At 37.7% G+C, this 72089-nt stretch overlaps 1 long non-coding RNA gene and 1 other non-coding gene across 2 annotated transcripts; both read right to left on the bottom strand.

Moving 5' to 3' along the window:
* Positions 1-3635: 3635 nt before the first annotated feature.
* Positions 3636-55161, bottom strand: LOC141646064 (uncharacterized). The gene is made up of 4 exons (XR_012545313.1): positions 54502-55161; positions 19856-20256; positions 8761-8823; positions 3636-3874 (listed from the first exon to the last, which is right to left on the bottom strand). It is a non-coding gene; the product is annotated as an uncharacterized LOC141646064 (long non-coding RNA).
* On the bottom strand, positions 24354-24460 carry LOC141650525 (small nucleolar RNA R71). Its single transcript, XR_012546551.1, has one exon. It is a non-coding gene; the product is annotated as a small nucleolar RNA R71 (small nucleolar RNA).
* Positions 55162-72089: the final 16928 nt, after the last annotated feature.

Consider the following 72089-nt stretch of genomic DNA (forward strand, 5'->3'; position numbering starts at 1 on the left):
AATTCATTGAGATAGGCGTTAAAGCTCCTCACATAAAAGTTCACCAACAACAAAAAATATAGAGATGACTATAATTAACAAGAGATATAGAAATGAAACTAGAATGATGTCCGTTGTTTAACAAATACATTTTCTCGTGTATCCTCTCAAAAATTGCTCACATAAAATTTATTTTTAAAATTATTGAATGCATATTTAGTCTAAAATTTTATTTGTATAAGTCTCATGTCATCAACTCCTTGCTAATAGTTTAAGTATATCACTTAGGTCTTTCGTTATACAAAAATCATTTCAATAATATTTCTCCCAATACGTTGGAAGTCAATTGAATTTACAAGGACGATGTTGCAAGACCGATGAATTGACAAGAATTGTTAATGTGTTATTTGTTAAAAGTTTAACAAACTCCATTGCATCTAAAAAAATAAACTTGTAAATTTAGCCTAATTAGTAAGATAAACATAAGTTGTATTTTAACATAGCGCTTTTTGCGCATTATTCATATCGTCTCTAATTGACTAAAGGCAATATGTAAATTTCTATTATAAAATATCATTACCATCCATTCATTTATATATTTTACATATTTACTTTATTTTACATTTCTTTTTTCATTACAATACGTTAGGTAATAAGGAATAGAATTAGATGTCCAAGTGTCCAACATTTTGTTTCTTTGTCGGATAAAAATAGGACTAAGGTTCTTCGAACGCACCAAAACAACACTAAAAACAATATATCAAGTACTAGAATACCAAAAGCCATCAATGTTGAGTGAACTGAATAACCACCGTGACAAAGCCAAACGCCCTCGAAATCCAGAGACAATCTAAACACCGTAAAAAAAAGCAGGGAACAAAAACAGAAAGGGGGCCGATAATAATTAACACAACAAGACAACAATCAGTAAAAGGACAAAGACAATAAGGACCGTAGCAAAATAAGAGTAGTTTGCAAAGTTAATATTCCACTGTTTGAATGCAATTTTACGTTTTCCCATAATTTAAGTGGACTTTGCTTATAAGCTTTGAGAATAAGTTGTTTAAAGTGCTCTGATGAAACACGAGACAATAAAATTTCTCATTTAATTTATATGCAATACCAGCCTTTGAAATCAGATAATGGACATTCGTATTTTCTTTAAAATGAGAGATTCATGGGTTTTGGTGCTATAATATATCTTACCCTCATGAATTGTGACAGGATCCTTATTGCCTTGCTTAGGTATCCAACCAACATATCTCCAAGATAATAAGCAAGAAGACAAACAAGCCGAATAACGCATTCATGAACGATACCGCAAAAATAAAATAACAAAAACAATCAAACCCGTGATTCTCACGGGTCACAAAACTAGTTAACTACTCATAAATCGAAGTAAACAAATACAAATAATAATTGAATGCATAATTAAAATAAAGAGAATGAAAAGAAAAACTTAGTCTTAAATTTAATTTGGAAGAACTGAGTATCAACGGAGATCGTACGTACATGTAACGAAAACTGACCAAAGAACAAAACCTAAAGACTAAAAACTAATCCTCCGTAAAAAACTATAAAGTCCTTAACCCTATGTCCTTTACTCCTTTTGTATCTTCTCTAGACAAGCCTCATAATGGAAAGTCCAAATTAGTCCCATGACTAAGCAAAGCCCAGAAGTCCAACACGGCAATAATAACGAATAACTAGCAAGTAGCAATAGCCTAAACATGTGAGTAATTCAAACAATTACTTTAGGCGTTGCTCGTCCGTAAACCCGGTTCATTCCTCTTGATTATTTTAATTGTTGTAGATGCTCTTCGCTTTTAAACTAGTTTCACGGAGTTTGTTATTTTACTTGGCCTTTTGACATATTTCACTCTCTCGACCTACTGCATTCATTCCTTGACAATTTTCAGCGTTAAAGACTCAGTCTTTAAAGACTCTTCCTGCAAATAATTATAGGAAATCGTAGTAAACCGCATAGGAAGGAAATATCATATATTCCCTCCAATCAAATCCAAACTACCCATTCACTTTTTAAAGTCAACTTTGTTAAATATTGACCTCAATTATACAAAGCCAAATTTTAAATTTTTTTACCTAAAATTTACATATTTACGTTTGTTATAAAAAGAGGTTTCGTAAAATTATAATTTCGACCAAAAAAACATAATATATAAATGAAGAAAAACGTGCTCAAAGTGTTGTCTCGTAGACCGTAAAAAGTCAAATGGGTAATTTAGATTGGATTGGAGATAGTAAAATACACTCAAAATGTAGAAACTAATATAAAATTACGGAGAATATGTATAAAAAAAATATAAGTAAAATAATGAGTATCAGTACTGATGATTAACAAAGATCTAGACATGGGTTTTTCCAGAATTGGTTTAGATTTCTTAAAATATAAAGAGAGGGTAACCTCTTGCAATTTAGCAAGGGCAAAAGCATCCATCATTAATTGGGGATTTATGCATCCTGACAATATTCTGGATATCAAAATCTAACCCTTTTAAAAAACAACTCAAATTATCGCTTGTTTTTCAGTTAAGTCAGTTCTGTTAAGCAATCCATCAAATTGATCTTGATATTGTTCAAGTGTCCCCTTTTGTTTTAAGTTCATTATTTCAGCAATAGGATCATCAAATGAGTTAGTTACAAATCTAGCAACTGCAACAGCTTTATACTCAATCCAACTAGGCCAATTTCCTAATCCCATTGTTTTCATTAATGATTGATGCTATAACAATGTCTTTCCCTTCAAATGAATTGACAATATTTTCACTTTAATATTCTCATAAGTTGAATCAACTTCAAAGAACTGATAACATTTGTACACCCAGTCTCACATTATCACCATTGAATTTGGGAAAATCTACTTTAGAAAATCTACCAAAATTAGATTGGGAATTAATGAAGTTACCACCATTGTTGCGACCTCCAGTGTTGTTCTCATTGTTCCCAAGAATTCCAGATTCTTTCTTCAACCCATAAACCCTAGTATTTACATCAATCAATTGACCCAGAACTTGTTCCATTCTCACATTCATCTGATCGAGTTTTTCATCCAATCTTGTTGTTGAATCTGAATCGCAACTTGCATTTTCGCTTTGTCTTGATTATGAATTCGAACAAAGCCCCCAAAGTTGAATTCCATGTTATCATCGATTCCCCCCAAATGCTTGATCTTTTTCTCCATAATTCTTGCAGAATCTTTAAACGAGAATTATTAGAATTTCTTGTGTTTTTTTGGTGCCATAGAGAACTCAGGAAGTATCTCTGATATCACTGATATATAGTTTCAAGATTTAATCGAGAAAGCTTGAAAATACAATAGGAAACTCTAATTTGAGAATGGAACGAATTAGTACTTTATTGATGAATGATTGAAGAAGATTACAGAGAATTTAAGAGAAAGATTATAGAGAGAAGTGAAAATTCACAAATGATTATGAGGAATTTAATGAATACTCTATTTATACACTAGAATCTCGTGAAACAGATTTTCCCGCCAAAATTGAGCCTTGTAACTGTATTTTCAAGCTGTTACTGTAACAACCCTAAATTTTCACGGCCAAAGACAATAAACTAAAGATGGAAAATTCACGGCTGTCACTTCACACTTAGCTGAAAATGCCAAGTGCAAGGTAAATACAGAGTCAACCTTTAAAAACAAAGTACATGTCTCAAAACTTTATCAAAATAATTAAGACGTTGCAGAGGAAGACTTAAGTCTTACAAAATCTAAAACAATAATTAAAAAATTCAAATCCAACGGTCTTATAAAAGTATAAATAGATGAAGACGAAGTCTTTATTCAAAATCCTTCCACGCTCGTACTACTCCCTGTATCCAGTATGCACCCATGCAGCACCTCAATTGTACCTATCAACTGTACCCAAAACACAAATAGGTACAGGTTCCAGTGGGGGAACGACCCAAAACATAAGGACGTCAATAAAGCTGAGTTTTGAGAAAGATAAGGAGTAAGAATCAATACTATATATTAAATCCAGAAACCAAGGGAATTTAATGTAATTAAAGAAAGTTATACAAATTAATTATACTATATAGTTTTAAATCACTAGCACCGTGTGATGGACCCGATTAAGGGATCTCTATGCAAATATTATATAGTTTGGGTTAAAATTAAATTATATAGAAGCCTGGTAATTTTCCTAAACATTTGTAAGAGACTAAAACATGGTCAATTTCCTTTAAATAAAATAATTAATTAAGATAGTCAATTTCCTTAAAATAAAATACTCCCTCCTATTCTAGATAAACCTCCCTATTCATGGGGGGCACTAGAATTAAGGAGAGGGATTAAAATAAGGTAAAGTATTGTAGTGGGATTTGGTAATTGGAGAGAGGGAATGTATTGTGGGGTAATTAATTAAATGATCAATTACAAGGAGACTAAAAGAAAGAAGATGCTTGGTAATTTTTCTAAATATTTATAGAAGACTAGAAGATGGTCAATTTCCTTAAAATAAAATAATTAATTAGTATAAATATGCACACTTATGGTATTAATTATTATCATCATAAAATTATATATTAAATTTAAAATCTATGCAATTTTATTAAACTTTATAGTTTATTAGATATATAGACATGTTAATGTTGGAATAAGTGTCATCCGACAATAATGCGATCACAACTGTCGATCATAATGATCACATGTTTAAATCTCATATTTAAGAATACATGTGGGAAGTAATATTTTACAGTCAACTGGTCCACACATATCGGTAATGATTGGCTGACTAGAGTTTGACATTACTGTCGTGCGACGGTTGTGATCAGTTGATCCCCTTAGGTCATACCTATAGGGAAATACTCTTAATTGATTATTTAATTAATCGTATGCCGATACGAGTTAATTAAATTGCTTAAAATTGACGGATGATTTTGTGAGTAAAATTTACGTGTCTCATTGTAATTCGATTAAATTAGATACGTACTAAGTAATCAAATTGTTTTATTACTTAGATAAAATTATTGTTTACGAAACAATTGAAATTGAATGAATAATTTATTATAAATACAAGACGTTGTAATTTATAATTTGATAAACCATTTTGGTACAAGTAATCAAGAATTACTAGTTAAATTTTGTATGTGACATATTTTATTAATATGTTGATTTTTAATATGTTAAAAATACATTATGGTGTAACATGTCATGTAACATGTGACACATGACAACATTGACAAATGACAAAATAAAATGGACCTTCCATTTTATGATGGGTGTACCGAAAATGGGGAGGGTTAGGGTTTTAAATTGTGTTAATTATTTTAAATAGAAAACACAATGATCACTCTAGTATATAGCCATGCAACCCTACAAGCTTTTAAGAAGAGCATCTTTTGCATGCATTGGCTCCCCATTTATTCCACCCCCAACCGGTTTTTCCACTAGAAAAATGCCAATGGTTTTCTAGTGTTAGAAATTGAACAACTCTCTACATTTGTGAAATAATTTTAGAGAAAGAAAGCTCACAAAATCCTCTTCTCTTGACCGAAATACAAGAGAACAAAAACACCATTTTTGTGTCCAAATTTTAAGTAAGATTAGTATTATTACTAGTTCATAATAATATTAGTTATTAAGGGTGTTCCTTGGGTATAAACTTTTGGGAGAGATTCTAATTTGAATCTTAGTTCATCCATTGTTGGAAAGCTCAAGAACTAACAAGTAGGAGATCTTGTTGGTGCCCAATAAATCCGAAACACCAATGTAAGAAGTGACGATTTCTTCTCTACTTTGTTTTATGTTTGCATGCATAAGATCTTGTTTTAATTTTATGACTAAATTAAACTATCATACTATGAATATGTATATTAATGGAATTAATGAATTCTAACAGTTAATTATTTAACATACAAAAATATAATATAAGTAGGTTATAATAATTCAAGTTAGATTCCATAATATATAATATTTCATAATTCTTTCAATTTGATTTAATGCATCTATGTAATATATTTATATAAATATATAATCCTCTTAAAATTGCATGCCTAAGTAGTAAAAGTAGTTTTGTCAGCAAAGAAAAGAATTGTAGTAACATTGGATATAGTTATATGATAATAATCACTCATTTGAATAGTAAAAGTAACAATATTATCCGCGAGATTAGTGTAAGTGATAGAAACAACAACGGGAGTAGTGAAATAATCAAATATTAATGCGGCAATAGTGAAACAATAATTACGGCGGGAGTAGTTAAATTATCAATATTAATGCGGCAGTAGTGAAAGTAACAATGATTACGGACAAGGAGTAAAATGTTATTATTATTGTTTCATTAATAAGAGTAAAATATTAATAGCGGGAGTAGTGAAATTGTCTCAAAATTTATTTCATCGTAATTTTAGGATATGTCATAGAAAAAGATATTAATGATAAATTTATGGGTTATGCAACTTTTAAGTAATTTTATTTAATGAAAAAAAATGTAGTGGTAAGTAGAGGTAGCCCGGGCGAAGTCGGGCACCAATACTAGTAAGTTTATAAACAAAGATAAATTAACAAAGCTTAAAACAAGGGTAAAAATAGAATAAATTCCAAAATAAGCTTTCTTTAAATCCAATAACAATTATAAAAGTATAAAACCATTTAAATTCATAACTTTCACCACCTGTGTGCCAAGGTCCTACCCTTGACACTGTCTAGAGGCACCACCTGTGCTTTATTAGACTCATAAAAGTACGCACCTCTCACATTTGGGCAGTAGGATGGAACCGCCAAAGGAGAAATTCTAACTACCTAGCGAGGGGGGACCGGATGATGTGACTCATATTTGAGCACATTTAGTCCCCGAATTAACCTCGTTCCTATACTTTTTAGCACATATTTGGGTCATTTATTATCTTTAGTTTCCCATTTTGCATATTCTTTGAGATTTTGTGTCCTTGGTAGGAGAGGATGGCTAACCTTGCATTTATGAGGCGAAATGGAGCTAAATGGATCGCATCTGATGACCAAGCATCAAAGAGAAGACCGACACTAGAGGCCTAAATAGATAAATAAAGTGAAATGGGCAATGATAAAAGGATCCTTGCATCCCCAACATGATTCTCGCGGATTGTTAAGGAGCTAAACAAGAGAAGCACTCTGCCCAAGGATCCGAGCGGCCCGAGCATGATCCGAGCGTGCCACACTGCAAGGATCCGAGCGGCTTGATCCCAGGACGAGCGGACTGTGCAGCAAAGATCCGAACGTCTCCTCCCTGATCCGAGCGGATCACAAGACAAAACAGCCCATGCCTCAGCACGGGACGAGCGGATCGTTGCAGGACTAGCAAGGAGGATCCGCGCATTTCCCTCGGGAGTAGCATTTCCTCAAGTTTTTCTTAGGGTCTTAATAGTCATTTAAGCCCTTAGTAACCCTAAACCTTGTACCTAATCTTTAGTATAAATACCCCTTTGTACTACCTAGATTATGATCCCATCTTATGTTCTCTTAATCCAATCTTAATACTCTCTTAAATTAATCTTAATTTAGTTGTAATACAATTCTCAATATTAATCACATCTTAATCTTTCCTTAATTTCTCTATTGTTCTTCCTTTTATTTGGGTAATTAGAATATTATTTGGGTTTATTTGGAGGATTGACAATCTTCCATCAATCATCAAGTACTTCTATTATTCTTTGCTTTATTATTTGGAATCATCTTCATAGGTATAATTCCTCTTTACCCTTGTTTAATTATTGTTAATCACTTTCATTTATTCATCATGTTTTGCTTTGTTAGTATGATTGACAACCTTATTAGCATGCTAAACTTGATCATGAGTGAGTAGTTCTTTAGCTAGGGTTAATGGGGAATTAGGGGAAACAAACATGGGGATTGATCTATGCTTACTCTAATATGTTTTCATAATTAATTTGCTTGCTTGTTGTGATTTCAACCTATGCACATGTTATGTTTGATGAAATGCGAGCCTATGAATCCTTGCATTTTTTTATCCATCCCTTATCTCTTCAATGAGGCTTGTAAGATATAAACCAACACGAGCCTCATTAGACCATGCATAGAGTTGAATAGGAAGGATTAAGTCGACTTGTAGGTGTTGTACAGTCTAGACGACTCGGCTCCGGGACCCAAATCTTCTTAGGGATTGTAAGATATATTCTAACTCGATCCCATCACAACAATAAGTGCTTGCATCTAGTTGAGAACATGTTTGTATGATCTACTCCCATGAATCTTCTATGAACCCATGACACCCTAGTGCCTTTAATCAATTGTTTACAAACCCCTTTATTTGCTTTGCTTTCATTACTTTACTTTTATCTTTTTGATTAGTTTAGATTACACATCACCTCAACCCAAATTGTGACACCCTAAGACATAGCTATTTGCAATTGAGAATCCTACATCAATACCCGTCCCTTGGGATCCGACCTTTACTTACCTCTTTACTAAGAGTAGTTTGTGAAGTTATAAATATTGTTTTGGTTGGTAGCTTTTGACGACAAGTTTTAACCCGACCACCGGACAATCCCCACCCAAATGAACTCGGGCCAAGAGTTAAATTTTCGGGACAAAATCCCAGGAGCGTCAAAGATGACCTTAAACCTTGTAGACCATGAGAAAACCAATTTTCCAAAGCGGGCTGAGCCGAAACCATTTCCATATGTAATATTCAAAATTTAGTAGTACAAGTAAAATCTCATCGATGCCAAAATATTATAAAAACAGTTTAAAGATTAAACCGAACATGCTCTTTACTTAAATTTAAAAAGGGTAAAAGTCCTTACCTCTCGAGGCAAACAATCCAAGCTAAGCCTAGTCCAAAAACTCCTTTACTTCGAAACCACAAGCTACATGCATATAAAGATTATCCGATTATTACGTCATTCAATAAAAGTAACCCTAACTTTCGACATAGACCCATTATTTTATAAACTAACTCACAGCACTAACCATATAAACAACTCAACCTGAATAATTGACCAAAGCTATCACTACTAATTGCCAATCATGATAAATGATTAAATGCATCCAAATGCCCACCATCAACTTTGCGTGGAAACACAATATAAGCCTATTGACCATTCTTCATTTCGTATACATTCTGGCTACTCAAAAGCCTTAACTTAGCTACACTAAACTAGGTACCATTAAACCCAAGACTAGTGTCATAAATAAACTCCAAATAAACAAACCCTCAAAAGTAATGAAAACACCTAAAATAACTTGTAGCCTAGAACAAGAAATATGCAGTCCAATAGCCAACAATTTTAAGCACACACCATCACTAATCCTCTACAGTCAACTACTCCACATATAGAGTACCCCATATTATGCTAGAAACCACAAAAAGACCATATAAAGCTACAACTACACCCTTCAACTGTTATTAGCAGCCCACAAGATACGCCATCTCCAATTACAAAACAATATTTCCAACTCTTACGAGATCCGTACTAAAGCCCACGAATAGCATAAGCATCAATACTATATATTAAATCCAGAAACCAAGGGACTTCAATGTAATTAAAGAAAGTTATACAAATAATTATACTATATATAGTTTTAAATCACTAGCACCGTGTGATGGACCCGATTAAGGGATCTCAATGCAAATATTATATAATTTGGGTTAAAATTAAATTATATAGAAACTTGATAATTTTCCTAAACATTTGTAAGAGACTAAAACATGGTTAATTTCCTTAAAATTAATTAATTAATTAAGATGGTCAATTTCCTTAAAACAAAATAATTAATTAAGATGATCAATTTCAAGGAGATTAGAAGAAAGAAAATGATTGGTAATTTTCCTAAATATTTATAGAAGACTGAGAGATGGTCAATTTCCTCCAAATAAAATAATTAATTAGTAGTATAAACATGCACACTTATGGTATTAATTATTATCATCATAAAATTATATATTAAATTTAAAATCTATGCAATTTTATTAAACTTTATAGTTTATTAGATGTATAGAGATGTTAATTATTTAACATACAAAAATATAATATAAGTAGGTTATAAATAATTCAAGTTAAATTCCATAATATATAATATTGCATAATTCTTTCGATTTGATTTAATGCATATATGTAATATATTTATATAAATATATAATCCTCTTAAAAGTGCATGCCTAAGTAGTAAAATTAATTTCGTCTGTAAAGAAAAGAATTGTAGTAACATTGGATATAGTTATATGATAGTAATCACTCATTTGAATAGTAAAAGTAACAATATTATTAGCGAGATTAGTGAAAGTGGTAGAAACAACAACGGGGGTAGTGAAATAATCAATATTAATGCGGCAATAGTGAAAGTAACAATAATTACGGCGGGAGTAGTGAAATTATCAATATTAATGCGACAGTTGTGACAGTAACAATAATTACGGCGGGAGGAGTGAAAGTAACAATGATTACGGGCAAGTAGTGAAATGTTATTACTATTGTTTCATTAATAAGAGTAAAATATTAACAACGGGAGTATTGAATTTGTCTCAAAATTTATTTCATCGTAATTTTAGGATATATCATAGAAAATATATTAATGATAAATTTATGGGTTATGCAACTTTAACTAATTTTATTTAATGAAAAAAAAAAATTAATGGTAAGTAGAGGTAGCCCGGGCGAAGCCGGGCACCAATACTAGTTACTACGAATGATAGAAACCACAACAGTAATAAGCACTATGACCTTCATAAACTCGGCAATTAACACAACTACGATCGACCCCGAACTATAATAAGGGTATTAAGATCAGAAACCATGTTGCTTTAAAATGAAAATTAACTAATAAATCTTATAAATTGAGTGAAATACTTACAAATTATATGATACGAAATAGGAGAGAAGGATAAGCGAAGATCCGTGATCGAAAATTCGAAAATTACTGGCAAACTTGGTGAGCCGCAAGAAAAGGGCGATGAGGGTTAGAAAAGCAGGGAAAGAGGAGATGAATGATGTGAAATAGGAAAATAAAATAAAATGTAGTATATAGGGATTTGGAAGCCGGGTAAAAGGGTTTGATATTTCTAAAGTTCAGACTTCAAAATAAACTTTTCCTTTTTAAATAATAAAATTCGACTTTTTTTTTAGCGATAGTTAGCTTAAGATTTTCAACTTGAAATCCGAAACAAATGAAATTGAGAAAGTACACCCTATTATAACTTGAAAACAGGTGGGGTGTTACAAACTTCCGTCCTTAAAACAAAGTTTCGTCCTTGAAGCTTAAATCTTATCAGAAAACAACATATCTTTAACATTCTCTTATGTAACATCCTCAAACTTCTACCAAGGTAAATAAACTTACATCCCACATTTCTATAGTCTCGTAATTCCATAAGATACTACCAAATACAATACACCATAAGTTTTCCCCTTGTTTTCTTAGCTAAGTAAAGGTCCACAAAAAAAGCCAAGAGCATGTCGGATGAATTTTTTTTTTCCTTATAAACACATTTTAATACATCCATACATATCACAAGTTCAAGGAAAAAGGTAAATAAATAAAATAAAAGAATAATTCCAAGATTTACTCGATGTGAGCTCTCCACAATCAGACCACAGACTATAATAACCAATACCAGTAACAAGTGTATTAAGCACAAAGATCACCAAATATTGTGCACAACCATAAGCATTAGGCGCAACCAAAAATACATAGCACAACCAGCCTAAACAGTGACACACATGCATCGAGTACCAAAAAAAACAAAGTAAATGGTAAATGTGTAAATCTCGACTCCATTAAAACGAAGCTTCGTCCATGAAGCGTAAAATTACCATAGGTAAAAATATTAGGGTACTTGTCTCTCATAGTAGATTCTACTTCCCACGTTGCTTCTTCTACAATATTGTTGTTCCACAAAACTTTGACCATGTGAGTTTCACCTCTACGGATTTTACGCACCTTAGTATCCAAAATTTGTACCGGAGTCTCTTCATATGTCATTGTCTCATCAAGCTCAATAGTCTCCAGGTTCAAAATATGGGATGGGTCGCTAATATATTTTCTGAGTTGGGAGACATGGAACACATTGTGAACTCTCTCTAAGTCAGACGGTAAATCGCGGTAAGCAACCTCTCCGATACGCTCCAAAATCGCATATGGTCAAATAAATTTCGGGCTCAGTTTGCCCTTCTTACCAAATCTCATTACTCCTTTTGTAGGCGAGACACACAAAAGAACTTTGTCACCAACCTCAAATTCCACATGTCTACGCGTTTTATCTGCATAACTCTTTTGCCTATCTTGAGCTGCTTTCATCCTGTCTTGTATAACCTTAACTTGTTCAAACATCTCAGTTATCATCTATGACCCCAAAATTACATACTCACTAATATCATTCCAACAAATCGAACTCCTACATTTGCGCCATAAAGCGCCTCAAATGGGTCCATTTGAATTGTAGCTTGGTAGCTATTATTATAAGAAAACTCAATAAGATCTAGTTTATCTTCCCAACCTCCTTGAAATTGCAAAGCACAAGCTCGTAGCATATCCTCAAGTATTTGGTTTGTTCTCTCAGTTTGACCATATGTAGTAGGGTGAAATGCAGTGCTCATCTTGACCTTAGTTCCCAAGGCTTTCGGTAAATTTTCCCAAAATATAGAAACAAACCTAGCATCTCTATCCGACACCATGTCAATTGGGACACCATGGAGTCGTAGTACATGATGTATATACGCATCAACCAGTTGCTTCTTTTTCCATGTATCCTTTATCGGTATAAAGTGAGCACTCTTAGTTAGTCTGTCAATAATTACCCAAATTATATTATTACCTTTTTGTGACCTTGGTAAACCAGCTATAAAATCCATAGAAATAGAACTCCACTTCCACTCAGGAACTTCTAAAGGTTGTAGCTTCCCTTGAGGTCGCTTATGCTCACTCTTCACCTTTTGACATACCAAACAACGAGCCACAAAATATGCAATTTGCCTTTTCATCCCACACCACCAAAATGCTAATTTCAAATCCTCATACATCTTATCACCCACTCGGTGAATAGAATACGGCATCGCATGCGCTTCAGTCATAATTCTTTCTTTGATCTCCTTATCATTAGGCACACACACTCTAGCTTGAAATTTAATTAATCCACTCTCGTCGAGCTTGAATAATGCAGGTTCATTCACCAGCTTGTCCTACAAAAATTTATCTCCACCTTGCAACTCTCTAATATCGCTCATCAAATCATTCTCAACTGACAACACATTAGATGGAGCCCCTGGTTTTGCCATTTGGATCGCAAATTTCAAACACTCTTTCCATAGCTTATCACGATGCATCACTAACTGTATCGTATGGAGGGACTTCCTACTCAAGGCATTAGCCACCACATTGGCTTTCCCTTCATGGTATTAAATTTCAATCTCATAGTCTTTAATCAACTCCAACCACCTTCTTTGTCTCATATTGAGCTCTTTTTGTGTAAATATATACTTCAAACTTTTATGGTCAGAGAAAACCTTGAAGGGTACACCAAACAGGTAATGTCTCCAAATTTTCAGCGCAAATACCACAGCCGCCAGTTCTAAGTCATGGGTAGGATAATTTTCTTCATACGGTTTCAATTGCCTTGAAGCATAGACAATTACTCTTCTATTCTGCATAAGCTCACAACCCAACCCATTTTTAGAAGCATCTTTATATACTTCATATTCCTCATTACCATCCGGCAAAGCTAAAACTGGTGCAGTGGTTAACTTTTCCTTTAGAATCTGAAAGGCTTCCTCACACTTATCATCTCTTTGAAACTTTTTTGATTTTTTTCATGAGTGTAGTCATAGGTCTAGCTATTTTAGAAAAGTCTTTCACAAATCTCCTATAATAACCAGCTAAACCCAAAAAGCTACAAATTTTGGTCACAGATTTTGGTCTAGGCCACTCCTTCACAGCGTTAATTTTAGCAGGATCAACCGAAACTCCATCTTTTGATATGATATAACCCAGAAAAGCTACTTGATCTAGTCAGAACTCGCACTTAGAGAATTTTGCATGCAACTGTTTTTCCCTTAAGATGCCACAAATAACGCGTAAGTGCTCCTCATGCTCCTCCTCATTCTTGGAGTAAATCAAAATATCATCAATGAATACTACAACAAATTTATCAAGGTAAGGCCTAAATGTTCTGTTCATCAAATCCATAAATACGGCAGGTGCATTAGTTAACCCAAAGGTCATCACAGTAAACTCGTAGTGCCCGTATCTAGTGGAAAACGCAGTCTTAGGTACATCTTCAGGCGCTATTTTCAATTGATGGTATCCAGATCGCAAGTTAATTTTAGAGAAAACAGAAGCACCCTTCAACTGATCAAATAAGTCGTCAATCTTGGGTAAGGGATACCTATTCTTAATGGTAACTTGATTCAATTCCCGATAGTCAATGCATAACCTTAAGCTTCCATCTTTCTTTTTCACAAATAGCACAGGAGCACCCCAAGGCGACACACTAGGCCTAATATACCCTTTCTCCATAAGCTCATCTAATTGTTTCTTAAGTTCTTTCATTTCAAAGGGCACCATTCTATATGGTGATTTTGCAATTTGACCCGTCCCTGGCACCAAATCTATCTTAAATTCAACTTCCCTATTTGGCGGCATTCCGGGTATGTCCTCAGAAAAAATATCAACAAACGCACTCACCGCATGTACATCACTTAAGTCAGGATATTCGACCCTCAAATCTCTTATATGACATAAAATCAGTTCACCTCTCCTCGATATATGTTTCTTCAGCTTCATAGCAGAAATAAGCTTCACTCTAGGACCCTTAACATGACCTTTATAGGATACTCTCACATTTTTAGGCCCTCTTAAAGAAACTTTGCTATGCCAACAATCAATATTAGCCCTATGAGCTCCCAACCAGTCCATCCCTAATATGACATCAAAATAGGGTAATGAAAATTCTATTAGGTCTGCCTTAAAATCATGACTACCAATGAGCACAGATATGATCTTATACACTTTTCCATAATTAACTAAGTCCCCATGGCATAAAAAAATCATAGTTTACAATTTCACTAGGCTCTAGGTTAAGTTTCTCCACAAACTTAGATAAAATAAAGGGATATTCTCTCGTGTACCTCTGAACTTTTTCGTTTTCTATGGTGTACCTCTCGTTTTTCGCAAAAAAACTTTCACTGACAATAATTCTCTATTACGAGTTTAGAAAACGGTAATTTTTTTTCCAAACCAATTATCTCGTCAAGGCCTTCAATTTGAAAAAAAAAATCACCGCTTTTTGAACTCTTAGTCGGTAGTTATGGTTGGTCAAATATTTTTTAACGAATAAACTTTTACCGACCATAATTCCCGACTACGAGTTGAGACGTCGGTGAATTTTTTTTCAAACGGAAGACCTCTTAAAGACGGTCAATTTGGAAAAAAAGTTTTATCGTATTCTGAACTTGTAGCCAAGAGTAATTGACGGTCAAAGTTTTTTTGCATGAAAAGAGGGGTATATCATAAAAACTGAAAAGGTTGAGGGGTACACGAGAGAATATCCCTAAAATAAAAGAGTGAGATGCACCACAATTAAACTGAACATGAGCTAAAACAGAGTTCACTAAAAAATTACCCGAAACAATGTCTGCATTATCAGCTTCTTCTCTATTCATGACATAAAGCTTTCCAGTGGGTTTCTTGTTGGCTTGTGCTACATTCACCTGCCCCGCAGGTTTGCTAACAGCTGAAGTAGTATTAGCTTGAGTTGGTGTCGGGTTCTTAAAATTATTAACTGACGCAGAACCAACATAATTGTTGTAGTTGTTGCTCTTTGCTTGACCCTGAAACCGATTACCCTGTGCGACACTAGCACTGGCAGAAGGTGCAATACTCGGCTTTCCAGCTTCCTTGCCTCTACATTCGAACTCACGATGTCCAAAAATCCACACCAGTTACAGGTAACTTTTTTCCCGTCACAATCAATACCCGGGTGATTGCCATTGCACCGCTTGCAGTAGTAATGACGCTTAGACTCTTGACTAACTACCTGACTCCTATTTCGCCAATTATTTCCTCCTTTATTTCCAACACCTCGAAAAGATCGCGATTTATTACAGAAATTACTATTATTATTAAGACTAAAATTACCGCTCTTAACTGGGGTGTTAGATTGACTCCCCTGAAACTCCTTCCTCTTATTACCTACAACTACACTTCCCATTTCAGCTTCTATTTTCTAATTGCTCCTCTCAATATTAACAGCCTTTACATAAATTTCCTTCAAAGTAGTAAAAGTTTCACCAGCAAACCTACCCTTAATCTTCCAACTCAGCTTATCCTCAAATCTAGCCGCTTTAGTACGTTCTGTAGGCACCAAATCCTTAGCAAAGCGATTGAGTTCCACAAATTTAGTATAGAATTCTTTCACAGACATATCATTAGTTTGCTTCAAATCCCCAAAATCAGCAAGTTTTTGACTTTTAACATGATCGGGAAAGTACTCATACTCAAGCATCTCCTTAAGGTCATCCCAATCCTTTTCATAAAGTATGGATACTCCCTCGGCATTTCTCCTTCTAACGGGTTTTATAAAGTCCTCTTTAATTGTTTCCCACCAAATGTCAGCATCTTCCTTCAGATTATATACGACTATCCTAGCTTGAAACTCCACAGGACACCCTACAGCCAAGAAAATTTTCTCCATCTCTCTAACCCAGTTATCTAGCTCATTTGGGTCCCCCTTTCTAGTAAAAGATGGCGGTCTTTTCTTTTGCACCGCTTCAGACATAGCGGTAACAGTAGGTGCACCATCCTGTTCATTCTTATCCCTTTCATTCATACATTCTACCCTTTCACTTATACTCCTACTAACTGCTGTCATTTATCGCACAGCTTGGAGAATAGCACCATTCTGGGCAACCATTTGTGCCATTAAGGCAGCCATATCAACATTGTTCTTAGGTTCTCTTCGAGGAGGCATTGTCAGCTATATGAATAAACATTATATTTGTAAGCTCAAATATACTAATCTCATAATGAAAATTAACCAAAACCATATCAACGTAAACCCATCACCTGTAAGTCTTAATTCATTAGTCATCCAAGAGGCTCTAACTAAATTAGCAAGAGTAGTAAAAGACACTAAGGCAATTCTAGATGTAAGAGTAACAAATAATACATTCATATGCAATGCACACATCCTACCCCCACACTTTTTTTTTCTTTTTAAATACAAAAGGATTTTTTTAAACTGTTTAAAATTCTGTAAAACTTATTTTCTTTTCGGAAAATCTTTTCTCTGATACCAACTGTAACAGCCCTAAATTTTTACGGCCAAAGACAATAAACTAAAGATGGAAAATTTATGGCTGTCACTCCACACTTAGGTGAAAATGCCAAATGCAAGGTAAATTCAGAGTCAACCTTTAAAAACAAAGTACATGTCTCAAAACTTTATCAAATAACTAAGACGTTGCAGCGGAAGACTTAAGTCTTACAAAATCTAAAACAATAATTAAAAAATTCAAATCCAACGGTCTTATAAAAGTATAAATAGATTAAGACGGAGTCTTTATTCAAAATCCTTCGACGCTCGTACTACTCCCTGGATCCAGTATGCACCCTTGCGGCATCTTAATTGTACTTATCAACTGTACCCAAAACACAAATAGGTACAGGTTCCAGTGGGGAAACGACCCAAAATATAAGGGCGTCAGCAAAGCTGAGTTTTGAGAAAGATAAGAAGTAAGAATAAATTTATAAACAAAGATCTATATATATAACTATAAAACAAAAACCTTTACCCACTTACTTTCCCGCCCAATTGCCAGCACACCCTCCTACATTTGCTACAACAGTACTACTACTACTACTACATTTTGACTATTATTAAAAATCAAGTAAATCATTTCCCTCGAAAAAAAATTCAAGTAAATCATGGACTTTTATTCCTTATCTAATCAATGTAATTCAACTAAATCATTGACTTTTATTCCTTATCTAATCAATGCTTCCATAGACAATGACAAAACTATGATAGCTTTCATATTACCATAACATGTTTTCAGAATTCAGATAGTGTCACAGAGTAGTTCTTCATTTTCAATATTTTCTTCAACGTAAGAGGTTTTCATTTTTAGGTTAATATATTAACTTTAAATATCAATAAAAATATCTTTGTACAAATATTAAAGAAATTATATCATTAAATTTCATATGGAAATTTTTTTCGTATTGACTACACAATTTTATTTAAAAAGTGTACCAAAATATGAGAATGACATGTATAAAATAAATAGAAGATATATAAATTTATAATTTACTCTTTTATTTACTGTAAATTATATGTGTTATATATCGAGATTTATATAATAATAAGTTAATTACGTCTCTAATGCAACGGGGTACTATTATCTCTTTCGGTAGGAGTTTCTTCCCCATTATTTTTTCTGGATCGAAATTTAAAACCACCACTAGATTTCACGAGAACTTAATACGGATACAAACAATACGACACATATATACGACACATATAAGCACACAGAAACACATTACTACCTTCAATTCATTTCACTTGGCGAAGGGTTACAATTTGGGCTCACATTCGAAATTACTAAGACGATATGAGAACGGGTGTTAGTACAATGGCTTATAAATGCTTTGGAGAGAGGTACGAGGCAAAAGATCAGTAAGCACTATGAAAAACACATATAAGCACGCTTTCATGGTGAAGGGTGGGGTATTCTTAGAGCTAGCATATAAATCATCTGCTGGGTTAGCGTGAGCAGGGTAATTTCATGTTTGCAAGCATCCAGGTCAGATTAGGTGGGTTCGAAATATTTGGGATTCAGGTTATTATTGCGGGTTCAGGTTATTTTCAGATTATAGCGAGTTCAGGCCATTTTAAGGTTTATTATTATTAAGTTATTTAGAGATAGCAGTCACTGAATTGTGCAAAAATAAACATTTGACTTGGCTCGAGTCGAATTACTGGCCAGGCATGGGTGCTTAGTTCGATGTCCAGTCAATTACGGAAAAAATCATTCAACTTACGCCAATTTTGCCTAATTTAGGTATAATTGCTTCAAAGATATAAATATTGAGATTATTAGACTGATTCAATAACATTTATTACTCTAAACAATTGAATGTATAAAGATATATATGATATTTGTTCTTTTGTGTTTAGCTATAATATGTGATTCTTTAATGTATTAATTTTCAAGTAGATTTTTTCCCTAAATTGAAACCATTGGTGTAAGATATTGTACATCGAACAATTATAGATTGTACAATAAAAATAATATCATATTGTAGCAATAAAATTTAAAAAGCTTATATAAATGATCAATGTATATGCCCGTGCAATCTTGCACGGGTCTAAACTAGTAAATTAACAAAGCTTAAAACCAGGGTAAGAATAGAATAAATTCCAAAATAAGCATTCCGTAAATCCAATAACAATTATAAAAGTATAAAACCATTTAAAATTCACAACTTTCACCAGCTGTGTGCCAAGGTCCTACTCTGGACATGGTCTAGAGGCACCACCTGTGCTTTGTTAGACTCATAAAAGTGTGCACCTCTGACATTTGGACAGTCAGTAGGATGGAATCACCAAAGGAGAAAGTCTAACTACCTAGTGAGTAGGGGCCGGACAATCCCCACCCAAATGAACTCGGGCCAAGAGTTAAATTTTCGGGACAAAATCCCAAGAGCGTCAAAGACGACCTTAAACCTTGTAGACCAGGAGAAAACCAATTTTTCAAAGCGGCCTGAGCCGAAACCATTTCCATATGTAATATTCAAAATTTAGTAGTACAAGTAAAATCTCATCGATGCCAAAATATTATAAAAACAGTTTAAAGATTAAACCGAACATGCTCTTTACTTAAATTTAAAAAGGGTAAAAGTCCTTACCTCTCGAGGCAAACAATCCAAGCTAAGCCTAGTCCAAAACCTCCTTTACTTCGAAACCACAAGCTACATGCATATAAAGATTATCCGATTATTACACCATTCAATAAAAGTAACCCCAACTTTCGACATAGACCCATTATTTTATAAACTAACTCACAACACTAATCATATAAACAACTCAACCTGAATAATTGACCAAAACTATCACTACTAATTGCCAATTATGATAAATGCATCCAAATGCCCACCATCAACTTTGCGTGGAAACACAATATAAGCTTATTGACCATTCTTCATTTCGTATACATTCTGGCTACTCAAAAGCCTTAACTTAGCTACACTAAACTAGCTACCATTAAACCCAAGACTAGTGTCATAAATAAACTCCAAATAAACAAACCCTCAGGGGTCGCCTGGATTGGGTGTAATGGGCCTGAAAAATTAGAGGGTAATTGTTATGGGTCTTTTAAAGAGGTTTGGTACAAAAGAACTTATTCAGGCTCAGTACTTATTCCTCCCTAGAAGCAGTAATAGATTACTCTCCCCCCCCCCCCCCCTCCGTAAAAGTTACAGGAGGAATAAAATTTGGGGATCTCGTTCTCTGTCATCAATCTTTTTGCTGGGAAATTAGAGATTTGTGATCATCCTTGCTTCAAATTTGATCCATCAGGTATATCTATTGATTTAGATAAGATTATTGCATCAATTTTGATCGATCGTTTGAGATTATCTTTGTGATTTAGATGATTTTATCATCAGTTTGCTACTACTCGCATACAATCGATTATATGTTCAATTTTTCTTCAAATTTCATGGGTGTTAATTTCTGTGTATCATTCATAATTATCTTGTATTACTTAATTTTATTGTTTCAATTTCATTTTGTGACAATTTTAGTACGAATACCTAGGTTAGCATAAAAATACTGGATCCGAGTTTTAATTAGATTTGTGATAATCATTTGCTTTAAACATGATTGATTATATGTGAGTAGCAGCCTATTTAGCATGATTGAATGTGTTAATTTGATTTGTAAGGCTTTGAACGATGTGGGTATATTTTAATTGGAGATGTCAGGCATGCTATTAGCATATTTTGACGATAATTTCGGTAAATAAGGTTGTAAATGCAGCTTTCAGCAAACTTGAACATGATCAATTATGTATGAGTTGCAGCCTATTTAGCATGATTGAATGTGTTAATTTGATTTGTGATACTAATTTGCATGTTTTAATATGTTTTTTTTATATGATCTTCTATGCAGCTATGGCTTGTAGAATACTGTCTCGGAAGCAAAAAAGCATAGTTGGTCTTATTTGGTATATTAGAATGAGATCCATGATATGTGTGTGTTTTTTTTATTACATGATAGCTATATTAGAAACGATGAAAGTACCTCGAAAGAAAAATACTCACACGGCAAAACGAACAATGAGTCAAGGACTAAAAAATATATCTGAATTTTTGAATTCTGATCTAAGTTGTATAGATAAACTTAGAATGGATAGATATACATTTGATGTATTGTGTGGGCTACTTCGGTCTAAAGGTTTTCTTAGAGAGTCAAAAAATATGTTTGTAGAAGAAAGGGTAGCTATATTTTTAAATATATTAGCACATGATCAGAAACAAAGAATGCTTGTGCAACGTTTAAGAAGGTCCAAAGAAACCGCGAGTAGGAACTTTCGTGAAGGTTTAAGAGCTGTTTTACGTTTATATAAGCACCTGATAAAGACCCCACAACCAATAGAAGAGGATTGCGGGGATTCAAAATGGAAATGGTTTAAGATAAAACTTTGTTATTCAAGTCTGTCCATAGATCAAATTTAATATAACTTATTATTCTTTTATTGAGTTTGTTTTTGTACTTTCAATGGTCCATAGAATTGTTTAGGAGCTTTAGATGGGACACATATCAGGTTAAAAGTTCCTAATATTGAGAAACCTAAGTACCGTACAAGAAAAGGAGAGATAGCTACAAATGTTTTAGCGGCTTGTACTAAGGGCATGCAGTTTACCTATATTTTACCCGGTGATGTGACCATAATTAGCGCATATTTAGCCCCCGAATTAGCCTTATTCCCATGCTTTTTAGTGCATATTTGGGTCATTTATTATCTTTAGTTCTTTGTTTTGCATATTCTTTGAGATTTTGATCCCTTGGTAGGAAAGGAGTAAGAATCTTGCATTTTCATGGCAAAACGAGACTAAATTGATCGAATTCAATGACCAAGCATCAAGGAGAGACAAGATTAGAAGGCCTTTGTACATATGATAGTAGATGAGCAATGTTGAGAAAGGATCCTTGAGTCCCCAAGGAAATCCCCAAGGAATTTATGAAGAAAAGGGAAGAAAAGAAGAAGAAGTCTTGCTGAGGCACAATCCGTGCGGATTGTCCACAATCCGGCCGTCCTCCACCTGCACAATCCGTGCGGTTTTCCACCAAGACGCCCGGGTTCCATCGCCACAATCCGCCCGGATTCTCTCCAATCCGCTCGGGTTCCATCGCCAGAATCCGCCCGTCCCGACCCTAATCCGCCCGGATTCCTCTACAGCGCGATTTCCTCTTCTCCAAGCTACAAAGAAAGAAGCCCTTCCTTCGAAAAATACCGGCTCCTCCCTGCTCAATCTAAAAAGTGTAATTACTAGTTTAGCCCTTAGTTAACCTAATGCATCCCCCTAATTTCCACTATAAATACCCCATTAGTCTAATTAGAAGAGCATGTTCTTCTTATCAATAATTAGAGTAGTTAATATCAATCAAATCTCTCTTTAGTTTTGTAATCAACAATTAATCAAGTTCTAATACAAGTTTTATTTCCTTAATCTCTCTTTTGTTCATCCTTTATTTTGGGTAATTGAAGATTATTTGGGTTATTATTGGGAGATTGACAACCTCTCAATCAAGCATCAAGTACTTCTTTTATCTTTGCTTTATTATTGGAATCATTAGTAGGTATAATTCTCTTAATCCCTTTTTAATTATTGTTAATTACTTTCATTTATTCATCATGTTTCATTTTGTTGGTATGATTGACAACCTTGCTAGCATGATCAACATGATAATGAGTGAGTAGTCTCTTAGCTAGGGTTAATGGGTGATTAGGGGAAACCAACATGGGGAATGATTCATGCTTAAATTAATATGCTTTCATATTTTATTTGCTTGCTGGTTTTGATCTCAACTCATGCACATGTTATATTTGATGAAATGCTAAGCCTATGAATCCTTGCATTTACCACCATCTCCTATCTTTTCAATGAGACTTGTAAGACATAACCCAACTCGAGTCTCATTAGACCATGCATGTTGTTGAGTAGGGAAGATTAAGTCGACTTGTAGGTGTTGTACAATCTAATCGATTCGGCTCCGGGACCCAAACTTTTCTAGGATTGTAAGATATAACCCAACTCAATCCATCACAACAATAATTGCTTGCTTATAATTTGAGAACATGTTTGTATGATCAATTCCCATGCTTCCCCTATGATCCCATGACACCCTAGTGCTTTTTAATCAATTGTTTACACCTCTTTTAATTCATCTTGCTTGTTTATTTCCATTGCTATTTTAGTTAGTGACCTTCTACATCAACCCAAATTGTGACACCCCTAAGACACCACTAGTTTCAATAGAAATCTCATTTCAATACCCGTCCCTTGGGATCCGACCTTTACTTGCCTCTTTACTAATTGTAGAGTTGTTTGTGAAGTTATAAATTGTGTTTTGATTCGGACGTGACCCAACGACCACACCTTTAATTGTGAACACGAAACGGACCGATAAAAAATGGCGCCGTTGCCGGGGACCGTGTTTGTTTGATTTAGATTTCCTTTTTATTGTTATTAGTTGTGTCTTTCTTCACCTTGGGGAAGTAAAATTCCTCAAGGTTTGTTCTAATTGTTTTTAAGTTGTTTGATATTTTGCATGTCTAGAAGGTCACAAGGTGATTTGTTACCTTTTGACCGTGAAATTGAAAGAACCTTGACAAACAATAGGAGACTTGCTAGGAGGAATTTGAGAGGTATTAGTGAAGTTATTCAACCAACTATTGAGTTCATCAACCCTTTCGCAATAGAAGGAGAGGAGAACCCATTACACAATACCCCACAAAATCAACCTACAATGCCTAAATTCTCGTCACATTCCGTACCCACCGAGGAGAACCTACCCAATGGTACTCCTACACCACAACATCTAACCGTAAATTTTATTGCCAAATCCGCCTTTATCCAATTAGTCGAAAGGAGCCAATTTGGGGGGATGCCTAGTGAAGACCCTCATTCTCATATGGAAACCTTTTGCGACTATTGTGATGCAATCTCTCAAACCAGTGTGACTCAAGACCAAATTCGATGGGTCTTATTTCCTTTTTCTCTAATCGGCACCGCGAAACAATGGTTGAAGGGCCTTGATAAGGCCACTCTCGGAATAGATTCTTGGAAGAAGTTGGCTCTAGCTTTCTACAAAAAATTCTACCCACCAGAAAAGACTAACATGCTAAGAGCTCAAATTACGGGTTTTAAGCAAAGGGATGAAGAATCTTTGTATGAAGCTTGGGAGCGGTTCAAGGGAATTTGTCGCTCATGTCCTCACCATGGACTTAGCGAATGGTTCTTGGTACAACAATTTTAGAATGGTTTATATGAAGATTCAAGGAACATTCTCAACATGGGATCAAATGGAATGTTCACCGAAGTTGATGACAATCAAACATGGAACAAGATTGAGGAAATGGCGGTCCATAATTCACAATATAGTAGACCTCGCAAGGCTACTAAAGGAGGAAAGCATGAAGTGGACTCCGTTACTCAATTGGGTGCTCAACTTAGTGCTCATATTGACACAATCAATTTGAAGTTTGAAAAAGCTATGGCTAGACTTGAAGAAGTCTCAAAATCACCAAAGCATCATGTTAATGCCATGACGGCATCCTCATCAATCCCAAGTGGGATATGTGAGAATTGTGGAACTTTGGGACATGACCAAGGTGAATGTAGGGGAACGAATGAACAAGTGAATGCTTTCCAAGCATACAAGAGTGGTACCCCTTATTCCAACTATTACAATGAAAACACCAAATTCCATCCAAATCTCTCATACAAAAGCCAAAATGTCCAAAACCCTCAAACAACATACACTCCACCACCTATGAGAAACCAAAATCAAAGACCCTTTTACAATCAAAACCAAGGTTACCAAAATCAAAATCCATACAATCACCAAAATGACCAAGGTTTTGATGTCCAAAAAGCGGTCCTCCAAATGCAAAAGAATCAACAAGAGTTTTTCACTCAAATGCAAAAAGATAGTCAAGCAAAGGAAACCACCATCAACAACATCCTAGCTCACACCAAGATGTTGGAAACCCAATTGACTCAACTAGCATCCTCAAGCTCACAAAGACAAAAGGGGCAATTACCACCTCAAACTAATCCCCCAAGACATGAAACGGTTAGTGCCATTCACTTGAGAAGCGGTACAAGGTATGAAGCACCGAAGAAGCAAGTTGAGGATGAAGTTGTGGAAGCTAGTGATAAGGAAGAAATTGTGCAAAACTCCAAGGATGGAGAATCATCAAAAGAAGAAAGTTCAAAGAAAGATGAAGACAAGGTCAAGGAGAAGGAGTCCATTGTGATTAGACTTACTTTTCCAAGTCGTCAAGCCAAGCCCAAATTTGATGATCAACTTGGAAAGTTCATGGAAATTGTGAAGAATTTGGAAGTCTCGATTCCTTTCACGGAATTAATCAATCACGTGCCGGCCTATGCGAAATATATGAAAGATATCCTCACAAAGAAGAAGTCAATCCGGAAACTTGAGACTATCGCCTTCACTAAGGTGAGTAGTGCAATACTTCAAGGGAGCTCTATAACACCCCCATACTCCAAGTGCCTTACCAGGACCACTCAGGTATGAAGACATTACCATCTCGGTTACCCGAGGCAATGATAATCAAATAAACAATGAAGAAACAACGTTTAAATATAAATACTTAGCGAAGAGTTACAAATCTCAAAACCAAACCAAATGTATAATACATGTCCTCAAACTGACTGTTCTAACTGAAATGTAAATAACTAATAAGCTACAGCGGAAGACTCCTATCATCATGTCGTGGCAATCCCAGCTATCCCAGTACTCATCTCAATACCTGCTCAATATCTGCTCACCATCCCCGAATGGATCACCGCAGGTTTACAAAACAACACCGGGGTCAGTACTAATCACACAATTCAATATATATTAACAATACAATAAACAGACAGCTTAACTGTCACACACACACAATCACGCCAAATCCCATCATCTCAATCACTGACTGTCCACTGGACCAGCCCTGCCAGTGGGGGACCGCAGCCGTACCCACCAAATCCCCGCTCCACATAGTGAGCGATAACCCTGTCCATTAATGTGCACATCCCTTCTGTGGCGGGTTCAACGTAAGGCGAAACTAGGGCGTGAAGCCACTCCCGCAAGTGACCCCACTCAGCCGAGGACACGCCTCGAGAACCACAGACAGCAATCACAATCACAATCACAATCACAATCACAACCGTCACAATACAATTACTATATTATTCAATCAACCACAACACATCAACCAATATCTCATTATGGGACTAATACTGAGTAGGAAATCCTACCTGGTAAGCACACAATCAGACGGTCTCTCTACCTTTGAATCAAAAAGCTTCCTCTATGAACCCTCCTCCTATCATACAACATATAAAGGCTACCAAATCACATACTACACATAAACCCCCAAATCTCTAAATTAGGGTTTAACCAAATCAAAGGAAAGACAATAAAAAGGGTACATAGATCTTACCCTCGACGCAAGGAACTCAACGGTATAACCAACGACAAGAACTGACCTTCCAAACTCCGGGGATTGCTAATTATGCGATTAGGATGAAGAACTTGCTTGCTTTCTCTCTTAAACAGTAATTTAGGTTTTGCAAAAGTGATTTAGAATAATGACGACAAAGCTTATATACCTTAATCGCATAATTAACAAAACCCGAGAAAACTCCCCGTAAAACCGGCTACTCGATCGAGTACCCGAGGTACTCGATCAAGTACCCCCTTACTCGATCGAGTGCCCCAGCTACTCGATCGAGTACCCAACAAGTCAGAAACTTTTCTAAAACGCAACTTACCCTTACTCGACAGAGTAAGGCCTACTCGATAGAGTACCCCAAGACTTATAAATACTGAGTATTACAGTCTTCCCTCCTTAAAAGGAACTTCGTCCTCGAAGTTCAAACCACTACTAAACAAAGGTACTCCCATAACATTCCCGACTCAACAACCCAACAAAATTCAACATAAAACATGTTACTAACCCAACTCATCCCGACAAACATACCGACACAACATATAAAAGGGGTATAAAACTCTTAAAAACTGTTCGCGATCATCTCCTACCCCCCTAAAAGAAACAAGGTTACGTCCCCGTAACCATACATACCTGATCAAAAAGGAAAGGGTAACGCTCTTTCATAGCCTCCTCTGGCTCCCATGTAGCTTCCTCGGTCTCGTGGTTAGACCAAAGGATCTTAAGCAAAACTGTCTCACCACTCCTAGTCTTTCTAACCTTTCGGTCAAGAATGCCGGCACCTCAAGGTATGATAAGGACTCATCTAGCTCTAAGCTCTCTGCCTCTAACACATGTGACGGGTCACTCACATACTTCCGCAGCTGCGATACATGAAACACATTATGCACTCTCTCTAATGCAGCTGGTAAAGCCAGATGATAAGCAACTTCCCCAACTCGCTCTAAGATCTCATAAGGCCCGATAAACTTCTGACTTAGCTTGCCTTTCTTCCCAAATCACATAACCCCACGCATAGGAGACACTTTCAGAAGAACCTTGTCCCCAACCTGAAACTCTATATCCCGTCGATGTAGATCTGCATAACTCTTTTGCCTATCCTGAGCTGCTCTCATCCGTTCCCTGATCATCTTAATCTGTTCCACCATCTCATGCACCATCTCTGGTCCTAAAACCACTGCCTCAGCACTATCGTCCCAACAAATCGGACTCCTACATCTCCTCCCATACAAAGCCTCAAACGGTGCCATACCAATACTAGTGTGATAACTGTTATTGTAAGAAAACTCTATCAAATCCAACCTCTGTTCCCAGCTACCACCAAAATCCATCACACAAGCTCGCAACATATCCTCAAGAGTCTTGATTGTTCTCTCAGTTTGTCCGTCTGTCGCAGGATGAAATGCTTTACTCATCTTCAAAGTTGTTCCCAACGATTCCTGCAACTCCTTCCAAAACCTCGATATAAACCTCGCATCTCTGTCAGACACTATGTCCTTAGGGACTCCATGTAACTTAAGCACGTTCTTTCGATTGGCCATAGCCAATTGTGCTTTAGTCCATGTATCTTTCATTGGAACAAAGTGAGCTGACTTGGTCAGTCGATCCACTATTACCCAAATCATGTTGTTATCTTGTTGACTCTTCGGCAAACCCACAATGAAATCCATGGAAATGGATTCCCACTTCCACTCAGGTACCTCTAAAGACTGAATCTTGCCTTGTGGTCGTCGCTGTTCCCCTTTAACTCTCTGGCATGTCAAACAACGGGACACAAACTCAGCTGTCTCTTTCTTCATCCCAGGCCACCAAAACGTTTTCTTCAAATCCTTGTATAGCTTGTCTCCATCTGGATGAATTGAATATGGTGTGCAATGCGCCTCTGTCATGATAGTCTTTTTCAACTCCTCATCATTAGGAACACACCACCTACCATCAAACCTCAAACTACCATCTGTATGAATAGAAAACCGGGACATTGTCCCTTTCTCTACTCCAGCTCTCCACTCCACTATCTTAGGATCCAACGTCTGCTTACCTCGAATGTCATCATAAAACTCAAGCTGTACTGTCATATCACCCATGGCATCTCCTTTCTGCATCATATGTATCCCAAACCTCGCTACCTCATCTCTCAGCCTCATCAAAGATAGAGAATGTACACTCTTCCTACTCAAAGCATCAGCTATAACATTGGCCTTCCCTTCATGGTAGATGATTTCCATGTCATAATCGCCAATCAGCTCCATCCACCTCCTCTGTCTCATGTTCAACTCCTTCTGAGTGAAAATGTACTTGAGACTCTTGTGATCAGAAAATACTTTAAAGATTGCTCCATAAAGGTAATGTCTCCAAATCTTGAGAGCAAACACCACTGCACCCAACTCCAGATCATGGGTAGGGTAGTTCTCCTCATAAGGCTTCAATTGCCTAGAAGCATAGGCAATCACTTTACCATTCTGCATCAACATACATCCCAACCCATTCTTCGAGGCATCTGTATAAACCTCAAAGTTCTCGCTCCCTTCAGGCAATGCTAAGACAGGAGCTGTGGTCAAACGCTCCTTTAATGTTTGGAACGCCGTCTCACAACTCTCATCCCAACGAAACCTGTTCTCTTTTCTCATCAACGCTGTCATAGGTCTAGCTATCTTGGAGAAATCTTTCACGAACCGTCTGTAATATCCAGCTAAACCCAAGAAACTCCTAACCTCAGCGACATTCTTAGGTGCTTCCCACTTTGTCACCGCCTCAATCTTCGCCGGATCCACTGACTACTCCCTCCTTAGAGATCACATGTCCAGAAAAGCAACTTTCTCTAACCAAAACTCACACTTGGACAACTTAGCATACAACTCATGATCCCTCAAAGTTTGCAACACGATCCTCGGATGCTCCTCATGCTCCTCCTTAGTCTTAGAGTAGACTAAGATGTCATCGATAAATACCATTACAAATTGGTCCAAGAACTGTCTGAAGATTCTATTCATCAAATCCATAAACACAGCCGGTGCATTAGACAACCCAAACGGCATCACCACATACTCATAATGGCCATACCTCGACGTGAAAGCTGTCTTTGGTATGTCCACATCTCTAATTTTCACCTGATGGTACCCCGACCTCAAATCAATCTTAGAAAAGACTGATGCACCACTCAACTGATCAAACAGGTCATCTATCCTTGGCAAAGGATACTTGTTCTTTATCGTCACTCGGTTCAGCTCCCTGTAATCTATGCACAACCTCAAACTCCCAGCTTTCTTCTTCACGAAAAGAACTGGTGCTCCCCACGGCGATACACTTGGTCTAATGTATCCCTTCTCTATCGAATCATCCAACTGCTTCCTAAGCTCCTCCATCTCCTTAGGACCCATGCGGTACGGTGCCTTAGAGATTGGCCCCGTCCCTGGCTTCAACTCAACGGTGAAATCTATCTCCCTCTTCGGTGGCAACCCCGGAATCTCGTCAGGAAAAAACGTCGGCAAACTCTCCCACCACTGGTATCTCATCAACTGTCGGACTCTCTATCCGGTCATCTCTCACATGGCACAAGATCAAAGGACATCCCTTCCTCAAATAAGACTTCAAGGTGACAGCTGCAATCAACTTAACTTTGGGTTTGACTAGAAACCCACGATAAGACACACTAACACCCTTAGGACCTCTTAAAGACACTTTCTTTTGATGACAGTCTATCTTAGCTTTATACTTTCCTAACCAATCCATCCCGACTATCATCTCAAAACCGTCAAAAGGAAACTCTAGCAAGTCTACAGGTAGATCAACTTGCCCAACTATCATAGATACATCTCTAAACAATCTCCCACACGATACAGACTCACCCGAAGGTATAAAAACTCGCTCACTAACAGACTCATATACCCTCAAACCCAACTGTTTAACATGACTTGAAGACACAAACGACTGAGAAGCCCCCGAATCAAACAAAACAAAGGTAGGAATACCATTAACAAGGAATGTACCGGTGATAACGTGCGCATCTTCCTCAGCTGCTTTCTTCTCCATCATGAATAACTTTCCACTGGTCTTCTGTCCACCTCCCTGGACAGTACTAGCTGAAGTGGTCGGCTTAGCACCCGACCCTTGATTGTTGTTGTTGTTCGTTGGTGGTTTCTGATAAGAATTACCGCCGTTGCGGTTGCCTCCGCTCTGGTAACTCTTACTTCCCCGGTTTGGCCATGATCCAGCCGGTCTGTTGCTCGCGAAGCTCTGCGCAGGTCTCTGAAAAGATCCCGGTGCACTTGTGCACTCATGTCTCTTGTGGCCTACACCACCACAGCTATAGCAGGTCACACCCCAACTACCACTAACACTTCCCCGGCCGCGCCCAAAGGAAGCCCCAAAGATCGAACCCCGACCCTTAAGAAAACCCCTTAGACCGATTTGTGATTGCCTTTCTTGTGATTAGACCGGCCACCACCCTCGCTCTCGACTTCCTTTTCTTACCACCTAACCTCTCCCGAGCCATCTCCACCAACCTCTCGGCTCTCCCGACCCCTCTCATAAGCTTCCTTAACATCAGTAAGGATCCCCACGGGTAACTTATCCATAATCTTAGGGGTCAACCCCCTCTCAAACCTCAACGCCAGGTTTTCCTCACTCAAACCCATATCCTCAGCATACCTAGACTTCTCATTGAATTGCCTGTAGTACTCGGCCACAGACATCTCAGCGGTCATCTTAAAACTGTCAAACTCTTAACTCTTCCCTCAACTTACTCCTCACATGCTCCGGTACGAACTCCTTTCTCACAGCCCTGCGAAACTCCTCCCAAGGTATAGCAGGTAAACCTTGGTTTGTATATATCTCCTTAGCACTCACCTTCACTGTATCCCACCACTTGCCAGCTGCCTCCCTCAGATAGAACGCAGCTTGTTCCACTCTCATCTCATCAGGACAGTGAACCAAATCTAATATGTTCTCCATCTCTCTCAACCAACTATCAAGAAGGTTAGGCTCCCCAACTCCCTTGTACTCTTTCGGGTTAAACCTCGCGATATAAAGGCTGATTTTAGAATGATCAACCTCCTTTTCCTTATCCTTATCCTTATCTTTCCCCACAGTCTTTAAAGCCTCAGTGAGAGCATCCTGATGCTCCAACATCTTAACGATGTCATCTATGTTCATAAGCTCAGCTCTCGCATACAAAGCAGTCTTCTTGGGCGGCATCTTGAAACTATATATAAGAAAGGGTAGACATAAACACATGTACTAAACCTCAAAACATGAAAACACGCTGCCCAGAACCTACTCGATCGAGTGCCCAAACATACTCGATCGAGTAACGGGCTACTCGATCGAGTGCCCAACATACTCGATCGAGTACCCAAACATCAGACCCCAAACAGACCTTCTGATCTCTAACATACTCGACCGAGTATCTAGGCTACTCAATCGAGTGACCCCCTACTCGATCGAGTACCCCTAGTTACTCGATCGAGTACCCAAAAACACGATTCTGGACTCAAAATCGTCAAAAACCCACCCGATCAAGTCAGTCCCACTCGATCGAGTCATGCTAACTCAGAAACGCTACCCGCATGCTATATCATATGCTAACATGCTAAAAACTTTATAAAACCACATATTATATCATAACTAAGCATATAATGCTACGCATCTTTTCGTACGATCTATGAGATCATTATATCATGTTATTAAATGCCACCTTGTAAACATCCAACATGTTATCACTCCAACAACAAGTCTACATATATCATTAACCTTTCTTTCAAATTCTCAACTTTCTACTTCAAACATCCAACAATTACACACACTTCATCACATTCTTACACAAGCTAACCAAGCAACACCTACGACCTTGACATACACCCCCCATGTGACCGGTTCAAAATTGTAGGGCAAGTTCGCGACTTTAGGACGTCTCCCAAGCCTTTGCATTAGCTCCTACAACTTTTACCCCGGGTTCATTTTAATTGACTCTCTATGTTCATTAGGTTCATTGGTTACAGGTTTCAGGATCGTCGCTCTGATACCATTTGTAACACCCCCATACTCCAAGTGCCTTACCAGGACCACTCAGGTATGAAGACATTACCATCTCGGTTACCCGAGGCAATGATAATCAAATAAACAATGAAGAAACAACGTTTAAATATAAATACTTAGCGAAGAGTTACAAATCTCAAAACCAAACCAAATGTATAACACATGTCCTCAAACTGACTGTTCTAACTGAAATGTAAATAACTAATAAGCTACAGCGGAAGACTCCTATCATCATGTCGTGGCAATGTAACACCCCCACACTCCAAGTGCCTTACCAGGACCACTCAGGTATAAGGATGCCACCATCTCGGTTACCCGAGGCATGATATTCATAAGACAATAACGAAACAACTTTAAAAGTAAATAAAGTTTAAAGTGATTACATAGCAATTCCAAACCGATAAAAAGAAATACAAGATTCTCAGACGGTCTACTGCTAAAACTATCAAAGCTATAAAATATCGTCTGACACAGCGGAAGACTTCTAACTGCCACATGATGACTCATCCCAGCTATCCCATACGCGTCATATCATACCTGCTCAATAACTGCTCACCACCCCCGAATGGATCACCACAGTTTTTAAAACATTTAAACGGGGTCAGTACTAATCACACAATTTAATATATCAACAATAAGATAAACAGACAGCTTAACCGTCACGCACACACACCATCACACCAATCCCAACAATCTCAATCACCGACTGTCCACTGGACCAGTGATCCGAACGATGTCGTCACTCATCCAATCAAACACATTTATAATACTCAACAAACAACTAGTTAGCGGTAAGTCGAGGTCGATCCATGGGACGGTGTGCTTTGGGTTCTAAGTCTATCTATCTCAATTTATGCTAGTGTCACAATTTGGTTGGGTTTGTAGTTGTGTCTATACTAATGCAAGCAATAAAGTAGAACGAGCAATAAAAGGAAAGATGTAAACAATTGATTAAAAGTGCTAGGATATCATGGGGTCATAGGGAAATCATGGTGTTGATCATACAAACATGTTTACAAGGTTGCAAGCAATTAGTGTTGTGGAGGAACCGAGTTGGGTTATATCTTACAGTTCTTAGGAAGGGTTGGGTCCCGGAGCCGAATCGATTAGATTGTACGACACCTACAAGTCGACTTACTTTCCTCCTAATCAACTTCTATGCATGGTCTAACAAGACTCGAGTTGGTTTATATCTTACAAGTCAAGTTGAGTAGATAAGAGATGGTTGTAAATGCAAGGATTCATAGGCTTAGCATTTCATCAAACATAACATGTGCATAAAGTTGACATCACAACAAGCAAGCAATTTAATCATGTGAACATATTAGATTAAGTGATACGGACGATGTCGTCACTCATCCAATCAAACACATTTATAATACTCAACATACAACTAGTTAGCGGTAAGTCGAGGTCGATCCATGGGACGGTGTGCTTTGGGTTCTAAGTCTATCTATCTCAATTTGTGCTAGTGTCACGATTGATTTGGGTTTGTAGTTGTGTCTAAACTAATGCAAGCAATATAGTAAAACAAGCAATAAAAGAAGGATGTAAACAAATGATTAAAAGTGCTAGGATATCATGGGGTCATGGGGGATTCATGGTGTTGATCATACAAACATGTTTACAAGGTTGCAAGCAATTAATGTTGTGGAGGAACCGAGTTGGGTTATGTCTTACGGTTCATAGGAAGGGTTGGGTCCCGGAGCCGAATCGATTAGATTGTACAACACCTACAAGTCGACTTACTTTCCTCCTATTCAACTTCTATGCATGGTCTAGCAAGACTCGAGTTGGTTTATATCTTACAAGTCAAGTTGAGTAGATAAGAGATGGTAAAAAATGCAAGGATTCATAGGCTTAGCATTTCATCAAACATAACATGTGCATAAAGTTGACATCACAACAAGCAAGCAATTTGATTATGAAAACATATTAAATTAAGCATGATTATTTCCCATGTTTATCTCCCCTAGTTACCCATTAATCCTAGCTAAGAGACTACTCACTCATTATCATGGGAAACATGTCATTAATGGTGTCAATCATCACAACAAGTATAAACATGATAATAGAATGAAGAAATGAACAATAAAGATTAAAGAGTAAAGGAATTATACCAACTTAAGATGATCCAAATAATAAAGCAAGAATAATAGAAGAAACTTGATTGATTGATGGAAGGTTGTCAATCTCCCAATAATAACCCAATAATCTTCAATTACCCAATAATAAACTTGAATAATAAACTTGAACAATAATTAAGGAGAGATTAATGTGTAATTTGTGGAAAGATTAAAGAGTAATCTATTCTAATCTACTCCTAATCTAATCTAAAGAAGGATTTTCTACTCTAAAAACTTGTGTAAAAACTTCCTCCCAGGATCCCCCTTGATTATTTACAAATGGGGTATTTATAGTGGGAATTAGGTGGATGCATTAGGGTTAACTAAGGGCTAAACTAGTAATTACACTTTTGAGATTTGAGCAGGGAGACTCCGGTATTTCTCGGAGGAAGGGAGTCTTTCACGTAGTTTGGAGAAGACGAAACTATGCTGTGAAGAAATCCGTGCGTATTGGAGTCGGGACGGGCGGAATCTGGCAGTGGAATCCGAGCGGATTCGAGGGAATCCGGGCGGATTCTAGTGGGGCAATCCGAGCGGATTCAAAGCAGGACGCTCGGATTGTAGAGGGGAGACGGGCGGATTCTGGGACAATCCGCTCGGATTGTTCTTCAGCAGTGGTTCTTCTTCCTTTCTTCCCTTTTTGCTCATTTCCATTTTATTCTTACGGGATTGGTCTTTTGTCCTTGCTTCCCCTTCATACTAGTCCATCTATCATCGTCAAGTAGCTTCCAAATATGCACAAAAGACGGGAATTTCCGCCTTATTATCTCCTTTTCTACAAAACATATGAAATGCGATAGAAAAGCAAATAGGAAGGTTTTGACGGATAAAATGGCCATAGAATGTTATAATAGTATGCAAAATAGGCTCAATTAGGGGACTAAATGTGCGCAAATAATGGTCACATCAATAAGCATGAATCAATCCCATGTTGGTTTCCCCTAATTACCCACTAATCCTAGCTAAAAGACTACTCACTCATTATCATGGAGAACATGTCATTAATGGTGTCAAACATAACAACAAGTGTAAACATGATAATAGAATGAGGAAAAAAACAATGAAGATTAAAGAGTAAAGGAATTATACCAAACTTGAGATGATCCAAATAATAAAGCAAAGAATAATAGAAGAAACTTGATTGATTGATGAAGGGTTGTCAATCCTCCAATAATAACCCAATAATCTTCAATTACCCAAAAGTAACAAACTTGAATAATAAACTTGAACAATAATTAAGGAGAGATTAATGTGAGATTTGTGGAAAGATTAAAGAGTAATCTATTCTAATCTACTCCTAATCTAATCTAAGAGAGGATTTTTCTAGCTAAAAAGATGTCTTCAAGGATTATTACAAATGGGGTATTTATAGTGGAAATTAGGTGGATGCATTAGGGTTAACTAAGGGCTAAACTAGTAATTACACTTTTGAGATTTGAGCAGGGAGACTCCGGTATTTTTCGAAGGAAGGGCGTCTTTCACGGAGCTTGAAGAAGACGAAATTATGCTGTAAAGGAATCCGGGCGGATTGGTGTCGGGACGGGCAGATTCTGTTGATGGAAGACGAGCGGATTCGAAGGAATCCGGGCGGATTCTGGCGGGGCAATCCGAGCGTCTTTGGTGGAAATCCGCTCGGATTGTGCTACGTGGAGACGGGCGGATTGGAGACAATCCGCTCGGATTGTTCTTCAGCAGTGATTCTCCTTCTTTTCTTCCCTTTTGCTCACTTTCGTTTTATTCTTGTAGGATTGGTCTTTGGTCCTTGCTTCCTCTTCATACTAGTCCATCTAGTATCGTCAAGTGGCTTCCAAATATGCACGAAAGACGGGAATTTCCGCCTTATTATCTCCTTTTCTACAAAACAGATGAAATGCGATAGAAAAGCAAATAGGAAGGTTTTGACGGATAAAATGGCCAAAGAATGCTATAATAGTATGCAAAATAGGCTCAATTAGGGGACTAAATGTGCGCAAATAATGGTCACATCAACCAGCCCTGCCAGTGGGGGACCGCAGTCGTACCCACCAAATCCCCGCTCTTCACAATGAGCGAATTCCCTGTTCATTAATGTGCACATCCCCTTCCGTGGCGGGTTCCACGAAGGGCGAAACTAGGGCGTGAAGCCACTCCCGCAAGTGACCCCACTCAGCCGAGAACGCATCTCGAGAGCCATAGACAGACAATCACAATCACAATCACAGCCGTCACAATACAATTACTATATCAAACAATCAATCTCAACACATCAACAATCATCCCATTATGGGACTAATAATGAGTAGGAAATCCTACCTGGAAAGCACAACCATCAGACGGTATCAACAGCTGTATCAAAAAGCCTCTTCTACAAAACCTCCTCCTATCATACAAGCACATAAACACTACTAAATCACAATCTACACAAAACCACCAAATCCCCATATTAGGGTTTAACCAAATTAAAGGAAAGACAATAAAAAGGGTACATAGATCTTACCCTCGACGCAAGGATCTCAACGGTATAACAAACGATGAAAACCGACCTTCCAAACTCCGGGATTTGCTAACAATGCGATTAAGATGATGAATGAACTTGCTTTCTCTCTTTGACAGTAAATTAGGTTTTTGTAAAAGTGTTTAGAATGGTGATAGAAAGATTATATATCTTAATCGCATAATTAACAAAACCCGAGAAAAACTCCCCGTAAACCGGCTACTCGATCGAGTAGCTAAGGTACTCGATCGAGTGCCCCCAACAGGTCAGAAACTATTTTACAACGCAACTCACCCTTACTCGACAGAGTAAGGCCTACTCGATAGAGTACCCAAAGACTCATAAATACGGAGTATTACAGTCTTCCCTCCTTAAAAAGAACTTCGTCCCCGAAGTTCAACCCATACTCAAAAACAAACATACTAACTCGATCAAGACACAACAACGTGACTAAGAACTCAAAACAAAACTCCAACCCAAACATGAACTCGTAACATCAACTCCACTAACTATTCCTACCTCCACAACATGGCTCACGATATCGTATCGACTCCATTATATCTCTCTCAACACTAACTCCATACACTACCAACTAGCTCCGTAATACATCATCCAGAGCTAATCCAATATCAAAATACCCCTAACATCAAACGGAATGTTACATTCTACCACCCTTAACAGGAACTTCGTCCTCGAAGTTTACTTACACTCATAAACATCATCAAGCCACTATCAAAACTCTCGAACTCCTAAACATCACACTACTATAAGCACGGCCATGGCCTTTTAACAACATCAACCACAAAACAAATCCCTTCTTTACGCTATGCTAACACTCTACTTCCAATTATTTTACAACATGCACAACCATGAAACTCACTTTTATCGCATCCTACTCCTCTTAAGACAAATGTTACGTCCTCGTAATTCACTAATACTAAATCCTTAGTTAAAACATCTCATCATCCTCATCACCACCACATGTCAAAGATAACCGCCTATACCTCATTTCTATAACCGTTCCTATTTCCAAGGCTTTCTTACTTAAACAGTTCTCATACTTCAATTCACTCTGCACTCCATCTAACTAATACCGCAAAACCCTTAGCATAACCAATACTCCAACTCTTCCACATTACCGCAACATGACATACCTCTCTATATAGGCTATATAAAACTTCTATCGCCAAACGCATAACTCATGATCCACACGTGTTACGTACACTCACACAAGATCCTCAAGTTCTTTTCTTTCATCACTGCAAAACTCATACATGACTTAACAAGACACTAAATCCAAACACCCTTCCCTCACTGGCCTAACGAAAGATTAAAACCACCTGCAGCTTTCAGATCATTACCACACATGTTCTACGAATCACTTGCCATGACTATGTGCACCGATGTCTCATCTACAACAAGGTCAAATGTTCTGTACAACCTCTTACAACTGTGCCCTATCAACAGAAAATCACTATACCATCACAACAACAAAACATACACAACTTTCTCCCATATCATACTCTACCCTCACACCCAAGCTGAAACTGGTAAGAAACATCAACAAACAAAACAACATGTCTATCTGTATAAACTGAAACTCACAGGAAGCAACATCAAACAAAACAACAATTTATGTATAACTAGTATGTACTTTCGAAACTCAAATCATAATCATCCCGTCTACTCCACAACAACCGGTGACGGCATCGCAACACCGCCACCAACCACCACACCGCAGTGCGAAAATACCCGCATCACAACACTAAATACCGTGCCCGAATCACCACCCGAGGCACCACAACCACATCGATAGTCATCACAACTTACACAATCCCATAAGCACTGACTCAACATAACTTCTCGGACAAGAAAAACTTACTCAAATCCACTTTACTAAATCACAAAGCAACATATTATATGGATAAACAGATAAGCACCTCATGAACATCATCTCTACCATTTCACGGAATACGCATGTGTTATCAATACACATAAAATTATAACTAGTCATGCCAAATCAATCAAACTATTACCTTTTTAGCCTCATTCCATCAGCTTGTCGTACCCTACATATATCACAAACATTCATATAACATCTTTATAACTATCACACCATACCGCTTCTCGTGAGGTCAGAACCTCACACAAACATTTATACACATCATAGACTCATAATCACATCCAACTAGTCAATCCTGATCACGTAAGTTACCACTCGATAAAGGTTACCTGTCACCCGAGCTTAACTCATATGCCCCTCATAACATATTTTCCCATTCGCATAACCATCACCTCATGCCATACCATTAATATTCAACCACTAGCGCTCGCCTCATATAACCACATCTTATACTCCCTTACAACCATACATATCAATCCGGCCTTTGTAAAATCAACCTCTCTAGGACTGCTGTCTTTCTTATCTATCATCACCCTTAACCACTAGTGACAACACCACAATACCACCACTGCTCGTATATCAAATCTCTTACACTCATATCAAAACAACACGGTTTTTCTCCTATCTTTGGTTAACATCCCCAAATAAAGAACATCAAACCCATCAACAATATTACCTCAACATTATTCCCAATACTATCTTAATTGTATCGTCATCTAACTTTCCACCAAAAATCTCCTATCGTGTAAATACTCCACCAACTCTTACTCCCTTAATTCCTCGAAACTCATTATTAATCATGTTGTCCTGAAGCTCCCATATAACCATTAACTAACATCCTTATGATAATATCACACATTTCGATGATTCCTTACCTTTATATCACTTAACTCCGGTGAAAATTTTCCTTAGCTTACTTTTTACTCTTCCTTTCTCTTCGCATTCAACAATACCATTTAATAGCTCAACTTCTTATTACTTCTATCTAATTCTTTAGTGCTCCGATTACCTTCTCATTCCGCCAAAGCTCAAATCCCATTATTTCATATCGATATCATCTCACTCTTTCTTACCATGGATCTTCTCTTATTATGCTATCGCTCACACTTGTCACTAACCTATCCATAAAATCAACGTTCACTGTTTAAACAACTTCATTTCATGCCGTTAAATGCCCAAAGAAATCACACGTAGTTTCACCTCTTAATAAACCAAATCTCCCAAACTCACTCACTGTCTACAAATCCACCTCGCAACATGTCTCCATAAAGTTCACTATATACCACTCTTCTCAACCCCTTTAAAACGAACTTTCACTACATATATTCTTGACCCACACGACTCCTAACCATCTCACTCCATAATTCTTTACACATCTCAAGTTGCCACTATCCAAACCTTCCTTTCAATCTTTTCATTCTCACGTTCCTTAGACCCACATCATCCCTTACCCACTTTCACTTACTTTTACATCACTCAATTTCGCGAATAAATCACTCACCACGTCTCACCAAAACTTGCACCATGCCTCAATCAACTCATCAATATTCTTTTTCTTTTTCCACTTCTCAGCACAACCACATATAGCTCATCTCCTCCCACCAAACTCATACTCACCATAAGGTGCCACTCACCACCCCATAAGATTGGGTAACTTACGTATCAAGACCAACTTACATGTAAAACAATGCATAAAGAAGTAAAATAACAACTTTGAATTAAACATAATGTGCAACGAATGTCAAAAGATAAGCATATGACCCAAAACAGGGGTCACTAGATCGAGTACCGGCCACTCGATCGAGTAAGGGACTTACTCGATCGAGTAGGTGAAGATCAGAAGCACGTAAAACAAATCACCAGGGCTACTCGATCGAGTAACTAACGTACTCGATCGAGTTCCCCATTACTCGATCGAGTACCAAGGCTACTCGATCGAGTACCCCAATTCTCAGCACTGTCCAGTTTTCGTAAAACAGTCATAACTCCCTCATTTCTTGGTCGTTTTGGGCGTGTGACCTATCGTTAGAATCGTAAAAGGACAATCTATCACCTCCAATTGGAATCACATCAAAATCATTTATGCATCTCAAGTTATAACAGTTTAAAGACAACCTCTTTATAATTGAAAAACACAACTACTTGATTTTACTTCCAAACAACTTAAACAACAACCAAGCAAACAAAACCAGTCCAAAACTCATAAAACCAGTATTCATAATCATATGTTACTATTTTCAAAAGCCAAGCAACAACATTAATCATGCACATCAATTATTTAACTTGTCAATCACGATTTACCACATGCTTTTATTTTATAACTTTACGTACACAATAACATAATATACAACATAAAATCCCCTATTCACATGTTACAAACATTGCCATATTATTAAAATCCATTACCCACATAAACATGTTCTACACATGAATTTCATATTTTTATGCAATTACTTACTTAATCTCTTCCAACCAATTCATTCATTACAGCTACACACTTCTTACCACATATACACATGAACAATAGTGGACAAGTACAGAAACTTATCATGCAACCTTATGCAAACCAAATATACGTATACGACACAACATTCCTATGCACATGTTATTATTATGCCACATTATGAATCATCCATCCTGCAACATCATCATTCATCACATATTATCACATATGAACTACTTCCTTTTTCTACCACATCATTCATCATTCTCATATACTTTTCCTACAATTCAAAACAACATTGTAAACCAACTATCATGCTTTCAATCAATAACTTACGAAATCACATCATCACCATCTTTTCTACACATTCCCCATTCTCCACATACATACATCCACTGATTCATGCCACACATCACTACATAGGTACACAATGCATAAGGTAAACACATAGCGATCCCGACTCATATCCCATGGTGACCGATTCAAAATTGTAGGGCGAGTTCGCGACTTTAGGACGTCTCCCAAGCCTTTGCATTAGCTCCTACAACCTTTACCCCGGGTTCATTTTAATTGACTCCCTATATTCATTAAATTCATTGGTTACAGGTTTCAGGATCGTCGCTCTGATACCATTTGTAACACCCCCACACTCCAAGTGCCTTACCAGGACCACTCAGGTATAAGGATGCCACCATCTCGGTTACCCGAGGCATGATATTCATAAGACAATAACGAAACAACTTTAAAAGTAAATAAAGTTTAAAGTGATTACATAGCAATTCCAAACCGATAAAAAGAAATACAAGATTCTCAGACGGTCTCATCGCTAAAACTATCAAAGCTATAAAATATCGTCGTCGACACAAATGGAAGACTTCTAACTGCCACGTGATGACTCATCCTAGCTATCCCATACGCGTCATATCATACCTGCTCAATAACTGCTCACCACCCCCGAATGGATCACCACAGTTTTTAAAACATTTAAACGGGGTCAGTACTAATCACACAATTTAATATATCAACAATAAGATAAACAGACAGCTTAACCGTCACGCACACACACCATCACACCAATCCCAACAATCTCAATCACCGACTGTCCACTGGACCAGCCCTGCCTGTGGGGGACCGCAGTCGTACCCACCAAATCCCCGCTCTTCACAATGAGCGAATTCCCTGTTCATTAATGTGCACATCCCCTTCCGTGGCGGGTTCCACGAAGGGCGAAACTAGGGCGTGAAGCCACTCCCGCAAGTGACCCCACTCAGCCGAGAACGCATCTCGAGAGCCATAGACAGACAATCACAATCACAATCACAGCCGTCACAATACAATTACTATATCAAACAATCAATCTCAACACATCAACAATCATCCCATTATGGGACTAATACTGAGTAGGAAATCCTACCTGGAAAGCACAACCGTCAGACGGTATCAACAGCTGTATCAAAAAGCCTCTTCTACAAAACCTCCTCCTATCATACAAGCACATAAACACTACTAAATCACAATCTACACAAAACCCCCAAATCCCCATATTAGGGTTTAACCAAATTAAAGGAAAGACAATAAAAAGGGTACATAGATCTTACCCTCGACGCAAGGATCTCAACGGTATAACAAACGATGAAAACCGACCTTCCAAACTCCGGGATTTGCTAACAATGCGATTAAGATAATGAATGAACTTGCTTTCTCTCTTTGACAGTAAATTAGGTTTTTGTAAAAGTGTTTAGAATGGTGACGGAAAGATTATATATCTTAATCGCATAATTAACAAAACCCGAGAAAAACTCCCCGTAAACCGGCTACTCGATCGAGTAGCTTAGGTACTCGATCGAGTGCCCCCTTACTCGATCGAGTATCCTAGTTACTCGATCGAGTACCCAACAGCTCAGAAACTATTTTACAACGCAACTCACCCTTACTCGACAGAGTAAGGCCTACTCGATAGAGTACCCAAAGACTCATAAATATGGAGTATTACAGGCAATCCCAGCTATCCCAGTACTCATCTCAATACCTGCTCAATATCTGCTCACCATCCCCGAATGGATCACCGCAGGTTTACAAAACAACATCGGGGTCAGTACTAATCACACAATTCAATATATATTAACAATACGATAAACAGACAGCTTAACTGTCACACACACACAATCACGCCAAATCCCATCATCTCAATCACCGACCGTCCTTTGGACCACCGCGCTGGGGGACCGCAGCCGTACCCACCAAATCCCCGCTCCACATAGTGAGCGATAACCCTGTCCATTAATGTGCACATCCCTTCTGTGGCGGGTTCCACAGAAGGCGAAACTAGGGCGTGAAGCCACTCCCGCAAGTGACCCCACTCAGCCGAGGACACGCCTCAAGAACCACAGACAGCAATCACAATCACAATCAAAATCACAATCACAATCACAACCGTCACAATACAATTACTATATTATTCAATCAACCACAACACATCAACCAATATCCCATTATGGGACTAATACTGAGTAGGAAATCCTACCTGGTAAGCACACAATTAGACGGTCTCTACTGCTGAATCAAAAAGCTTCCTCTATGAACCCTCCTCCTATCATACAACATATAAAGGCTACCAAATCACATACTACACATAAACCCCCAAATCTCTAAATTAGGGTTTAACCAAATCAAAGGAAAGACAATAAAAAGGGTACATAGATCTTACCCTCGACGCAAGGAACTCAACGGTATAACCAACGACAAGAACTGACCTTCCAAACTCCGGGGATTGCTAATTATGCGATTAGGATGAAGAACTTGCTTGCTTTCTCTCTTAAACAGTAATTTAGGTTTTGCAAAAGTGATTTAGAATAATGACGACAAAGCTTATATACCTTAATCGCATAATTAACAAAACCCGAGAAAACTCCCCGTAAAACCGGCTACTCGATCGAGTACCCGAGGTACTCGATCAAGTACCCCCTTACTCGATCGAGTGCCCCAGCTACTCGATCGAGTACCCAATAGGTCAGAAACTTTTCTAAAACGCAACTTACCCTTACTCGACAGAGTAAGGCCTACTCGATAGAGTACCCCAAGACTTATAAATACTGAGTATTACAAGCTCACCTCCAAAACTAAAGGATCCGGGAAGCTTCTCAATACCGTGTACCATTGGCGACACAACGATCAACAAAGCCTTATGTGATCTAGGGGCTAGTGTGAGTGTTATGCCGTACTCGGTGAGTAAAAGGTTAGGGATGAGAGAGCTTAAATGCACCAACATCACACTCCAAATGGCCGATAGATCGACGAAGACACCATTAGGGATATGGGAAGATGTCCCCGTACGAATTGGGAAGTTTTTCATCCCGGTGGACTTTGTCATTGTTGATATGGAGGAAGATTCCAACATTCCAATCATTCTAGGAAGACCTTTCCTACACACCGCGGGTGCGGTGATTGATGTGAAACATGGTGAGCTCACTCTAGAAGTGGGAGATGAAAGCATAACCTTTAATCTTGACAAGACTATGAGAGCTCCTCGTTTGCATGAACCGTGTTTCATGATTGATCATTATAGCCGAAAGGATGAGAGGAAGAAATCGAAACTCCAATGGAAGAAGAAAATTGAAGATGCTCCATTCAAAGAGCAAGTGAATTGTGATAAGGAGAGCTTGCAAAGCTCCTCAAAATCAATCAAAGAAGAAAAGGATGGCCTCATTGGCCAAGAGAAGAATTTGGGAGAATTGTCTCCATCAAATCAAGAAATTTTTAATGATCAACTTAATGAAGTTTGTGGTCTTTGGGACGACGAATTTGAAGGGATTTTTAATCCCTACATTGGTAATGCCATCGATCAAGACCAACAACAAGGGCAAAGGACTATTGAAGACCTCTACCATGATAATGAACAAGCTTTTGATTACTTTTTCAAGGTGTTGAGCAACATCAACAACACCTTGAACATGCCCCCTTGACATCTCATCAAGAATGAGAGTTTGGTGGAGTCCTCCCTAAACCACCATTTGTAAATATTTCTAACTCCCTAACTCGCATTTCAATACTTGTATTACATTTTTGTCATCTTTGGATTTTTATTTACTTTGATCAAGATAATTGTCATGTTTGAGAGAAGTGAGGGAGGGACTAAAAATTTCAATTGATGTGTAGTGCTTTAGCTTTGTGTGGGGATGACGATTACCTAGGCTAATCATGCCTTAGTAGCGCCCCCACAATGACGAACACGAGATATGAAGAAGAATGGAAGGACGATAAGGGATATGCATTGTACACGGGTGAAACTGAATCCGGGTACAAAGGGGTAGAATCCGAGCGGATTCAAGAGAATCCGCCCGTTTTCATGCAATCCGAGCGTACTGGGCAGAAGACGCACGTCCCTATAAAATGGAATTTTGAAATATTTTTGACTGTAAGAGAATCCGGGCGTCCTGAAGAGCAATCCGTCCGTCTCTGAAAATCCGTCCGTCTTAGGAAGAAGACGCCCGTCTTCTCTGCTGAGGAAAACAAGAAAAATTTCTGGACTCAAATCCGTCCGTCTTCTTAAGAATCCACCCGTCCCGTATCAAGCAAATCCGAGCGTCTTCTCTTGAATACGCCCGTCTTTAGGCGAGTTTTATCAAACCCAGAAAGTGCAGAATCCGCCCGTATTGGGCAGAAACCGCACGGATTGCCCCTCCAGTTTGAATTTTTTCGGTCTTTATAAAATCCCTCCCACCTTCATTCATTCATTCATTCATAAAACTACTTCAAAACATCAAAACCCTCATCCTCTCCATCACAAAAACAAAATTCCTCAACTACATTCACCAAAATCAAATCAAATCATCCTTCTAACAACAAATTAATCACTCCTTCTTCAATAAAAATCAAAACCAAGCACAAAATCTTCAACCTTTGAGTCGATTTTTGAATTCATAAAGGCAAAGCCTTTCACCTTTAAATCGATTTGAGTACACTACAAATTGAAGATTTTTCTTTCTTTTCTTGGTTAACTCATCAATGGCAAGGACTAAGGGAGCAACAAAGGCAACAAAGGCACCAAAGACACTTTCACAAAGGCAAAAGGCTCTTCAAGCAAAGAAAGCATTGGCTATGCTGGTAGCAACACCAAACTTGGAAGTGCAACAACAACAACAACCTTCTATGGGAGCAACAACATCTTCTACTCCGGAAATCGATCAACTTTTGCATTATCCGGAGGTAACTTTTATTTCCGAAACCCATAGAAATACTTTTGCCAAGTTTGCTAGGAAATCACTTCAATCCACCAAATTTATTTGTGAAGACACCTTGGGAAAGTTGGGTGTCCTTGAGCAAACTAGAGCCTTTTTCAAAGCCATGGGGTTAGAGAAATTATTTGAGTCAAAAGAATTGACATACCCCTCCCTTACCTTGGAATTTTTGAGCTCTTTGAAAGTCACCAAAGTTGAGAGTAGGGAGAATCTCGAGTTTCGTCTAGCTAATGTTAGTAGACACATTTCCTTTAGGGAATTGGGTGGAATCTTGGGTCTTAGTGATGAACCGAGTTATTTTAAGAATTATGGAAAGTATGACCCCGACCCTCTTTGGGAGGCAATTTCCGGAAGGAAATTTGAGGACTTTCATGCGAGTCGTGCTCTTTTAGTCCACCATCCGGGCATAAGAGTATGGCACAAGGTCATAGGAAACACCATTATTGCAAGGAAAGATACCAACCATTTCACCAAACTTGATTTTATTCTTCTTGAATCGGCTTTGAACATTGGAAGAGTACACACCAAGCCTTTCAATTCTTTGAGGCTCTTGGTAGATAGATGGCTCAACATTGATTGTGGGAAGAAGGGCACTACCGTTATTGTCAATGGCGGCCTAGTCACTATCCTAGCTAAGTACTTTGATCCTAACTTCAACAAGGATAACAAGTACAAAGCAAAGGAGGGTGGTCATCTTGTTGATTTGCATACTATGATACACAAGTACAAGTGGGTTGCCCATAACCCTCTTGACACTAAGTATGGATGGCTCACTAGTGAAGCTAGATCGTTCACTTTGCCTTCAAAGATTTGTCGTCTAAGTGTCCACCGGACCAATTATCTACTTCCCCTTTCTAAAGAGGCCGAGTATATTATCCAACAACAAAAGGGTGAACTTGAAATGCCCTCCTCTTCCATTGTCATACCACCTTACCCCTTTGAGTATCAAGAGTTCAAGCCGGAAGGAGTTGAAGCTAGAAATGATTATTTGACTCTTCTCATGCAAGCAATGCACAAGCAAGCCTTTGAGGATCGGAAAAATGCTTACTTGGCTCAATATCCACCCCTCTTACACTTAGCTAGGCAGGGACTACTTGATCCATCATGTCCTTTGCCTAGTTGGGCGGATAGAGAAGTCCTATTTCCGGGTGCATCTAGGGTCGTTTCGGGTGACAATGAGGTTGTTGGTAATGAAGAAGTTGATGGTAACATTGATGAGGAAGCAAGTGAAGAAGGAGAGAAGGATGGTGAAGAAGATGATGAGCAAGATGAGGAAGAAAGTGAAGAAGCAAATGAAGAGGGAAGTGGCAATGAGACCACTTCTAATGAGGAAAGTGATGATGGTGATAATATGATGGAAGATTAGCAAGCCTTGGAGGCTCCTACCCTCTCATGGTTTGTCTATTTCTCTCTTTGTTTTTATTATTTTTCTTGATCATTGTTGGAGTAGTCCTAGCACCATAGAGGACTCACACCTCGGTACCATTGAGGTGTTCTCATTTTATTGTTCCCATTTTCAAAATCCAAAATGACAAATTAGTTTCATGCATTGCATAGTGTATGCATGAACTACACTTATCCTTGGGCATTAGCAATAGTGTCTCATTTGGTTTGGGGAAGTTAATGCATACACAACGGGAGGTAATCTAAATTATCCTCTCCGCCATAACAAAAACCATGCATCATGTAGTATAGCTTAGTGTAGATTGCATTTAGTATAGAAATCATGCATCATCTTTGCATAATTTCCATCATTTTGGCCATTGAGGACAATGCCCATATTAGTGTGGGGATGGGAATTCTAACATTTAACTCTTATTCAAAAATCCAAAAAAAAAAAAAAAAATTGAAAAATTTCGAAAATCATAAAAATTTGAAAATTGAAAACCCAAAAACATGTTTTTTTTTTTCACTTTTATAGTCTTGTGTATATATTGTGTTTGTTCTATCCTTGTTCACATTGATCGACTACGCCACATCCGAGACATGGGGATATTGAAGACCGCATGGTATGATCTTTCCAATCTCCTTTTTCCTCTTTATGTTAATGACTATGTGGCTTTATTTTGATTGATGCGGTATAACAATGTGAACTTAGGACTTGCATTTAGTTTATATGTCATATTAGTTGGTAGAATCATATGCATTAGGATGTATATATGCTAGTTGCATCATGGCATGTAGTTGCATGTTAGAAAATTTTGTGAAACCGTCTACTTGGGAAGCTTGACAAGTGTATATAGGCCTTAGTAGATGCTTTTTGTTCTTAAGACTTTGCTTGTTAGAATACTTGTAAAACACCCTAGGATGTGTCATGCTAGTATCCTTTGACCCATGGATTAAGGCCTAGTCAAGAGTACCTTGTGGTGTGATAACTCCTTGGCTACCGTTTATTCCAAGGTGACCCTTGAAACCATGCAACTATCATTCATCCATGTTCTACCACATTTTTGTCAACAAAAAGGGAATGGGCATAAAAAGAAATCAATTTGAGTTCAATAAAATGAAAAGAGAAAGAAAGTTTGCAAAAATGCATCAAATGAAAAGAGGAGCAAAAATAGAACTCCTATGCTTCAAATATAAGGCACCCTCGTTACTAATTGGGGTGACTTTGAAAATGTTCAAAATAAAATGCAAAAAGTTGAAAAATTGTCAAGTGTTGAAAAGCCAAAAATCAAAAGAAATGGCAAAAAGAAAGTGTTCTCAAATGTCAAATGCCACAAGTAATTTGGGGGGAAAAACAAAAACAAAGCAAACTCCCAAAGTGAAACTCAAATACTATCGATCCCTTTTCCATCTTATCCATTTTTGTGCATGGTAGAGAGGGGACGACCCTTCTTCTTGTCTAGGCAAGAGAGGGAATCCCGCGATCCTCCAGTGTTTCTAACACCATAGGGAGTCTACTCTTGACAAAAGCATTTAACGATTGAGGAAAAAGGTACCCTAGCTTGACACAACTTGGAGGTGATTTATTGGTATCCTTCAAGGCTTAGTAGTTTGAAGAAATTGCATCTATGAAGGAATGTGTACCCTTGAATTGGTTCCCTTGTAGATAATTTCCGCCACTTAGATGAGGAAAGTGGCTATTCTTTTGTAGATGCATCCATTATGTGATTTTGTGTGCTTAATGTTTGGATGTGTCGCCATTTTGGCAAGACCCACCTTGCCTTGCAAGAAGGCATCCTACCTCATGGTTGTCTTGTTGTGAGTTGAAGGGACGGAGTGAGACCCGCTAATTGTCTCATATCGGCTATGTTATTAGGTTAGTTTAAATAATGGTCCTAGTCTTTGTCACCTCTTTACTCGGGACGAGCAAAGGTTCGGTTTGGGGATATTTGATGTGACCATAATTAGCGCATATTTAGCCCCCGAATTAGCCTTGTTCCCATGCTTTTTAGTGCATATTTGGGTCATTTATTATCTTTAGTTCTTTGTTTTGCATATTCTTTGAGATTTTGATCCCTTGGTAGGAAAGGAGTAAGAATCTTGCATTTTCATGGCAAAACGAGACTAAATTGATCGAATTCAATGACCAAGCATCAAGGAGAGACAAGATTAGAAGGCCTTTGTACATATGATAGTAGATGAGCAATGTTGAGAAAGGATCCTTGAGTCCCCAAGGAAATCCCCAAGGAATTTATGAAGAAAAGGGAAGAAAAGAAGAAGAAGTCTTGCTGAGGCACAATCCGTGCGGATTGTCCACAATCCGGCCGTCCTCCACCTGCACAATCCGTGCGGTTTTCCACCAAGACGCCCGGGTTCCATCGCCACAATCCGCCCGGATTCTCTCCAATCCGCTCGGGTTCCATCGCCAAAATCCGCCCGTCCCGACCCTAATCCGCCCGGATTCCTCTACAGCGCGATTTCCTCTTCTCCAAGCTACAAAGAAAGAAGCCCTTCCTGCGAAAAATACCGGCTCCTACCTGCTCAATCTAAAAAGTGTAATTACTAGTTTAGCCCTTAGTTAACCCTAATGCATCCCCCTAATTTCCACTATAAATACCCCATTAGTCTAATTAGAAGAGCATGTTCTTCTTATCAATAATTAGAGTAGTTAATATCAATCAAATCTCTCTTTAGTGTTGTAATCAACAATTAATCAAGTTCTAATACAAGTTTTATTTCCTTAATCTCTCTTTTGTTCATCCTTTATTTTGGATAATTGAAGATTATTTGGGTTATTTTTGGAAGATTGACAACCTCTCAATCAAGCATCAAGTACTTCTTTTATCTTTGCTTTATTATTAGAATCATTAGTAGGTATAATTCTCTTAATCCCTTTTTAATTATTGTTAATTACTTTCATTTATTCATCATGTTTCATTTTGTTGGTATGATTGACAACCTTGCTAGCATGATCAACATGATAATGAGTGAGTAGTCTCTTAGCTAGGGTTAATGGGTGATTAGGGGAAACCAACATGGGGAATGATTCATGCTTAAATTAATATGCTTTCATGTTTTATTTGCTTGCTTGTTTTGATCTCAACTCATGCACATGTTATATTTGATGAAATGCTAAGCCTATGAATCCTTGCATTTACCACCATCTCCTATCTTTTCAATGAGACTTGTAAGACATAACCCAACTCGAGTCTCATTAGACCATGCATGTTGTTGAGTAGGGAAGATTAAGTCGACTTGTAGGTGTTGTACAATCTAACCGATTCGGCTCCGGGGCCCAAACTTTCCTAGGATTGTAAGATATAACCCAACTCAATCCATCACAACAATAATTGCTTGCTTATAATTTGAGAACATGTTTGTATGATCAATTCCCATGATTCCCCTATGATCCCATGACACCCTAGTGCTTTTTAATCAATTGTTTACACCTCTTTTAATTCATCTTGCTTGTTTATTTCCATTTCTATTTTAGTTAGTGACCTTCTATATCAACCCAAATTGTGACACCCCTAAGACACCACTAGTTTCAATAGAAATCTCCTTTCAATACCCGTCCCTTGGGATCCGACCTTTACTTGCCTCTTTACTAATTGTAAAGTTGTTTGTGAAGTTATAAATTGTGTTTTGATTCGGACGTGACCCAACGACCACACCTTTAATTGTGAACACGAAACGGACCGATCACCCGGGTGGGAAAGTTCAGCGGCCGATGGTAGAGTCCTCCAGGATGCTGTGAGTAGAAGACATCCGTTTAAAATTCCTTGTGGTGAGGACATTTTTCATTTTTCTCGCTAGTGATTAAATTATAAATGGGTAGTTATTACCTAGTGACTAAAACTAGATTAATGTTATGTTAATAGGTAGTTATTACCTAGTTGATGCGGGTTTTACAAATGGTGAAGGCTTTCTTGCTCCTTATAGAGGGAAGAGGTACCATCTCAATGAATGGAAAGATGGTCGACAACCAGTTAATGAGAAGGAATTTTATAATATGAAACATTCTTCGGCACGAAATGTCATTGAGAGGTGTTTTGGGTTGTTGAAAATGAGGTGGGCGATAGTCAGAAACTACAGTTTTTATAATGCGGATACTCATACTGACATCATCAGTGCTTGTTGTCTTATTCACAATCTGATTCGTCGCGAAATGAGTGTCGATCCAATGGAGTCCTTATTAGATACAGATTATTGTAGACAGTTTATGGAACACGGTGAAGATTATATAAATATAATTGATACATCTATCTCTTGGACAAAATGGAGAGATGAACTAGCTAAGGAGATGTTTGATAGTTGGAAATAGCGTAGGCCTTTTAGGCATATAACATATGTTTGATACTTTGCTTAATTAGATGTTTTTGTTTGGTTATGATACACTGATTTTCCTTGTTGTGATACACTGGGTTGTTCACTTGTTTTTCCAGCTATGAATTTTATTTGTACAACTTAAAAACTTCAATAAATTCAGTTTTTAATGTATAAGTTTCTGGTCGTTACAAATTTTACATACATAGTGTCTACATGATGGCCGAAAGTGAAGCTAATAGAGAAAAGATTAGTCCAAGGAGGTGGACTATGGAGGAGGATACCTTGTTGGTGGACTTATTGCTGTCTTTACATTTGGATGGAAAGTGGAAGGCTGAAGGTGGGTTTAAATCTGGTTACTTGGTACATTTGGAGAAGCTAATTTCAGAAAAAATGCATGTTGCTGGACTTAGAGCAACTAACTTCGAGTCAAGATTAGGCTATCTTAAAAAGCGATTTAATGCTTTACTTGAGATCAAACACAAGGGTAGTGGATTCGGATGGGACGATACTCTCAAGATGGTAACAGGCGAGCGCAAGCTGTTTGATGAATGGTGTAAGGTAATATTTTTTTTAACTTTCTTTCTTTCCCACATGTAATTTTAGGCTACTGTCTGATGTGCCATTTGTTGCTTCTTATGCTAATGTTTTCTTTTTTTTCTTTTTAATATTTTTTAAGAATTTGATTTTCAGAGAAGTCTGCAAATTATAGGGAGGGGTTTATATGGGTGCTTATGATTGAGATGCAGTAAGCAGCATCCCCTGCATCAATGGAAGAGTATAGTTTATGACAAAGTTTTAACTGTAGTTTGTTTTCGGTTTTTTGTTAGCTTGTAAGGTGTTTCTGATATATGAACTGAATGTCCTGAATATTAAGGGGTTCAAATTGCCGCAGCCTGTTTATATTTTGCTATTGATGTTCGTGTCGAATATAACATCTATACATTCAAATTAGATTACTGAAATAAAATGGAGAGTCAACTAACCGGATAAATTGTGATATGTTTTCATTCTTTTATGTTTAATAGAGTCACAAAGAAGTCAAAGGCCTGTTTCGGAAACCATTTCCATTATTCGATGCAATGGAGGAAATCTATGCTAAAGACAGGGCAACATGTGCTAAGGGTAATACACCTCTTGATAGAGATGATCAAGATGAAATTAATGAGACAAGTGAAAATGCACAACAAGAGGTTCAAAGTGGCGAACTCACTGAAGGATCAGAAACTAGTAAAAGATGTGGAGATGAAAGTGTGAAGCGACCAAGTAAGAAAAGGTTGCGTAAAAATAAGGAGATCTTGAATGTTCAAAAGAGTTTCGAAAATCTAATGGGGACCATACTTGAAAACAGTAATGCTCAGATTACTCAACCCACTAATATGTTAGAAATGGTCTTGAGTAGGCCTTAGCTTGTTCGTGATTTGGAAGACGAGGACGATAAGTACGATTTTTTAGGAATGGTCTTGAGTAGGCCTTAGCTTGTTCGATGAAGATTATGAGCATATATTAGCTATATTTTCCGACATACAATTTAATTCTTGTTCTTATTTTTATTTTTAAATTTAGGCCTTTTTGCAATGTAATAAACTAGAAGAGTTGATAATGTTGGACCAATGGTATAATTAAAAGCAAGCTTGTATGGTCAGTGATTTGGTGTACTGTTTTATTTATTTTGTACTGATCATATAGTTTGGTCGTTTTCTGATGCAACTAGAAATTTTACCCCATACCAAACTTGGGGAAATATTAAGCCAGTAATGATTTCCTAGAAATGCCAAACCTTAAGTCAGGAAAAAATCTCTCCTAGAATCAATTTGGTGGGTAATTATTTCCCCATACCAATTTCCCCCTCATTCATTAATGCTATACCAGGCGACCCCTCAAAAATAATGAAAATACTAAAACAACTTGTAGCCTGGAACAAGAAATATGTAGTCCAATACCCAACAATTTTAAGCACACACCATCACTAATCCTCTACAATCAACTACTCCTCACATAGAGTACGTATAGATCAGACCATATCACCACCATATTATGCTAGAAACCACAAGGAGACCATATAAAGCTACAACTACACCCTTCAACTGTTATTAGCAGCCCACAAGATATGCCATCTCCAATTACAAAACAATATTTCCAACTCTTACGAGATCCGTACTAAAGCCCACGAATAGCATAAGCATTACTACGAATGATAGCAACCACAACAGTAATAAGCACTATGACCTTCATAAACTCAGCAATCAACACAACTACGATCGACCCCGAACTATAATAAGAGTATTAAGATCAGAAACCCCGTCGCTTTGAAACGAAAATTGACTAATAAATCTTATAAATTGAGTGAAATACTTACAAATTATATGATACGAAATAGGAGAGAAGGATAAGCCAAGATCCGTGATTGAAAATCCGAAAATTACTGGCAAACATGGTGAGCCGCAAGAAAAGGGCGATGAGGGTTAGAAAAACAGGGAAATAGGAGATGAATGATGTGAAATAGGAAAATAAAATAAAATGTAGTATATAGGGATTTGGAAGCCGGGTAAAAGGGTTTGATATTTTTAACACAAATTCTCATTTGTGACGGACGTTATCCGTCACAAGGTGAAGACGGGGCAAATCGATACTATTTATACTAATATGAGGCGGATAGTGGATAGATAGTGGATAGTGTATTTGAGAAGCTAGTATTATTTTATTAGTGGTGGGGGACAATTAGTACATACCCATCAAATCTGTGTAAGGGGCAAGTAAAAAATCAACACAAACACAACCACATGCTACCAAATCTTTCTATCTTCAACCTATATTCTTCATTCTTCATATTCATCCATCTAACAATCACCAAATGTTTATCACAAATTCATATTTTTAATTAGCTTTGTAAAATCCTCATAAATCCACAACAAAAAAAAGGCTGAAATTGATGTTGAACACGGTATTGTTAACACTGAAATTATTGATGTTGAAAACGGAATTGTGGATGTTGATGAGTAAAGGTGTGTATTTTTTAATTTAAAGTTATTTTTTTTGTTCATCAGATTTTAGGGCAACAATATGTTTGGGTCGATATATTTGCATTTTTAGATCAAAATTTATGGTTGAAATTGTTGTGTTGTTGTTTAATTACTTTTAGTTGAATGTTTTACTTCATAGGCAACCATTTAGGACGATAATAATGGACATATTCATCAATATAATGCATGATGTAATGTTTTATTTTAGATGAAGGAAATCTTTGTTGTTGTTATTTTAGATGAAGGAAATCTTTGTTGTTGTTGTTGTTGTTGTTGTTGTTGTTGTTGTTGTTGTTGTTGTTGTTGTTGTTGTTGTTGTTGTTGTTGTTGTTGTTGTTGTTGTTGTTGTTGTTGTTGTTGTTGTTGTTGTTGTTGTTATTGTTGTTAAATTAGATGAAGAAAAATATCAAATTTTGATGAAGATTCTAATAATGTTGGAAACTTGAATTTAAAACTAATGTTATCAAAATATTGCTTGCATATATTTAGGGTTTTTACACATTAACTTAAACTTCAAACAACTTCAAAGAAATCTTATCACAAATGAGCAATTATCAACTATGTACAAGATTTGATTATTCAATGAAAAAGAATGGTTTATTGATAATTGTACAATATGTTCAATGGAAAGGAAAACTGGCGTGCACTAACCATATGTTCAATGTGTAATGTCAATTTAAATGCCAGCTGAAAAGCAGTTATTCAGTAATATATGTGACCATTTTAGCTTAAAGTGTGACCAGTTTAGAGTTCAGTGTTACCATTTTAACCAAGGCTATAAATTTATTGATTGTCAGGTACTAATCTTTTAGGCAGTTTACTTGGAATAAAAGCTTCAAAATGGGAACTTATTTACAACTTGTATGTGGAGCATTTGTGGGTATAAATAATCATTGGTCCAACATTATGTTTGATTGTGCTTTCCTGTCGAACGAGAGGGAAGAATCATTTGAGTGGTTGTTCAACGTTTCCAATGAATCCAGGGGTGAGTATGTCCACCCTGTCTCAATTTTCACGGACCATGACCAAGCAATAGCAAATGCCATAAAAAATGTTTGACATTTGTGACTAATTATTAAACAATTTGCAGGAATCACTATGTGACAATATTTGAGCTTATATGTTATCACTTTAAGCTAAGGTGATATCCTTTCTTAACATACAAGTGATTTTTTCCTACTGTGGCCACCTCAGCTGACAAGTGTTATGTTTTCAATTTTTCTTAACATCTAAACATATTAAACAAATATGGTGATATGAAATCAAATTTTGATAATGTCACCACCTTAACAAGGATATGTGACTGCTGAAAATGTGACTTTTGAAAATGTGATCACCTTAACAAAGATATGTAGCTATGTTTGAGGAATGTACCAATATTATTAACTTGTTAACATAATTGGTGAATGTGACCACCTTATCATACATATGTACCTATCTTGGTGTGATTATACAATTGTTTCTACTGTGACCACCTTAGCTGACAATTGTTATGTTTTGAATTTTCCTTAACATCTAAACATAATAAACAAAATATGGTGACATGTAATTGCATTTTGATAATGTCACCACCTTAACAAGGATATTTGGATAATTGGTGAATGTCACCACCTTATCATACATATACCTATCTTAGTGTGATTGTACAATTGTCACCCTAACAACATATTTGCATCAACTAACATACAAACATGGTTACTTACTTGTTTAAACATGGTCACATATTTGTTTTTAGTAGAACGTGTCACAATGTAACCATTTTAGCGTGTAGCAACATAGGCTAACATCGTTGCATTTCTGTCATATTGTCTTATGTCACCAGGTTCCTATATCAATGTTGCCTTCTTAGGTTGTAGCAACATAAGCTAACATGGTTACATTTGTGTCATAATATATTATGTCACCACGTCCCTACATCAATGTGGCCTTCTTAGTTTGTAGCAACATAAGCTAACATGGTTACATTTGTGTCATAATATATTATGTCACCACGTCCCTACATCAATGTGGCCTTCTTAGTTTGTAGCAACATAAGCTAACATGGTTACAATTGTGTCATAATGTCTTATGTCACCACGTCCCTTCATCAATATCGCCTTCTTAATTTGTGGCAACATAAGCTAACATGGTTACATTGTGTCATATTCTCTCAAGTCACCACATTCTTACATAAAAGTTTCCATCTTACAGTGTATTAACATAAGCTAAAATGGTCACAATGTGCTTTATTGTCTTAAGACATATTATACATTGTTATTATGGATACATTTTCTGCCTCAGGGTGGTAACATTTAGGACATTGCTGCTTTCTAACATAAGCCAGGATGTTGCTGATGCAAGAGTTGTTGTGGATAAGCTGTTTGTTAAGGCTAATGAGGAGGTAACATTGATGCTTTCTAACCTTGATATGGAGGAAGAGGAAACAACAATAGATGCCACCGTGCCTCCTATTCTTAACCCGTTACGTTGTACGACAAAGGGCCGCAGTCAACGAAAAAAAAAGGAACATGGGGCCAAATTAAAGAAGAAGGCTAAGAAAGGGACTGAAGTAGAGAGTACTATGTACGTCGCTGTCGCTCGTCTTATATGACCATTGTAGGATAGGCAAAGGCTGTTAATGTCACCATTGTATGGGAGATATGTTACCATTTTGAACTAAGATAATGTGTTATTTTTTGGAAGGTGATAAAAATGTGTAAGATTTGCAAGCATGATCACCCATATGTGAGGGTGGATTTCTATTTACATGTAAACGTAATACTCTAAAGATGGTGACATATCAGTGGTTGTTGAATATGTTATCACCTTAAGCTGAAATGTATCTATGTTTGCTGAATGTTATAAAGACAAGTTTCTGCAAAATGTGATCATACTCTAAAAATGGTGACATATAAGTGATTGTTGAATATGTTACCACCTTTAGCAAAAAATGTACTTGTGTTTGCTGAATGTTATAAAGACAAGTTTTGGCAAAATGTGATTAATGTATGGGAATATGTTACCATTTTAACTCGATAATGTAAGGTGATAAAAATTGAAGTTTTGAAAGCATGATCACCCATATATCAGGGTGGATTTCTGTTTACATGTAAACTTAATACTCTAAAGATGGTGACATATAAGTGATTCTTGAATATGTTACCACCTTAAGCGAGAAATGTACCTATGTTTTGCTGAACGTTATAAAAAGACAAGTTTTGCCAACATAGGGATGATAAGTGATGCGTGTGTTTTATATAAGGTTTTTACCTCATTTTTACACACATTTCTGTACTATTTTACGTGGCATTTAGCTACAAATACCCCCGAATAGTCTTCTTTGGTTTGTTTTGTGTAAATTGCAGGTTCAAACAGAAAAGGTATAAATCAAGCCCAAACCCGTCCCATTTGCATACATTTATGGAGAACAAGGAATCGGAGCTTGGAATCTATCACTTTGAAGACGCGGGAGCTGATTTCGGAATTTGTCATAGTGCCTAACGTGCCAAAATAGCTCGATCGACCACTTTTCTACTCGATCGAATGCTTTATATCATGAATATCACACGATCGAGCATAAATATTACTCGATCGAGAAGGCATTATAAGGAGTTACTCGATCGAGTGGTTTATTTCCACTCGATCGAAGGGTTTGTTGCTTAGTTACTCGATCGAGCGGTTTTATTCCACTCGATCGAGTGGTTTTACCCTGTAATTGTGTTTTTCCGCCTATTTTCGTATGGGCTTTTGTAATTAGGCTTTTGGATTAGGTTTAGGGGGAGATTTCGTGTGCTACTTTAAAGAGTAGACTGCGTAACTCTTCCTCACTTCATCTTTACTCACTGCTTCTTTTTCCATTACTCTTTTCCATTTCTATTGCTCGAATTCGGAACTTGTAATCGGTACTATTTTTCCCTTTTGATTCTTAATTCTTATTCTTAATTGATTTTATTGGTAATACTTCTTTCTCTTCTTTTATTTCTGCGATTGCTTATTTGAATTCTTCTTGTTTATTATTATCATGTTCAATTCCTATTATCTATATATTATTATTGTTGTTGATTCGATAATGATGTGTAGCTAATTCCCTCTTACTAAGACTAGGGAATCCTATGAAGGAATAGTAATCGCCGTATTAGGTTTTATGCTTGTGTAGTCATTGCTGTTAATCGCTACAATTAATTATATCTATCTAATTGAGTCGACGCAATTAGGCATTTAATCGTAGTAAACCTTGACCTGGACCGGAAGGTTGGAAAGGGTGAGACTCGTAGCGAACATTAGGGCACTGTAGTGAGGGCGGAAGCTAAGCTATTTGTGCTTTAGGGCGAATTGAGACCGGAAGGAGATATTCATTGCCCCATAGACTATATTTGCATTGACCTGAGGCCTAGATTGCTAGACTGAATAATCATGGTGAACCGACTGTCTTAGCTGTTTTGTTCCTTATTTGCTTAATCTTTGTTCTCTTGCCTTTTTCTCTTTCTCAACCTCTTTAGTTTAGAACAACCAAATTAAAACCCCCAAATTGGTTACCGTGACGAACTTAGTTAAAGCTGACATTTTCCCATCTCCCTGTGGAGATCGACCCGACTTCCCTAGCTATATTAGTTAGAGCCAGTTAGTTATTTTTTATAGGTGGCGCCGTTGCCAGGGAGGTGGCGTGATTTTGTTGCTTTATTTAAGTTTGTCTTTCGTCTCAAGGAACTTATTCCTTGAGACTGATCTCATTTTTGAAAAGTTTTTGATTAGTTTGCAGGATATCTGTTCTAGAAAGAGAACATTGTCATACCTGCTCTAGTCAATAAATTCTATCTGCAAGGATGCCGAATATAGCCAGCCATTCAGAGCCTAACGTGGATTCCCTTCTAAAAGGTTTCTTACTACCCACTACTGAATCTGGAACTTTCGGAATCCACCCATCCTACATACAGCTGGTCTAGAGAAATCTCTTTAGGGGGGTACCTGAAGAAGATCCGTGCAGGAACATAGAGTTATTTACAGAGTCTTGCTCTACCATTCCTCTTGCTGCTAGGGTGACACAAGATAGAGTGAAGGGAGTTCTATTTCCCTTCTCTTTAGCTGATGATGCCCGAGAATGGTTGAGGGATTTAAACAGGGAAGCAGCCGGTGTAACTGACTGGAATTCTCTTGCCTTGGCCTTTTACAGGCGATATTTTCCGCCATAGCGCACTAATGCGTTGAGAGCTCAGATTACTTCATTTGAGCAATTGCCCATCGAAGACTTGAATGGGGCTTGGACTAGGTTCAAGAAGCTCGTCCGTTCTGTGCCTCATCACGGTTTCAAGCGCTGGTTCTTATGTACCCAATTCCACAACGGGTTATATCGAAACCAGAGAGTTATCCTTGATAGTGTAGCTAAGGGGAGATTCACGAAAAACGTGGAGGATGATCAAGGGTGACGTCTTATTGAGGAGATGGCCATCCATGTTGCCGAATATGGAAATCCCCGAGGAAGTGGGCACGCTAACGAGTTGGTAGCAGCTGAGGTGGAGAATCCTAGCAAAAGTCTAGGTAATGTGGATATTACGGAGGCTATGGGTGAGCATGCACAAGTTTGTGCGATTACTGAGCATGTGGAGATATGCGGTAGATGCGGCATGGAGGGGCATGACCCCATTGGTTGTATGGCGAGAATAGAGCGCGTCATTGCTTATCAGAAATACAAGCAAGGAGTTCCTTTTTCTCAATTATATGAAAAAAAGACAAATGTTTCTACTCCTTCTACGCCAATGCCGCAGCCAGACACCCCTTCTACAAATGGGGAGATTGCCGAACTGAAATCCTTGGTTTTGAACTTAACACAATAGTTTGGGGAGAAATACAACAAGGATGATACCGTTATTGTGGAGTTAATAGAACAAGTCGTGCAGTTAACACTCGCGAAAGACTAAGATAACCATCTACCGATGTGCGACCCAGTCAACGCCATCAATCTCCGAAGTGGTCGTGCTTATGAGGGGCCAAAAATGGCAAAAGACTGGGTTGTGAAAGTTGATAATGCCCCGGAAGAAGAGTTGGACGAGTTTACGGATGATATCCCTGCTGTATATTGTCCAGGCACTCGATCGAGTGAAAATACTACTCGATCGAGTGAAATATCCAATCCAGATGATCGATCGAGTAAAAATATTACTCGATCGAGAGATGCCCAAATGAAAGATGGTCGATCGAATATATATTCCTCTCGATCGAGTGATCTGGCAGAAGAAGTCACTCGATCGAGTGAAAATTATTGTCGATCCAGTGAGCCTGAAATACAAGAGCTCGCTCGATCGAGTGGTTCAAACAACTCGATCGAGTAGTTCTCAAGATAAATTCACTCGATCGAGTGAGGAAAGTGCTCGATCGAGTGCCAGAACCAGCGGAGATCCTATTTTGACATCCAATTCCGCTACCATGTCATCTTCCTCTGCTGTGAAGACGTCACGTGCTGATAAAGGTAAAGAGAAAGTCGCGGGTCCACTCATTGCTACCAGAGTACCCTTTCCAGGTCGTCTGAAGGACGCAAAAGTTGAGCGACAGTACGGTAAGTTTGTGGACGTTGTCAAGAACCTCCAGGTAACTGTCCCTTTCACCGAACTTATTACCCAGGTACCTACTTACGCTAAATTCATGAAAGATATTGTGATGCGTAAGAGAGAGCTAAGTGAATTTGAGACCGTTTCATTTTTGGAAGAGTCTAGTAATTTACTTTTAAATAAGGCTCCACCTAAAATGAAGGACCCGGGTAGCTTCTCTATTACCTGTATTATAGGCAATGAGGTAATTAATAAGGCTCTTTGTGATTTAGGAGCCAGTGTCAGTGTCATGCCCCTATCTATCTGCAAGAAATTGAATATGGGTCACCTTAAATTGACTAACATTACCCTACAGATGGCTGATAGATCTGTTAGGCGACCCTTGGGTGTCTTAGAGGACGTGCTTGTGAAAATAGGCAAGCTCTTTATACCAGTAGATTTTATTGTTCTAGACATAGCTGAGGACACCCGGACCCCAATTATATTAGGAAGACCGTTCCTTTGTACAACTGGGGCCATTATTGATGTTAAACAAGGGCGTTTGACTCTTGCAGTAAGGGATGACGCGATCACTTTCAGTCTGCCTAGTACTTTGGCTCGGCCAATGATAGAGGACACATGTTATTCCGTTGATATTATTGACGAGTCTATTTATGACTTCTGGTCGGGTTCTTTTATAAAGGACCCACTAGAGGCTCTTATGCTTTTGGATGAGTGTGCAGATAGCCCAGATGACGATGACGCTGTGTTGGATTTGCTTAAAGATGATTTAGATGAGCGTGAACTCACCGACGCTGAGGGACAGCAAGTGGAACATATGATCAGTATCCCTTGCTCTATTGAGGTAAAGGTACCTGAGCGTAAGCCTCTTCCCTCTCATCTAAAATATGTTTTCTTAGATGATACTGAGCAATATCCAGTTATTGTTAGTGTTAAGCTTGATAATGATCAGCCGACTTCCTTGTTAGCTGTGCTTAAGAAAAACAGGAAAGCTTTGGGTTATTCCTTGGACGATATCAAGGGGATTAGTCCCGATATTTGTATGCACAGGATAGAGCTGGAGGAAGATCACAAACCTTGCAGACAGGGTCAGCGCCGGCTGAATCAGAAGATGCAAGATGTTGTGATGGCTGAGGTAATGAAGCTGCTCGACGCAGGTATTATCTATTTTGTTGGGCATTCTAAGTGGGTGAGTCCAGTACAGGTGGTCCATAAGAAAGGAGGGACTACCGTGGTTAGGAATGACAAAAATGAGTTAATACCCACTTGAGTAGTGACTGGTTGACGGATGTGTATAGATTACAGACAGCTGAATGCCGCCACCAAGAAAGATCACTTTCCCCTTCCCTTTATTGATCAGATGGTAGAAAGGTTAGCTTCTCATAAGTTTTTCTGCTATTTAGACGGGTATTCATGGTTCTTTCAGATCCCTATTCACCCAGATGATCAAATTAAGACTACTTTTACTTGTCCTCAGGGCGTGTTTGCTTATCGCAGGATGCCTTTTGGTTTATGTAATGCCCCTGCCACCTTCCAAAGGTGCATGATGGGGATATTTTCAGAGTATATTGAGTCTATTATGGAAGTTTTCATGGACGATTTTAGTATTTATGGAAGTGATTTTTCTAACTGTCTGTCTAACCTTGATAAAGTGTTGCAGCGCTGCATTGAGGTTAATCTCGTGCTTAACTGGGAGAAGTGCCATTTCATGGTCAACGAGGGAGTTGTCTTGGGGCACTTAGTTTCTGATAGGGGAATAGAAGTTGATAAAGCAAAAGTGGAAGTGATTCAGCAATTACCTCCTCCTGTTAATGTTAAAGGAGTGAGAAGTTTCCTTGGTCACGCCGGCTTTTATCGCCGGTTTATCAAGGATTTTTCAAAAATTGCTAAGCCACTTACACAGTTGCTACTTAAGGATGCCCCTTTTGTATTCTTGTGAATGTATTTCGCTTTTAACAGGTTAAAGCAGGCTTTGGTATCTGCGCCGATCATACAGCCTCCCGACTGGGATTTGCCGTTCGAGATAATGTGTGATGCCAGTGACCATGCATTAAGAGCGGTGCTAGGCCAAAGGAAAGACAAAGCTTTAAATGCAATCTACTATGCGAGCCGAACTCTGGATGAGGCTCAAGTGAAGTACACCACCACTGAAAAGGAGCTCCTGGCTGTAGTTTATGACTTAGAGAAATTTCGTTCTTATTTGATTGGGTCAGAAGTTACTGTTTTTACTGACCATGCAGCTCCGAGGCACCTCCTTGCTAAGAAGGAGGCTAAACCACAGCTATTGAAATGGATACTCCTTCTTTAGGAGTTTGATTTGCAGATAAAATATAAGAAAGGAGCTGAGAACGTTGTAGCTGATCATCTGTCGCGACAAGAGGGGAAGATTCTTTACCTATTGATGAGTTTTTTCCTGATGATTCTTTATTTGCCGTATTGTCTTCTATTGTTAACCAAGAACCTTGGTATGCAGATATAGCTAACTATGTTGTCAGTGGCAAGCTGCCGCCTGACCTTTCTCATCAGCAGAGGAAGCGTTTTCTGTATAACGCTAAGCAGTATTTCTGGGATGATCCTTATTTGTTTAAGGAATGTGCAGATGGTCTCTACAGACGGTGTATTCCGCAGTGGGAGACCAAAGTAGTCCTGGAAGGCTGTTATTCCTCTCCCTATGGTGGTCACCACGGTCCATCGCGCACCGTGGCTAAGGTACTTCAGTCTGGTTTTACTGGCCTTCTTTGTTTGCTGATGCTAAGGCTTTTGTTTCAGCTTGTGATGCCTGCCAACGATCAAGGAACATTTCAAAGAGACATGAGATGCCACAAAATGGTATCTTAGAGGTTGAGGTTTTCGATGTCTGGGGCATTTATTTCCAAGGACTGTTCCCATCTAGTAAAGGTAACAGGTATATTTTAGTAGCTGTCGATTATGTGTCGAAGTGGGTTGAGGCAATTGCCTCACCCCATTGTGATGCCAAGACCGTGATTAAGATGTTCAAAAAGGTCATATTTCCCCGATTTGGTGTCCCTAGGGTCGTCATTAGCGATGGGGGAATGCACTTTAAAGAAAAGAAACTAACTTCCATTCTGTCTAAGGTTGGTGTTCAACACGGGCGTGGTATGGGGTATCATCCCCAAACTAGTGGTCAGGTTGAGGTCTCTAATCGCGAGATTAAAGTGATCTTGTCTAAGGTAGTTTCTAAATCACGGAAAGACTGGAGTCTTAAATTGGAAGACACATTATGGGCTTACAGAACTGCCTTTAAGACACCGATCGGTGCATCACCTTATCGGTTAGTTTATGGGAAATCATGTCATTTACCTGTTGAATTGGAATGTAAGACTTGGTGGGTAATTCGTGAGCTTAACTTTGATCCTAAGTTGTGTGGTCAGAATCGTCTTTTGCAGCTAGATGAATTGGAAGAGTTTAGGCTTAATGCCTATGATAGCTCGCGCATTTACAAGGAAAAGACGAAGAGATGGCATGACAAAAGAATTATACCTCGGGAATTTCATGTCGGGCAGAAGGTGTTGCTGTTTAATGCCCGACTGCGATTATTTCCTGGGAAGCTGAAGTCCAGGTGGAGTGGTCCTTATACGGTGACAGCTGTTACTAAATTTGGATCCGTTGAGCTAGAAGGTCCCGAAGGAAACCGGTTCAAGGTGAATGGGCAATATATGAAGCATTATCACGAAGCAAATGAAGCAGACAATCATGTTGAAGTCTTGTAATTCGATGAGCTTGACGCGCCATTTAATTGATGTCAGAAAGGTCGTGCGGGACCTCATAAACCTGCGCTTTCCGGGAGGCAACCCGGACTGTTTTATTGTATTTTTTTTGAACTATTTCTTTGCCTTTAGCTTTTTGTTGAACTTTAAATGCTGAACTATGCTTTCTCTACATTTCCTATGCTTCTTATACGTGTTTTGTAGGTGCAGTTACTCGATCGAGAAGTTTTTCAACTCGATCGAGCACTTTTGCCAAGAGTTTCTCTCGATCGAGTAACATTTCTACTCGATCGACAAGCTGCAATATCACGTTCATTCGATCGAGTAATTTATTCACTCGATCGAGTATTATTGACACCAAAACACTCGATCGATCCATTCTAAGTTACTCGATCGAGCTGTTTCGTCCTCTAGCTGCTAGTTTTCGTCTGTTGAGCTGCTGTGTGACTACCTATGACCTCCCATGTTTATGGTCGGTTTGGGGAGGTCCCTCTTCATGACGTCTTGTAAGTACTCCGACTCCAGTTATCCCTTTCTCCTTAGTTTGCATTCCTTTACCTATTTTTGGTACAATGAGGGCATTGTACGGTTTGGTTTGGGGAGGTATGCATCCATATCTGTGTCTGCATGTTTTCTTGCATTTCCGCTTGCACGTTTATTTATTTCTGCATGCATTGTCGTTTTTAAATTCAAAAATCACATAACACATAAAATTAAAATTTTCAAAAATTTTCACGTTTAATTTGAGTCGGAACGTTTGAACTTTGACGCTACATTGAATCCTTACCTCTGCCTTGCATATTCTTGACATTTAGTCGGCATGATAATGTGCATAATATACGAGTTTTTGTTTCTCTCCTATTTGAACGAATAGACTTGACTCATATATTGGCGAGCTACATTACATTCTGAGGTTAGAGCTTTATAAACTGGTGACATTCATGACCGGTTTCATTTAGGATGTGAGTAGTACTCTCTGTAAGGCATGTAACATCAATTTGCATAAGCATGAGTCTAGTCTTCTTAATACCTGTATGCATTCGATCTGTGGATGGTGACACATGTTAGGAGAGGCAGTTCCTTTTATTTCATTCTACCCATGAGCTTCACATAGCCAAATTGCCTTTTTGTCCTATTAGCTACATCCTATAATCTTGCCTACCCTAGCCGAGCTAGTGATGAGTAGCTGCTTGGAATGCTTTATTGCAGTTTGGTTATATATATCTGATTTCAGAAGTCGGTGGAAGAATCGAAGGGAATGAAAAGAAAGAAAATGTTGTGAAAAAGAAAAAATGAATGAAAATGAAAAAAAAGAATTGAAAAAGAAAAATGAAAAGTAAGAAAGAAAAATCATATGCGAAAGATGAAAAATTGTATAGATGATTTTCACTCCCATGTCTTATTTATATTTTATGGGGAGTTGACAAGTTTATGGTGTTTTGTGAGTTGAGTGCATCGAATTTGCATCGTTCTGTATTGTTGTATTAAGTACGAAGTTGGGATGCAATTTCATAATTTGGATCCGTGTTGCTAGTTTGGCTATTAACTCCACATTTCCAAATTCATCTTAACCCCTTCTTACCCATTACCTCACTTACCCAAATGTAAGTCCTAGGCATGTGTCTTGCTCATTAGTTTGGTTGGAATGCATATGTACGGTTGTAGAGACTTTATTCATGTTAACTGCATGCATGTTCTTATAGGTCGAGTTAAGTGAGTGTCTTTACTTCTTTCTATCTTTCACATATATACTCACCCTGTGCCTAAATTTGAGTGATGAGCGACCCGTGAGAGTCCGATATCTTTGAGTCTTGCAAGGTCAATGGTTCAGTAAAGTTTGAGACATTGATTTAATTCGTTTTTACTTATCATTTGCCACTTTGTTAGTTGTTGCATTAAACTGGTTTTGGCGGATGATTTTTAGCTAATGCGTTGGTCCCGTTCCACTGTTTATTCTTAGTTGCATTCATAGTTGCTTGGGGACAAGCAAAGGTTTGGTTTGGGGAGATTTGATGCGTGTGTTTTATATAAGGTTTTTACCTCATTTTTACACGCATTTCTGTACGATGTTACGTGGCATTTAGCTACAAATACCCCCGAATAGTCTACTTTGGTTTGTTTTGTGTAAATTGAAGGTTCAAACTGAAAAGGTATAAATCGAGCCCAAACTCGTCCCATTTGCATACATTTATGGAGAACAAGGAATCGGAGCTTGGAATCTATCACTTTGAAGACGCGGGAGCTGATTTCGGAAGATGTCACAGTGCCTAACGTGCCAAAATAGCTCGATCGACCACTTTTCTAGTCGATCGAATGCTTTATATCATGAATATCACACGATCGAGCATAAATATTACTCGATCGAGAAGGCATTATAAGGAGTTACTCGATCGAGTGGTTTATTTCCACTCGATCGAAGGGTTTGTTGCTTAGTTACTTGATCGAGCGGTTTTATTCCACTCGATCGAGTGGTTTTACCCTGTAATTGTGTTTTTCCGCCTATTTTCGTATGGGCTTTTGTAATTAGGCTTTTGGATTAGGTTTAGGGGGAGATTTCGTGTGCTACTTTAAAGAGTAGACTGCGTAACTCTTCCTCACTTCATCTTTACTCACTGCTTCTTTTTCCATTACTCTTTTCCATTTCTATTGCTCGAATTCGGAACTTGTAATCGGTACTATTTTTCCCTTTTGATTCTTAATTCTTATTCTTAATTGATTTTATTGGTAATACTTCTTTCTCTTCTTTTATTTCTGCGATTGCTTATTTGAATTCTTCTTGTTTATTATTATCATGTTCAATTCCTATTATCTATATATTATTATTGTTGTTGATTCGATAATGATGTGTAGCTAATTCCCTCTTGCTAAGACTAGGGAATCCTATGAAGGAATAGTAATCGCCGTATTAGGTTTTATGCTTGTATAGTCATTGCTGTTAATCGCTACAATTAATTATATCTATCTAATTGAGTCGACACAATTAGGCATTTAATCGTAGTAAACCTTGACCTGGACCGGAAGGTTGGAAAGGGTGAGACTCGTAACGAACATTAGGGCACTGTAGTGAGGGCGGAAGCTAAGCTATTTGTGCTTTAGGGCGAATTGAGACCGGAAGGAGATATTCACTGCCCCATAGACTATATTTGCATTGACCTAAGGCCTAGATTGCTTGACTGAATAATCATGGTGAACCGACTGTCTTAGCTGTTTTCTTCCTTATTTGCTTAATCTTTGTTCTCTTGCCTTTTTCTCTTTCTCAACCTCTTTAGTTTAGAACAACCAAATTAAAACCCCCAAATTGGTTACCGTGACGAACTTAGTTAAAGCTGACATTTTTCCATCTCCTTGTGGAGATCGACCCGACTTCCCTAGCTATATTAGGTAGAGCCAGTTAGTTATTTTTGATAGGTATACGACTGCCCTGTCAATAAGTTCTACGTCATAACATGGTCACACTGCTGTACAACATGAAAATGTCACCACATTAATGCTAAACTGTCACCACATTGGTCTACATATATGACAACTTTGTTATGTTATAAGGTTGTTACAAAACAAGGATTGTCGCACAATCCCCACCATCATGAAGGTCTTAAAAGTGTGAGCCAAAATATTACATTGTTAAGCCAACCACCAACTACTAATCCAAAATATTACATCATTAATCAACACCGATGGTTACATTAACGGTCTCCAAAGCATTGTCCACCTGATTAAGACGGGGTCGTTTTCCAATTGTTGCGTGAATGTCTCTTCTGATGCTTCCGCTTCTCCGGCATCTGCCTTCTGCTTTTGCTCCACCGCTTCAGACACGCTAGGATCCGCCATGCTCCAACTCCTTCGAGCATTCTCCAGCAGTAGCCTTTTTCCTGTCCGCTTTCAAAGGCTCTGGTTGCACATGAATATCTGCGGAATCAAAAATGGCTTATAAATTTGCTAAAGAAAACATTCATGTCACCATTAACTCCAATAATGGTGCCAATTTAGATGCTTTCACAACAATCACGCACCTAAAAAAATAGGTATCTCGGCTTACAAACATGATGACATTTCTTACTATTAACAAACATGTCACCATTTAAGAAGAATAGATATCACCATATTAACCTAAGCTTATTACATTACTCTAATCTTCAACTAAACTAAACACCTGTACATATTACAACTAAGGTGATTACATTTTGATACTAAAAACTATGACATCATTATTCCTACTCAATGTTGCCATTTTAAATGCTTTCACATAAATTCACCCACATCAACAATGTTGTACATCAGCTACCAAAGATGGCCACATTTTTAGACTAACAAACATGTCACCATATTAAACTAAACATATGACAATACTATAATGTTCATCTTCATTATACATACACGTACATATTACAACTTAGATGGTCACATTTTTTAACTATAAAATTTGTCATCATTCTTCCTACATATTGTTACATTTTTTAATGCTTCCATATTCAATCAACCACATCCTAAAATAGGTGTCTCAACTAACAAAGATGGTCACATTTTTTACTATTAACAGACATGTCACCATTTTAGATGCATAGATGTCACCAGATTAAACTAATCTGATAACACTACTTTAATGTTCATCTCACATAAACATACCTACATAGAGCAACTAAGATGGTCACATATTAACACTCAAACAAATGTCACCACACTTCCTAATTATGGTTGTCATTTTCACATGTTGTGACCTATAATCAACCACATCCAAAAATGGGTACATCAACGATTAACATGATCACATATTCACCACTAATATACATGTCACCATTTTAGAAGCATAGATGTCACTTAAACATACCTACATATAACAACTAAGATGGTCACAACTTCATACTCAAACATATGCCATCATACTTCCTAATTATGGTTGCCATTTTCAGATGATGTTACCTATAAACAACCACAACCTAAAATGGGTACATCAACTGAATAAGATTATGACATATTCACCCCTAATATATATGACACCATATTAAGTTTATTTTTAAGCACATAAGCAATATTTAATTGTCAAAGTGGTGACATTTTAAACTTGACAACATATGTGACCATGTTAAGCTTAGATGTTACCCTGTTCAGTTCACGTTAAACCACACAAACATAGGTAAAAAAAACGCTGATAAGAAGGTTACATTTTTAACTTAACCTATGAACATTTCTCAGATTACATGGTCACATTTCTGCTTACCATCTACTGTGCTTGTCTGTTCCTTGCTCTTCTTTTTTCCACCCATTGCAACTGCCATTTTCACAACTTTTTCAAACGCACTTACATGTCAGCATAAACCATTACTAGTACACAAAAAACATAACAAATCTAATATCAATCAAACAACAAATTTCTTAAGCCCGCACCTTGCAAATCAGCATCTATTTATGCATGAATAGTGTAAATAATCAATTTTATGAACAAAAAAACAGCATAAATTCAACACAATACATCAATTAAACAACACCATTGAAGCATGCAACGTAACCATTGTCACCACCGTCACCATCACATTTAAATACGACAAAAATCAATTATACAAATATCATCATTTTCTAGTATTAATTACTAAACAAAAATTACCACTATCAAATCAACAACTACAACAATATCACAATACCTTCCATTTTTTTATTTGGGGTGTCCTTTTAGCTATTTGTTTTCTTCCCATCCTCTTCACGAAGCTTTCAATTGGTCACAGTAATTTTTCTAGGCAGTTTTGAGAATGAAAATGATGATCGGCGGCAGATGAAGAACAGGCGGCTATTTTTTTGGTAAAGAACGGCGACGTTAAGAGAGAAGAGGGAGGTAAGGTTATGAGAGAGGTTAGGTTAATTGTTTAATGAATGAGTGAAGAGAGAGGTTAGCTTGAGTGAAAAGTAAAAAAAAAATCTAAAAAGTTTTCGCCTAACATTGGGAGTTCCCCTTTTTTTATTTTTTATTTTCTATTTTTGCAATTGTCAAATCATAAATATCATATAATATTATCTATCACCTACCCCACTAGTATCCATATTAGACTAAATGATACCGATTCGCCCCGTCTTCACCTTGTGACGGATAGCGTCCGTCACAAGAGAGACTAATTGTATTTTTATAGTTCAGACTTCAAAATAATCTTTCCCTTTTTAAATAATAAAATTCGACTTTTTTTAGCCATACTTAGCTTAAGATTTT

Source organism: Silene latifolia, chromosome 3 (assembly GCF_048544455.1).
Source record: "Silene latifolia isolate original U9 population chromosome 3, ASM4854445v1, whole genome shotgun sequence".
In the NCBI taxonomy this organism is placed as follows: Eukaryota; Viridiplantae; Streptophyta; class Magnoliopsida; order Caryophyllales; family Caryophyllaceae; genus Silene; species Silene latifolia.